General features: G+C 39.7%; 6 protein-coding genes across 6 annotated transcripts; 3 read left to right on the top strand and 3 right to left on the bottom strand.

The window, feature by feature from the left end:
* The first annotated feature begins 7,701 nt into the window (after positions 1-7,701).
* Positions 7,702-8,700, top strand: LOC124269617 (monocarboxylate transporter 12-like). Its single transcript, XM_046704646.1, has one exon. The coding sequence runs from the start codon at positions 7,702-7,704 to the stop codon at positions 8,698-8,700; it is 999 nt and encodes a 332-aa protein (XP_046560602.1).
* A 9,201-nt stretch (positions 8,701-17,901) lies between these two features.
* On the top strand, positions 17,902-24,781 carry LOC124269604 (monocarboxylate transporter 5-like). The gene is made up of 6 exons (XM_046704632.1): positions 17,902-17,949; positions 19,452-19,756; positions 20,007-20,150; positions 20,500-20,646; positions 21,081-22,190; positions 24,083-24,781. Exons 2-6 carry the CDS (start codon positions 19,480-19,482, stop codon positions 24,259-24,261), a joined length of 1,857 nt encoding a protein of 618 aa, XP_046560588.1. The 5' UTR covers positions 17,902-17,949; positions 19,452-19,479; the 3' UTR covers positions 24,262-24,781.
* A 6,965-nt stretch (positions 24,782-31,746) lies between these two features.
* On the top strand, positions 31,747-40,610 carry LOC124269603 (monocarboxylate transporter 12-B-like). The gene is made up of 5 exons (XM_046704631.1): positions 31,747-32,046; positions 34,352-34,495; positions 36,489-36,635; positions 37,514-38,647; positions 39,079-40,610. The coding sequence occupies exons 1-5, from the start codon at positions 31,755-31,757 to the stop codon at positions 39,264-39,266; spliced, it is 1,905 nt and encodes a 634-aa protein (XP_046560587.1). The 5' UTR covers positions 31,747-31,754; the 3' UTR covers positions 39,267-40,610.
* Positions 40,611-48,799: 8,189 nt separating this feature from the next.
* On the bottom strand, positions 48,800-50,177 carry LOC124269602. The gene is made up of 2 exons (XM_046704629.1): positions 49,427-50,177; positions 48,800-49,262 (listed from the first exon to the last, which is right to left on the bottom strand). The coding sequence occupies exons 1-2, from the start codon at positions 50,052-50,054 to the stop codon at positions 49,105-49,107; spliced, it is 786 nt and encodes a 261-aa protein (XP_046560585.1). The 5' UTR covers positions 50,055-50,177; the 3' UTR covers positions 48,800-49,104.
* Positions 50,175-54,519, bottom strand: LOC124269601 (monocarboxylate transporter 14-like). Its single transcript, XM_046704628.1, has 4 exons — positions 54,113-54,519; positions 51,679-51,822; positions 51,010-51,156; positions 50,175-50,525 (listed from the first exon to the last, which is right to left on the bottom strand). The coding sequence occupies exons 1-4, from the start codon at positions 54,399-54,401 to the stop codon at positions 50,194-50,196; spliced, it is 912 nt and encodes a 303-aa protein (XP_046560584.1). The 5' UTR covers positions 54,402-54,519; the 3' UTR covers positions 50,175-50,193.
* Positions 54,520-62,971: 8,452 nt separating this feature from the next.
* On the bottom strand, positions 62,972-71,739 carry LOC124269616 (monocarboxylate transporter 13-like). Its single transcript, XM_046704645.1, has 5 exons — positions 71,490-71,739; positions 70,659-70,802; positions 68,447-68,593; positions 64,453-64,761; positions 62,972-63,030 (listed from the first exon to the last, which is right to left on the bottom strand). Exons 1-5 carry the CDS (start codon positions 71,737-71,739, stop codon positions 62,972-62,974), a joined length of 909 nt encoding a protein of 302 aa, XP_046560601.1.
* Between the last annotated feature and the right edge of the window lie 350 nt (positions 71,740-72,089).

The raw sequence follows: 72,089 nt of genomic DNA, 5'->3' as shown, positions 1-72,089 counted from the left end.
AACATTCTCGCGATCAAATAGCAAGGCAGATAACATATCGCGCGATGTAGGTCAGGTGTACGAGGAGGCTCGGATTTTCCACTTCAGCCTGCACGGGTATGTGAAATGTTAGAAACAGCGAATGAAGGTGAAGGACAGCAGGGTGACCTTGTCAGTGTATCTCGGCTGTGTCAGCCCGTCTTGAGGCGAAAAAATATAAAGTCGATTTGTTTAGTGCCTCACACTTTACCCACTGATGTAGTAGTGTTGCAAATTGCATGATATTTAATAAAATCACTTTTTAAAGCAGTGTGTCACTGAAGTTTTGAGGCAACGCATAAAACGATATGAAAGTTCATTGTACGTGCATAGGTATTATAGATATGATAATAGAACAATGGAGCGAATGCATTTATCGTTTAGATGTACCTTATGCCATGACTTTGGGTTTGATCTAATCACATCAAAGCCGAAGTCTGGTAAGTGAGTGAGTGAGTGAGTTCAGAGACAAGGTTTCACCTCCGATTCACAAAGTGCAGATGGGGCTGTTAGCAGAAGGAATCGGTATGCCAGGGTAACAATTATTGACCATTATCGATTTGATACTTAGTGGCACGATTGGGGCAACACCACTCATGACATGTTACCTCTTTTTGAAAAGAGGTTTGTAACTCCAAGTTGACAATGCCAGTGAACATGCATATGGTGGTTTGGCCGACTGATTGTATCCTACGAGAAGGCATACATACCTTGGACCGCTGGCCCGGTGATTTGTCCTCAATACAGCATCTGCGGAAGTTGTCGGGCGAAGGATGTACGCCAAATATCGGTACTACACGTCAGGCGCAATGGTGGGCAATACTAATCGTAACCGTACGCAGTGTCATCAACAGTATGGCATCATTGTCGGACACGTATCACCCAACATGGTGGACACTCCAGATAATGGTCTACTCGTACATAATGATTTATGGACATATATGATCATTACATCATTACTACTAAGTCCCCTTATTTTCAGACCAGTTAAGATCGGGTTGAAGATGGTCTTATATGATCCATGATTGTCGTAAAAGGCGATTAACGCTATCAGGCTTGGGTTTCATCGTACCCCACTGCGGGGATCGATGCGCATATAGTCAGTCTCTCGATTGTCCTGTCCAGACACGATTTACTTACAGACAGAAGCCATATATATTGCTGAGAAAATAAGCTAAAGAAAGAAAGCTATTTTCAGTCGGTTGCATAATATTTTGCTAACAGTGTATTTAACTGGGTAGTCATTGTCTTCATAGAAACTGGATGAAGTAAGCCATTGTCCTTTTCTCTTTGTTTTCTCTTCGTCTGTACACGGGTGTAAAACAAATGAGTGTATTTGTATGGGTGTTTTCATACACCGTAAATCTTAACTCCACTGTCTGGGGTTAGTATCACGAAGATGACACGTTGATACCTACAGAGAACAAAATCATCAAATCTGATAAAAGACAGAACGCATGTTCAGAATCTCGGTTTTCATTGGTAATATGTGGGTCATCTGTGATAGCTTTGTCACTTTACATTCAGCAGAGGAGGTGAACTACGTTGACTGATACAGGTCAGCTTAAGGTATGTTTGAGTTGTACAAATGTTAGTAAGAGAGTCAAACGTGTATTTGCATTCTGTTCGCATCGTTGAACCGATGTTACGTGTTTTATTTAATAATACGTTATATCTAGAGATATGGACTTAAATCATTTGATTTCATTCTCAGAGAACCATTTCTTAGTGATTCTTATGAAATATGTGCGACATTTTGAAGGCTGGGTTACATCTATACACTCGATATATCGTTGAGGATGCTGACGCGTTATACAAACTTATGTATGACATTGTTATTTTATAACATTACATGAAATGTCATTGTAATAACATCGTGTAATCCTATGGTAATGATTTATGTTCTTTAGACTCATATTGACTTCGATGTATATAGGCTCTGAGCTCAACACAATACCGATTCGAAACAACGTTAGTGAGTATCATAAAGAAAACACCTCATTGAAGGTAACAACAGCAAGATCATAATGTGCACAGTGGATCCATGTAATAGGGAACGATTAATGAAGAATTATTTCTCATAATACTTGCACTCAATGACAAGACTATCTTTGTTGGTCACTTGTGTTGTCTCTTATGGATAAGAAAGTTAATCTGTTGAATCGGTGCAAGATGAAGACACACTTTTCATGCGTGATATATGCGTGATATGTTAACATCATAAATAATTTATCAATTCTATTTTGAACACAAAATAATATATTTATATGTGTCAACAACGCTAACTGCAATACATTTGATGACTTTGAAAGTACTTGTATGTCTTGAGACCTGTTTTAAAAGAGAATGAAATGGTATCCTTGTTTCGCTAAAAACATAATAAAATGTTTCTCGTCGTCATTGAGGCAAAATGTAGTACATTTCATTATATTACAGGTCAGTTGTAACATGTTCAAATCAATCCAAGGTCTCTCTGCAAGTCTTACAGCGTACATCAAGCTTAATAGTAATATTTTAATGCATTGAATCTGCAATAGGTGTTGTCAAAGGTGTATCCTAAGCCCACTTCTATTTCCCTTTTCTGAATAATATTTTGCGTAATTTTGGTGTACAGGAGAGACGCCATGTATTAAAGGCTTAACTTCGAACACAGCATGATGGCTAAAAATCATCGTGTCATAGTTTTCAAAGATGGCGGGAGATGATCGAAACATGCAAAGTTGTTCCAATATGGCGACCAAAAAGATTGCGCTTCCTGTCATAAATATGTTGGTATCTTATTCGGTGACTCAGTGGTAGGGGCAAAGGATAGAAAATAATATGTTTGCAGGCTAAGGTATTTTTGGTATATTTTGATTATTTCTAATGTTAAGCATTAAGTTATTAGTTATCCCCTGGAATTCCAGATATCATTGCTATTTCTATTTGTTATCTTACAGTGTAGAAATATGGGGACTTAGTGTTGTTAAGAACATAGAAGTTGTACATTCAGCACCTTTTAAAGTTTTGCTTTGAATTAATTTACCCATCTGTGTTCATGTGTATATTTATATCTTTAAAGGACTATTAAATATTGTTGTATAATATTGAAAAAAATATATGATTATTGTGGCAAAAATGATACAATATGAGACAAATGGAAAGTAATGATTCCATAATTTGGCTATCTAGAATATATCATCCACTATATGTCTGTGGATTGTAATTTGGCAGAATTTTATAAATTAGCCAAATGTCAGAGACGTTCTCTTAAAAACTAACAATATACACTAGCAAACGTATGGGAGAAAATGAAAATGAGAGATTTTGTAATGTCTGTCTCACTGTAAACATGAATAGCCATTTGTAATAAATTTGAAGCATTGCTATGTTCGTACGTCCCCTTAAAGTTTATGACTAACTTTATATGAAGATGCTATGATGAAACGTAATTACCAAAGACACACATTTAGATATATGTCAGGTATTAGTGAGATAGTTTTCATTGCACATTCGCACTCTGTACTCTTTGATATGTAACCATGACCTTTGGCAAATAACCTAGAACACTTCCATAATGTAGAGAGCGAACGCACTAGGATGTAACAGAAATATTGTTCAAATATAATTGTGACCTACTTTACGCACACTTCACCCAGCTTTTAGGCGTGACAACCATCGAGAATAATTCTACGTATACCATCCGATGTAGGCAACAGCAGAATGCCCACGTCGAAACCTGGACAAGCAGCAAGTGATGAAGCGGAGTTGTGTGCCGTAACTGTAGTCAGCTCGAACGGAGATGGAGATGTTGCCAAAAAGCTCCTGAAGGACGATGAGGATGGAGGAGAGTTAGACAATCAGCCACAAGAACAGGATGATGGTCTGCCCATAGACCGTGGATGGGCTTGGGTTGTTCTAGCAGGTGACCAACTTGCCTTCTATTTTGCAGAATAGCCTACACTTTATTATTATTATTGCATATTTACATAGCGCACATATCCACGCACTAGTGCATGCTCAAGGCGCTGGTATTTTGGTTTTGGTTTTTTATGCTGGATGCTTTTCTTAAGTCTGTCAATGACAATTTATGTTGATGCTCAGATGAAACCAGCAATTATATTTTTTTCCAGGCGGCCAAGGGTGTCGCGAGTGCCTGTGCTGATTTGTTTGGTGGCTGTTTAACGCCACAATGGGTAATATTCCGGCTATATGACCGTGGTCTGTAAATGAGCATGGGCCATACAATCCAGTGAATGGCACCATAAACATCGATCTACGCAATAGGAATGCAATGACATGCATGGACCAGATCAACGAGTCTGACCCGCAAGTCGCCTCTTTCTGTATGCATAGGCTACTTAATAATACACCTACCCTGGGACCCGTTTCACAAAGCTCTAGTAAGCCTAAGATCTCGTAACTTTCCTCGTAGCATCCCTACCTCCTATACTGTAACAATGACTTACGATAGTCGCAGCGCTACAAGAGCTTTGTGAAACGGGGCCCAGATCTTCACTAAGCTCAGATCCATAACAGACAGACAGAAAACAGACAAATAAGTTAAGCCATAATATGACCGAAATATCGTTTATAGCGGCATTGTGGCAAGCTTACAACACGCTACCAAATCTATGAATGACAGAGAGGTGTATAGGTACGTGAATATATATAGTCACATAGCTACGTTACAAACATGACACTTGTTAAATTGAATTTCATATACAATGTACAACTATTATTAAACTAGATATGTATCATACAGCTTCCATCAGGGTTACAATACAGACGATGGAATGTGGATTGCGGTAACTTTGTTTGGAATATAATGACACCCCTTCCCACTGTATTCTGCAATCAGCAAAACGTGCAGTTTCAACCTGGCATACCGGGTGGATCTGTCGCAAACGTTGCTAATGAGCACATTGCGTCAGGATAGGTCCTGTTTATGGTCGTGTGGCTCCAATACCTGAGGTGCATCAGACCATTCCAGATGGTCTGATGCGGACTCTGACAAATACCTGTTGTGGAGATGGTGATCTTCTTCTCACATTGAGCGATCTACAACGGTGCCCGTATGTTTCTCAAACGGGATATAGTCGGACAAAACAATTATTGCAACCCGGGACTCCTGCAAGGGCTACAACAGATTGTCTAGCAAACAAACCTACTCATGCCACGCTCATGCTACATTTTTTGATTTGCGACACACATGCTTTTCGATTAAACTTGCAAGCAATGTATGTATGGTTACATTCTAGTACCCTAAGGTTATAACATGACTCGCTGTTTGCCGCGCTTCTTCACGCTTCACGTCTGTCGCCAAGTATACTTATAAGCAGCCCACGAGTTGCACAAGAAGAAACTTCGAAACATAATTTGGGTGTCAAGTTTCTAACTTTGTTGAGTATATATGTATGTTGTACAATTGTCGTTTTTCTAATACGGGGTGTCTGTTATCACTTACATTGTTATTAATAGCTGACATGTCATCCATAATATTCCAATCGATTTCATTATGTCGTCGAAGTCGTATCTGATGAATGCTGACTTTTCCAGGTAGTTTCCTGAATGTCATTTTGATGGTCGGATATGGACAAGCTAAAGGCCTATTCTTCGTAGAATACGTGAATGAATTCGAGGCATCTGCTCTAAAAACAACATTATTCATGGGTGTGATGTCAGCATCATACAGCCTGGGTTGTGAGTAATAAAGAAAAGTAATCTAAAACAAGCTAAAACTATCTCATGTCAAATATTTCAACAAAACTTTACAGAAAGAATGTTATATGTTCTTGTATATCTGCTCGCGCCGATGCTGTTGACGTAAGCGAACATTGTTTAACAGAACACATCTTACACGGGATGGAAAATACATTTGTAAGCATTCGCTTGTGGTCACATTGTGTTTGCAGCGCTCTTTACCATGAATGTGATTCTACAACTGCTTGGGGAAAGAAAAACCGTACTTCTTGGCGGAACAATATCATCCTTGGGGATGCTGACAGCAGTGTTCCCCACCAGTATGACCTACCTCATCTGTACACACAGCATTCTTGTTGGTGGGTATATTATCTACAAAATATCAAATCACATAACATACACCGGGTAATAATAATAGGCTTTAGGTGTCTGAAGATAGGCATCTTGATACACATTACAGTTTCATTTGGGAATTTCTTGGACATGAATTGTATTCACAAGCAGTACATAAATTTACCATGTTTTGAAATAGGTTATCTTTCATAAGTACGCAAGCTTATTCCTGTATTAAAGATGTTCTAATAATTTGAATTTTCGCGCAATAGCGGAATTATCAAAGATTATATAAGCTCTTGAAGAAACACAGTGCTACCAATGATGTAACAGATCTTCCAAGGTCTACCAGACTCCGTAAGACAACAATGAGAGAGGATAGTTGAGACTTGTCAGGCCCCGTTCATGTGAGAACCGTTTCCTAAAGGGACAGTCGGGAATCCTTGGAAAGCTTGAAGATGGAGGGCTCGAAGACCAATCTAACGTATAAAGCTGTCTCCAGCTCACAAACTTGCCTGGTAAAATCGACGTGTTCGCTGGAACATTGGAAAATGGCTTAAGGGCTCACTTTCCGATGAGAGTCGTTTCTTGTTGCATATGGCGGATGCCAAAGGAATACACAGTATCAAGCAAGGTTCCCTTTGTGGGAGGGTCAGTCATGCTATGGGTATAAACATCCTTGGGTTGCAAGATGGGCTTCACAGAGATAGTATATTTTCTCATGGTTTGGTAATCAGAGATCCAGCTTACATCAAAGTCTGCATGCCTTAAACCTTAAGTTAATAAGCTCTCTAGAGAGCAGGTCTTTGACGTACAGATGTATCATAACATTAATTTGCGTATCTGATTAGGGGGGATAGTTTGGTGTGTTTTCATAACAAAGTACAAGGAATCCCATTCTCTACTCTTGGAATGATAAAATATGGATTACTTTGTCTGCCATCGGTACATATCGTGTGTAGTCACTCAATATTGATAAAGCCTAAGCTTGGAAATGTTGTTCACGTGCTCAAATTCCGCTATGACAGAATCAAACCAAACAATTTTCAATTCCGATACTTACTGCATTTTGATGGGATTTACTTGTATGATTTACTGGTGCTATAGCTGCATTAGTTGCATTGATGAAATATATACTATTCACACCTTGCTAAGGATAAAATCATTGATTCAACAGAAAACTATGATGGGGGGAAAAGTTTGGTTTAAATATCTTAGCCTATTGTAAGCAGGGATCGAAGTTTTCAGTATGTTACTGCATCTTGTGGATCCCATACCTGCTATTGACAGGTGTTGTGTACTTGTCAATGACCCGTGCCATGATTTGCAAAATGTTTGATTGGTGCCATACAAACCATGTTTATGGTTACACAAGTATCAAGTGCATACGGTTAGCTTAAAGTAGCTGTTTTCCTGGAGATGTGTTACCATATCATTATGTATCCAGATTAAATGGATACAGTTTCAAATTATAAATCTGCGTTGAAGTAAAGTTGCGAATTTTAGTGATCCTTAGCAAACTGTGAATAGTATATGTACTTTGTAACTTTGACAAAGTTGTGATGTCAGCAAACGCATACTTATTCTCTGAACAATTACGACAGTATTAAGCGAGTAAAGGTTATGTATGATGAGGTAATACTTTCCTTGACAGGTCTAGGCCATTCAATGGTCGGTGGCCCAGCACTGGTGCTGATTGGAAAGTACTTCAAGAAGAGAAGAGGTATTGCCACAGCAGTGGCCCTATCTGGAAACAGTTTGGGAAACAGTATATTCCCACCTGTAGTAAACTTCCTACTGGATGAATATGGTGTCCGGGGAAGTATGTTGATCCTAACAGGGCTGACAATGAACATGTGGGTCGGAGGGGCATTGTTTAGGCCATTAAGTTCATTCCGTAAGACTGCAGCAGGATTGAAATCTGTCATGAATGAAAGGAAAGCGCGAGACCAGGAAAGCACTGGTGAAGAGTGTGAGAATGGTGCGGATGCAATGAGAGACGACGTCTTGACATTCCGTCCAGTGATTGCAGAAAAAGCAAAACATCATCAAAATTTCCATGAAGGCATGGCACCCAAATCACGGAGCAGCCAGGAGTCACATCTTGAATCATCCTCTGGGAACAACAAAGAGTCAAAAGAACGCAAAGGTGTAGGCATGTGCCTAAAGCGTGCCTTGTCATCATTTGATTTTTCGTTGTTCAAGCAGGCAAAGTTTCTGATGTTTGTTACCATAGCAAGTTTTGGAATTATTTTCAAATTGGTGCTAGCATACCTTCCCGCCTTCGTAGTCGAGAAGGGTTTTCCGCAAGCAGAGGCAGCTCTTCTTCTAACTATTTCAGGCGTGCTTGACTTCTTCAGTAGACTTGCAGTAGGATTTATTGCAGACCTCAAATACTTAAAAGTAAACCATTTAATGGCCATTGGTGTACTCATATCTGGTACAGCCACTATGTTTGCCTCTTATTACAACACATATATACTTTTAGTTGTGTATTCTGTCATAGTTGGACTCTTTGGTAGTTTCTTCCACTGTCTGATGCCCGTGGCCATAATAGACTTCATGGGACTTGACAACATGCCGAAAGTTCTCGGGTTTGTTTCCGTGTTCTATGGACTTGCTGTATCAGTCACACATCCCATCATCGGTAAGATCAATGTTTTTTAAGTGTTTTTCTTTCTTTTGTTTAAAACTTCAGCGCAGTTAACTGACTTATTTGACTGGGGTTTAGAAATTGGAGCAGTAAGGAAGGATCATAATATATGGGTGAATAACTTCTTGAAATAATAAAGTTGTTCATCCATATATTTTTATCCTTTCTTGCAGTTTACTCGGGTTTAAACAATATTTTGGCTGAATATCTGTTCTGAAGCACAGTAGCAATTTTGTGGTCCTGATGACCCACGAACCGACATCTTTGACAACTGGTTCTTCCATGATCCTATTGTTAGTAATAGCTATACTGTTGCTATACACCTTGATATGTGTGATATGGAATGTATATATCATATGACCCGTGAAGATCCGGATTAGAATTGAGCTTCAGTAACCCATGCTTGTCGTAAGGGGACTAACGGGATCGCCTGGTCAGGCTCGCTAACTTGGTTGATACATGTCATCGTATCCCAGTTGCGTAGATCGATGTTCATGCTGTCAATCACTGGATTGTCAGGTCCAGACTCGATTATTTACAGACCGCCGCCCTATAGCTGGAATAATGCCGAGTGCGGCGTAAAACTAAACTCATTCATTCATTAATTATATATCATATGTATAAAACCACCATCATATGTAAAATCACCATCATTCATCGATTGCTTGAACTATATTTAATATACATACATTTAAACGTATGAATCCGATAGAATGAAAGGTCATTTAAGACATTATTTGTTGTCCCGTTGTTTTGACATCAGTATCAGATAATCAATAATGACGAGTACGTACCAATTTTCAGTAAATATAGTTTTTCCTTTGAATCAATCGTGGATTAGATCATAACATATGTTATCTTCCTGCAGGCGCAATCCGGGATCGGACTGGTTCATACAACATGTGTTACATCTATATTGGAATCTGTAGTTACATAACGGCTGTAGTTCTACTGTGTGAACCATTGTTCCGAAGAAGAGGAACTGTGATAACGTCCAAAGGCGATGTGAAAGAACATGAAGAAAACAAAGCACTAAAATGAAATTAGTTTGATTCACAAGTTGTACATATTGGAGTTGTTCATATTGTAACATCCGGCGATCTTCAGTTTATACGAATTACTTGTTTTATATTTATAACTGTGATAATTTACTTGTTTTACTGTCCTTCGTTTTACAACTTTTTAAAATTACCTTTAATTATTATAAATCTATAAGTTGTTTGGTCACGATATGGTTGAAATATTGCCTATGTGACTTTAAATATTAACTCACTCACTCAGTTGGTTTTAGATATTCTCTTCAGCATAGACATGCCCTTACTTAATGAAAGCGGGTTTGTGATCGCACATCAACAATATATATTTTTATGCATTAGCTGCCAGTGTCATGTGACAGTTTGGGGGTCGCCATGTGGTAAAAGTGTTCGCTCGTAACGCAGAAGACCCGGGTTCGATTTCCACATGGGCACAATCCTTGAAGCCCATTGATGGTCTCCCCCGTCATGGAATATTGCTAAAAGTTGCGTAAAACAATACTCACTCACTCACTCGTATAACATTAACGTCACGATTGCACTTCACATTCAGAATACGTTTGCCACTTGACCATAGACAGCAAATTATTGCAATCTATTTACGATGTGATATAGACTGTGAATTGGATTGAATTTGTTTTATAAGTATCATTTCTTAAGAATCCCAAGTTTTGGCCATACAGGTCATTCAACTTTGCGTAATTAACGCACAGCACTAATCATTTGACGAGTTTATCTATCCCAACTTTCAAATTCGAACTTTCAGAAAAAAATGATGATGATTGCAAACGCGTCTTTCTCTGCAAAGTAATAATTTGCCATATGTCATAAATCTGAATGAAAGTGTTTTTATTACATTACATTAGTTTTTGTAAAGATTAGATAAGAATGCATATTAATCAGATGTAAATTAGAACACCATACGTCAACTTTGTTCACTGATGTTACCATCATAGTATTCCTTGTGTCGTCAGCATTATATATATCCATGTGTAATAAATCTTTGTACAATGAATACACTTTGATTCTGATTACCTGGGAGTATGGTGTAGCACTATTCTTAATGGACACAACCCTACACAACAGGTTGACTTGAACCGAAGTGCCTGAAGTGATACTCTGGGTATGTGGCACAAGCGGCATAAAACTAAAAGTGTTCGCTTGTCACGCCGAAGACCCGGTTCGATTCCCACATTGGCACAATCTGTGAAGGACATTTCTGGTCTCACCCGCCTTGATGGCGCTGGAATATTGCTAAAAGTTGCGTAAGACCATACTCACTCACTCTACCCGTAAAAGTCCGGGTTAGAATGAGCCTTCAGTATCTCTTGCTTGTGGTAATAGGCGACTAACGGGATCTGGTGGTCAGGCTCCCTGGTTTGGTTGACACATGTCATCGGTTCCCAGTTGCGCAGATCGATGCTCATGCTGTTGATGAGTGGATTGTCTGGTCCAGACTCGATTATGTACAGACCGCCGCCATATAGCTGGAATATTGATGAGTGCGGCGTAAAACTAAACTCACTTACTCACTCACTCACTCACTCACAACTGGAACATCAGTCAAAACAGACCAAATCATCATACAATCGTACGCTTAATATTTTCTAACTAAAGTATGGATAAAGTGGGCTTTCTGGCCCTTTTTAAGATAGATATGATCATTGCAGTTCAACAATGTCCTTTGCCAAGTATCACGATAAATGGCAATTGAAATATATGCCATTCATTAATGTATTTGTTCAGCAAGCATGGACATCAGATGACCAATCTCCACCTAAGACATCAGCTGACGCCGATTCCCTTAGTGTACATTACTGAGGGAGTGAAACCCTGAGTACCTGCCCCTTGCTATACTGTGTCGAAACCACGCCTTGCTTCGTGCGAGTTTACCTCTGTTCAGGACATTTGAGGCACGAGTTTGAAAATGATATTTTATTTACAGCTGATAATATTTAACTCGAATTGCATCGGCCATGACTTGTATTTATACTTATCGACATTATAAATGGTTGATTGCTTTTTCTTCTCTCTTTTACTCGGCGTGCCATCTTTGTTGATTTTCTTTTACTGTTACCCTACGGCCTAAAGTATCGTTAGATGTACATTAGGATAATTTAGATTTCGTTGATCCAATGTTTATCCTATAAATATTGTTCAATTTGAAATAAACAAAAAATGGAAGTATGTGTGAAGCAGTGACATTTTCCTGCTATATTTTATGTTGAAGTTTCAATAAAAACTAGTGCAAAACATTCCTTGTTTTTGTTGAACAGTATTGTGGATAGCAGTATTATTCAGACTGTTCTCTTTGCCTCTTAGTCAATTAATAAGTACATCACGTGCATGCCATGTATTGGGAATGGATGTTGTGATATAGAAGATTTTGATTGTTTCATTTGATCGCCTGCATCGGCGAGATTGTTCCTCGTGTTTCTTTGGGCCATCCATTACCTTTTGAGAGATCATGTCAGTTAGAGGTCACCAGGCTAGTTTATGCACAGCAAAAATAACTTGGTTTCCGGACCAAATGGAAACTTAAGTTTCAATTATGTTTCCGGACTGTTTCTCTACATTTCCTTCAAGTTTCCGGAAAGCGGAAACTTACAAATTACCCAGTTTCCAGTATGGCTCCAGTCCGTTTCCGTTACCCAGTTTCCAGTATGGCTCCAGTGCGTTTCCGTTACCCAGTTTCCAGTATGGCTCCAGTGCGTTTCCGTTATCCAGTTTCCAGTAAGGCTCCAGTGTGTTCCGTTACCGGGTTTCCTGTAGGGCTCCAGTGCGTTTCCGTTACCCAGATTCCTGTGTGGCCCCAGTGAGTTTCCGTTACGCAAATTCCTATGAGGTTCCATTGGGTTTCCCTTATCCTCTACTTTCAGATGGTTTCATTTATTTACTTAGTTCAATTATGTTTCCCTTTGATTTTCGTTTCTATTAATCACATTAACCATGTTCCATACGTTTCAGTAAATCAGAGTCTGTATGGATTCATTTGGTTTCAATCATTAGTATTCAGGGATTACCACATGTCCATATTAAATTATGATTATTCAACTATATTAACTGTAGTTGAAATGAGTGTATTATATATTTGAATGTATTATGACATATATGTTATTCACAATACATTCAAATATAAAATAAACTCATTTCAACTACAGTTACCTCAACACCACATGGACATAGAAATAAATAAATACAAAATCAGTAAGTCAGTCGATTTCTCTTTATTCATCATAAACATATCATGTCTATGTTTCAATGTTACAATTAAACATTGTCACATTCACAAAATCCCGTCAGTTGATTTCTCCTTATTCAGAGAGGAATGCACACTAAAAAACACACAAACCACTTGTGAGAGAGAGAGAGAGAGAGGAGAGAGAGAGAGAGAGAGAGAGAGAGAGAGAGAGAGAGAGAGAGAGAGAGAGAGAGAGAGAGAGAGAGAGAGAGAGAGAGAGAGAGAGAGTTTTGAAAGACAAATAATTTTCTATTAGGTCCTATCTGTTTTTGAACTGTCCAGCTGCTTACATGACACCATGTATGTTACCTAGACGACCAGGTGTACATCTGGGGTCCTACAGAGAGAGAGAGAGAGGGAGTTGTGCATTTTTTTAATATGAGGGACATTAATGTCATTTTAATCTTAGTCTCAGAAACAACAAATTTAGTTGTTTTTTTCCTAAACAGGGTGAATAAGGAGTTAATTGATTGTACATTTAGACATTCCATCCTATACCTAACTAACATGAATCATATTCTCAATGACCAGGGTGGAAGACCTTTAGGTTGTTGGAAAGCATATTGTCGGATGGTGTCGCAAGTTCTTCATGTTTACCTCTGGAGCGCCAGACACCACTGGCGATGGCATTTCTGGGGTTAGGACTGCAGCCACCTTCTGTGTTCTTTTCTCTGTCCAGTTAATAGTAGCTAGATTCTTTTCAGGCGCTGTTGGCGTTTCTGGGGGAAAAATGAAATTCTTGCATTGCGAAAGTTATGTCCAACATTTATTCTTGAGAGCCGCACTTGTTCTAATTAGATAATGGCACATTACGGTGATGGGTAATGACATGATTACAGGTATATAGCGATGTGATAATATGAAGCACATCATGTCAGTTAAGTGACTCAGGATGTTTTAAACTGGTGTCAGGAAGTCTATAAACCGGTACAAATGATATTATATACCGGTAATCCAGTTTCAGGAACTTACAGATCGGATTCTTTTGTTTCTTTTAGCATCTTTCCTGTGTTTTTCTTCCTTTCCTCGAATCTGCCGACGTCGATCGTCCATCTTGCTCCTCCAGATTATCCAAAAGGTTTCTATTAAGAAAAGCAAATAAGTTAATTTTCATTCGTCCAATAATAGATTATTACAATCCGACAAACATTCATTATTTTGATTATTATCATATTCACCATGTATCAAACCAAGTAATAAGTAATTGTGGTATATGCATTACTGGGAGGGTGTGAGAAGTTTTCTATTAACATGATCAACATGATTATGTAGCAATTATGCACTACATAATGGTATGCTATGTCAATTCTACTACTAGTACTAGATAACTGACAATGAAATAATTATAAGATGCTAGATTTACCCAATTGTGAACAAGAAACGAGTTGATGGCAATTTTAATTTTAGCTTGCATTAATGACGTCTCTAATGTTATAAAACCCAACATATATATTGATTATGATGCCGAGCAATAATACAATTTGGGGTAAGTTATTTCACCTTATAAATAAGAAACTTTTAATGGATTTTCAAGGGACTCCACGAACTTTTCCATGATTCTTCTCACAATTAATAGCCTAAAACAAAAACAGACACACATTTGGAGTATGAACATCTGTCGATTGGTAATATTTTCCACTGAAATATCATGAACTACTTGTTTCATCTATATCTGTTGCCTTGCTGCATATAACAAATTTTTAAATATATTTTTATTCCGTCAATAACCTGAAAAGGCGAACAAGCCAAGTGGCTTATATAAACGCCGCTCCAGTACACGGTTTCAATATAGCTGGATACATAATTGAAATAGTCCGACAAGAAAAGAATAATACTGAGACAAAATAACACTCAGAAACATGACTGAACAATAAATATTTGGTTATGGTGTTGGTTGTGCCCAGCAACAAAATGGGCTGCCGCAGAAAATCAAGTTATATAAATATCAGACTCAACGTACAGGAACACATATATATTCTTGTCTTATGGTTATATCTTAACGGAATGCTAAGCTGGTATCAACAATAATGTTGTTATTTAACAGATTTCACACCAAAATGCAATGTCCACATTAATAACCGTGAGAGAAATCGAAATGCGAGCGCACCGTTACTGTAAGATAAAGGTTCCTATCGAAAACGTTTAATTCGATGCAAACTGACTGCTATGATAAGAAGAACATAATACATTTCATCTGAAACCTACCTGACAAGGGCGGGGTGCTGCTAATTTCTCTGTCCTGGGTTTCCGTTGAGATCGCTCAAGTTCCCGGATCCTTGTTTCCAAAGCTTCGATTGTCAAGTATGTTGCCATGTGTCAAGAAAACTATAGCAAGTATACAGACTGCCATTTCCACTACCTTACTCTCATAGACTTACTTCAAAACAGTTTTTTCCAATCTCGCGCGTGTACGTTTGAACAAAGATGGCGGCATTTCAAACAAAGACTTATGGGTACTCAATTAGTGTGTTTTTTTTCAATTCTATTGTAAACATGCCAATAGTCTGCTTACCCTTCACAAGTTTAGAAAAACACTGATAACTGCAATATGTGTTTATGTAAATTGGTTGTTTTTACAATGTCCGTCACATCTCGCGGGGCCTCATTCATTCCAAATCAAGCGCTTCCGGTTTCGGGACAACAATTTTAGTACGTGGTCTGACGGAAACTCCAGCAGTGTAAGCTTTTTTTCAGATTTTCAGATGCGTTGATCGTATATGACCGATCCAATTTGATCCTATTTCTGTGTTTTTACCTCGATATTTAATCGTATCAAGAAACAATGTGATGTTTGATGACCTATTATATTAAAACCACACAGCGAAGTTCCATAAGATTGTGTGGGCAATTAAAATTGCATGCAATACAACGATTACTACTCCCTTGCTGTAGCCGTGTTTGGTGATATAAACCTACACCCGTTTATTTGTCATCATTCACTTGATGGTCATTTAGTGAATTTATAACAGGTATAATTAGTGGTAACATCACTCAGATTACCCGACAAAGATTCCCATTTAGCATTTCTCACGTGTACACTAAATATTCAACATTATAAAGTAAGGTCTTATGTACTACATGTTATGTAATATATGCACGGAGGTGCAGCAAAATGAATTATCAGCTGAGTTAAAAAACCAAACACAGATGAAAGGATTAACCGATAACACGCTAATGATTTATTACTTTTATCTTGCACGACGTCTTTGTCAAAAGATTATGATAAAACATGTGCCAGGTGTACAGCGAGAATAGTATGTATCTGTCATCTCGTCACGTGACAAACGTGATAGTTTTACGTCGCGAGATGACGGATACATCATATTTCACACAACATATACACACAACATATTCTCGGTATAGCTTTTTTATGATATTTCCTGTATGTGACCCGTGAAAATCCGGGTTAGAATTGATCTTCAGTAACCCATGTTTGTCGCAATGGGCGACTAACGGAATAGTTTGTTTTAGGATCGCAGACTTGGTTGACACGTTCCATCGTATCGGAGTTGCGTAGATCGATGCTGATGACGTTGGTCACTGTTAACAACAAACAAAACAAACAAACCGCCCAGCACGGTGTAGGACAACACAGTCTTATGAGTCGGAGATTTATGTCAGCCTACCTCTGCCTATCGAGATTAGATAAGAGGAGGAGCAGAGGAGCTGTTCCGTAAACCTTGACCTGTTACTTGACATTGTTGGACAGCCAGCAAGGCATTCGTTTGATGACAAACTGACAAACAGGTTTCTCGTAAATGTTTGCATGTCTTTGACGAAAACATCAGCGTTCTGAATAGTACAGAGGTACTAGGGTTTAGCGATGTTTTCAGCAAAATCGAGGCGAGAACACCAAAAAGGGCTTAACACCTTGCACCCACGTAGGCTATAGAAAGTCACATCTTCAGCGTGACGAGCGTTTAACCTCTAGTCTACCTGAGAACCCGGTTATTAATAACGATAGGGCCGTCAACTGTTGTACCACTGGAATAGAGTCTGCCGGGAAACAACATGCATCATCCCATTGCTGCGTCACACCAAAAGATGTTACAAAAAACAACCCTTGTCATCCACCTGGCTCTTTGCAATAATAGGATAAAACAAGTGAACTTAAAACTTAGTGAACGACTATATGTCTGACAAGGAGGCGAGAAATAGCAACTAAGGCTCGAGAACTGTCGGTACATAAATATCATCGTTGTGAAAAGGCAAGTTTGTGTAAACTTGAGAATTGAAAGAGCCTATTTTGCCAAAGGGAATAACTCGGTGAAACTGGTAATTGAGATAAACCTACCGCAGGGCACAGCATGACTCAGCGAATTACATCGACAGTGACGACATCGATGACACTACAGTTTTTCTTAATTCTACCTGACCGATGACGGATAGTTTCTGTGTAAAGGTATGATGATTCTCATTATCTTGATAAATGTGTTATTTTTACTTCCACTTCATTGGGGCGTTGGGGTAGCCTTAGTGGTTAAAGCGTTCCCCGTCACGCCGATCCCCCAGTGTGTGAAGCCCAGTTATGGAGTCCCCCAAAGTGACACTGGTGGAATATTGCTTAAAGCGGCGTAAGTCAACCATACTCATTCACTTCAACAACGTTTCAATCTAAATGCATTAACGTAACTCCCAATAACCTCTCCTATTTTCTTGCCTGAGGAATAGAAAACGTCATAACATCTTACTATAATAAGCAGCCACAAGCAGTTGCATGGGCTTTGTTGTGGGGGTAAATGCTGCACACAAATAGTTCTACTTATTGGATACCAGAACATGATCATATACAATGACAGTACTTGGCCACTACATAGGTTTTGCTCATTTCAGTCCGATGTTTGAAATTGCGTGTGCTTTCGCTACTAGGATATTTTCTGACGAAATATCAAAACGTTTTGAGAAACTAGGTCAAACGAGTTGCCGATAAATAGCAGTGAAGGCGTGCAGGGACAAAGACCATATTTTGAGCAAGTACGTATATACAGGTGAGATTCGTGCTACTCCAGGTAGGTTTTTATCACGTATGGCCGTAAACAGGACCATAATTGCCTCTTGTGTCTGTTAGGATAAACCCTGTTTGGATTCTGGGACCTAATTAATCTAATAGTAAAAATTAATTTGATATTAATTAATTTGATAGTAGAAATCTAGCCTTTGTCATAAGGCCACACCAGTACTATATGCAAAATTTAAATAGTAATTGTGTATGTACATTTTATAAATAGGTTTTCATTCGCGTACCTTCTCATATAATTGAAGATAACGGTGCATGCCATTATTGTCGTGAGCAAGTCCTGCGAGCAGTATTCAAGGAGTAATGGTATGTGATACTCTCAAAATGTTCTCTGTCATTACGATAAATCTTAATAACACACAACTGATCACCACCTTCACCTAACCATATCTCTTGTTCAGTAATCTGGTCATGTTACTACCACGGATATATCCGGTCTAGCGACCCCGATCTGTCATGGTTTCTTTCATTCCCTGACCCTGATACAGGGCTATCCGCATATACCACGCGTGTGTAATAAGCTTTGAGATAAGAAGTGTAACGACAGTGTGACCGTCCGTCACTGCAGACATGCGTCTAGATCAGTAAAATAATGTGTATGTGTGTTTAATACGTTTCTACAATATTATGTCGAGGAGTCGGGTATGCGTTGTATGTGACGTTTGTTTTGCTAGGGATCGGGTGGTCAGGCTCGCGTTACCTTCATGATTTGTGGTGGTATGTGATAATGTGCTCAGTATACCGGTTACGGATCGGGTGGTCATATTACCTTCATGAATGGAAAGCTCAATGACACATTGTGGGCCGGCTTGCTTGATCCTTCCAGTTTCTAAGGCTTCGGTCCTGTACCACACTTAACGACATGTAGCACATGTGGTCGGCTTAGGCCTTGCTCATAATGGAGCACAATGTCATACAATACAATGGGATTTATATTACATGCGATTACTTGTTAGGATTTCTGTTGATTCTGATCATAATAGGTCGAAGTACCTCGGTTACTACTGTAAAACCCGAAACTTTGTTGATAGCCTATCATAGTGCCCTGGTGAAGTTGGTCATTGTTCTCCTCAGTCTATAGTCAAACTGTCTGCATGATAAATGTACAAGTAAGGATCCGTGTTATGATCGGTCTTCAGTAACCCATGCTTGTTGTAAGAGGCGACTAACGGGATCGGGTGGTCAGACTCGCTGACACATGTTATGGTATCCCAATTACATAGATCGATGCTCACGCTGTTGATCAACGGATTGTCCAGTCAAGACTCGATGATTTACAGACCGCCGTCATATAGCTGAAATATTGCTGTGTGCGGCGTTCAACAACCAACCAACCTTGATAAAAATGTTTAAAATGGCATGTTGTTTGCGACTACAAACAGCATTCAGAGGACAGTTAGAGCAGCTGCATTTTACTTTCTAGGGAAATGTCATATTGGTATTGTACAAATTAAATTTCTTTAAATCGTGTAGGTCGGATGTGCTGCCACTAACGGATAAAATGACACAAGATTCAAAGACGTGTCAAGAGGACGAAGCTGAAAGAGGCGAAAATATATTTATGACAACTAACATAGCCAACGGCAAACCGTCCAATACGGGAGAGGATGTTGATGCGGAAGAGAGCTTGTCAGGAAAGGAGACTGGCGCTGGAGAAGGGGTGAAGAAGAATTCGTTGCATGATTGTGATGATGGGCAGTTACCGGATGACAATCAGCCAGAGGAAGAGGATGATGGTCTACCTATCGATCGAGGATGGGCTTGGGTAGTGTTAGCAGGTGAGCAATTCTAAATGTTTCCAACATTCAATTTGTGCATCCATGGAAGAGATCCAAAGATGGTCATGGGAGTATACGATAAAGTAATCATGGAACCATTGACACCTCGTTGTTTGTTTAACTTATTTGGTTTTTGCATTCATACAAGAGATGCAGAACTGTTTGTGCGAGTATACGATAAAGTAATCACGGAACCATTGAAACCTCGTTGTGTTTTAACCTAATTTGGTGGCTTCTTGTCTCATTCCAGGGAGTTTTCTGAATGTTATTATAATGGTTGGATATGGCCGGGCAATAGCCATATTCTTTGTGGCCTATTTGGAAGAATTCGAGGCAACTGCTGCAAAGACAACCTTGTTTATGGGCGTGATGGCGGGAACGTTCAGTATTTCATGTGAGCATTAAACACTATATATGCACATGTATAAAGTATGATGTTAGTATTATGACTAATATATCCATCCTAATCATTCTGAACATCATTGCTATTGGCACAAAATTAATACTTTTGTCGATCTCTCGCGTTTTATGAATAATTGATACATGTTTAACCCTTAAAGGAGGGTAAAATCATATTTATACAGTGTAACCGTGTTCCATTCCCCACATGGGTACAATGTGTGAAGCCCATTTCTGGTGTCATCCGCCGTGATATTGCTGTAATATTGCTAATAGCGGTGTTAAACCAAAAACCCACTCACTTTTGCTCTTTTCTAACACTTGATTTTTCTTTATGCTTACAGCTCTCTTTTCGATGAACGTAATTCTACAACAGCTTGGAGAGAGGAAAACGGTACTTCTTGGTGGAACCATATCTGTTGTAGGAATGTTAACAGGAGTTTTCGCCACCAGTATTACGTACCTCATTTGTACCCATAGTATTATCATTGGTGCGTATACACAATACCTCAAGACATTAATAATAAGAAAACAAGATAGAGCTATTGCTTACTATAGCAGAATTCCATATGGTGAAACATAACCAGTGTCATATATATCATATGTGCACATGTGCACATATCACTTTTGCCTAGCAACCATTGTTTCTCTATTTCGTCGTCTGTGACGTCACTTAAACAATTGAACGTGCAAAACTCATGCAAACTCATGCAAAATTGTAAATTGAAAAATTTCACACTCGTTTCGTATAAGTCGTATGACACACTTGCTCATGTAATAATCTCTATGTATGTCATAACTGCAGTCAACTCACTGATTTTTTGGGGTTTTGTTTGCTTTTATTTGCTTTACTTTCGACGGGTTCAGATTACCTTTTAAAAATACGCAAAGTTGTAAACAATGATTTATGCTTATTTACTTTCAGGAATTGGTCACTCCATGATTCATGGTCCAGCATTGGTACTAATTGGAAAGTACTTCAAGAAGAGAAGAGGCATTGCTACATCAATTGCTATGTCTGGAATGAGTATTGGGGGGAGCGTGTTTCCACCTCTCGTTCGGTTTCTACTGGATGAATATGGTGTCCGGGGAAGTATGTTGATCCTTACAGGAGTCACCATGAACGTATGGGTCGGGGCCGCGTTGTTTAGACCATTAAGCTTCTTTCGAAAGAGGATACGAAAGCCCGCATCTATCACGACCGCAGGCCAAAACGATGACCAAAGAAACGCCAACGAGATCCATGAAAATGATCAAGCTTTTTCTGGAAAGGAACCAAATAGAGTTAATGGTGGAAACACAGTGGTCGCATCTGAGAGTCAAGGCAATGGCGCAAAAATTCAAATGAGTGACAATGTCCGCAAGAGAGCCAGGCCACAATCAGTTGGCAGCGTTGAATCACAGACAGATTCCCTCTCAGAATGCCAGATGAGATTATACACAAGTTACCCAGATCTGACATCAATGTCAATGGTGGATATACGAGAAGTTAATTCTGAACCGAGTCACAATCACCATGAAACAAAGGAAGCCAAAGGTACAGCCAGATATTTGAAACACGCCCTGTCAGCACTTGACTTTTCCTTGTTCAGACAACCAATGTTTCAGATGATTGTTGTTGTCGCTCATTTCGGTGTACTTTTTGGATTGGTGGGAATATACATCCCTGCCCTTGCAAATGAAAAGGGCATCTCACAAACAGATGCCGCATATTTGTTGACTTTGGCATGTGTTCTGGACTTTTTCAGCAGACTGGCAGTCGGCTTCGTTGCCGATCTCAAAATCATCAAAGTTAATCATCTGATGGTCATTGGAATACTTGTCTCTGGAACAGCAACACATTTTGTCTATTTTTACAACTCGTATGCTCTTTTGGTCGTGTTCTCCGTCATTGTCGGACTCTTTGGCAGTTTTTACCATTGTCTTATGCCTGTTGCCATTGTGGACTTCATGGGACTTGAAAAGATGGCGAAGGTTCTTGGATTCTTATCGGTATTCCATGGCCTGTCTATATCAGTGACGCATCCGATCATGGGTAAGACTGTGATTCAATATTACATTCACTAAAGTCATGCGGCGATGATATGTCTGTGAAGACGAACATGTAGTATATATGTAGTATATGTGTAGTATATGAGTTCTGATGTTGATCATGTAAATGAGACTAATGGGATCGGGTGGTCAGGCTCGCTGACTTGGTTGACACCTATCCCAATTGCGTAGATCGACGTTCATGCTGTTGATCACTGGATCGTCTTGTCTAGACTCGACTATTTACAGACCGACGCCATATAGCTGGAATGATGCTGCTGAGTGCGGCGTAACACTAGGACAGTTTCGGGTCTTTTACCAACACGCTCACAGTATCTGTTGAAAATCACCATGGCATTTCTTTGGAAAACCGTTATGCATATTTCATGGTAATAATGTAGACACATACGATGACCAATGGTAACCTAGTACGATTAATGTCAACGATTTTGTTTATGACATATTTTGATTAAATACGAAGCTTTAAGCTACAAACTTTTAACTGTGAGCATCTCGTTTGGATTTGTACATCCATGATAGAAACAAATCTGGAAGTCATTTATCTTTCTGTCTGTTATAGCAAACCACTATTTATGACAAAGTAATGTATGTCTTTTAAATATGCTACAATTAGGATATCCTGGACTGGGACATCTATAGAACATCAACGCTCACATGAAATGATCAAGTGTGATTCGATTTGAAATTATGCTGTTGTCTAGATATATATCTAGTACAAATTTAATTACTTATCACCGTTTTCCACTGTTTGGAATCCAGGTTAAAATTGAATTATCAGTGCTGGCTGTAGGACCAACATACTAAAACATACGGTGAGGCACGGCGACCTGTGTGATTGTTTGTACTACGGCCCATGCAGGTAGCATAAGTACTGTATGTCGCACGATCCCTGGTGTGGTTATCTACCTTTAGTTGCTGGCTCTCCATATCTTGTTTTTATATTGTGTTGTCCTGAATAATGATACAATTAGTTTTAAATCTCGCTGTGATTTAAAGTTGTCCTTTCGACAGAGGTTATGGCATAACGAAATTTATTATCAGTTTAGGACCTCTCAAGAACCTAATTTATACCTGGATAGTCACAGTATGGCTGACGTATTGCCGATGTGACTCAATAAATCTTTTCTCACTCATACCGTGTCATATGGACACTTTTGGATACCATGATTTACAATTGTAAAATTATTGTCCTCCCGAGAGGGTATGCAAGTCCCCAAACATTCAAAGTAAATTTAAACTTACCACTTTTGTAATCGTAGAATATGAGTCCTTTTAATGTATAGCTAGGCTTGTCTAAATTGCTAACAGCTGAAGGGTTGTTGTTTATCCAGCTAGGGTCCATGCAGGAACAAAATGTACTGTAAGTCCTCATGGCCCAAATTATGGCGATCTACCTTCAGTTGTTGGCGATCTATGACCTATTTTTATATTGTCTTGACATCTTGAGTTAACATGTTGAAGAGTTATTTGCTAGTTTTAAACTTATATCTGTGATAAAATAGTTGTTTTAGTGTCCCTTTGTTGACAGCATTTTTATGGATTACCTTTAATTATTATGAATCTATAACTTGATATAGTCACAATATGACTGAAATACCTAAAATTCTCACCTCACTCTGTAAATAATTGAGTCTGGACCAGACAATCAAGTGATCAACATCATATGAGCATCGATCTACGCAAATGGGATACGATGACATGTGCCACCCGATCCCGTTAGTTGCCTCTTACGACAAGCATGGGTTACTGGAGATCAATTCTAACCCGGATCTTCACGGGTCGGATTACGTTAGGTGGTATATAATGTTGTTAAACATTTTAATATCTTTCGTTGAAACTGTTAACTGTTACATTAAAACCTGCATTCTATTGCAGGGACGATCCGTGACATGACAAAGTCATACAACTTGTGTTTCACCTACATTGGGATCGCTAACTACATAACTGCTGTGGTTCTACTATGTGTTCCTCTCGTCAGACGCCGGGAGACCAAACTGAAATCAGCGAGTTCCCCTGAGGACGTTGAAGAAAACCGACCTCTTAAAAGTAATTAATGTATCTGGAACGGTTTGTACGTCATCAAACGGTTTTAGTGAATGAAATGTCGAAGATTACACATTTCACCACCTCTGTGTATAGAACTCGTACATGTATCTCAATGCTGGAGAGTTACGCATATATATTGAGGATCTGTCAAACTGGTGTTTGTATGTACAAAAACATACAGCACATATACAACTATTGCGCTTCTGTGCTCACATGCCACTGAAAGACACATATGTGTGTAAAGTTTTATTGATTTTATAAGTCAGTGATCCAAGCAGATCTAGATACTGTACAAGAGCTTATTCTGTGTGTCACTTAAAAAAAGATCATGAAGAAAAAACTATGAAACCCTCAAATGAAACTTCACTGACGAAGACGTAATTGTATCATATTTTGACGTCATTAGCAATAGATGGCGTCAGGCTGAGGTTCTTTACAATGAATAATTGTGGATTCATGTTTCTTGAAATGCAATACTTGTTTGGCATTTATACTATTGGTATCTATTCTATTAAATATTTGATTGCATGTTTGATGTTCTAATTTCTTTGCATATGTTCATCTAACATGGGGCCATGTGCATTTAATGTAAAGCTTAATTCATCACATCAATAATTTTACCGAGTGACATCCGCATGTTGATCCGACGTGTCTGATCACGTCCTTCCTCAGCACAGGTGAGGTAATGTCTAACATGCGATCTATTGTAGTATGCCTTGAATGGCTTAATTATTCCTGCATCCATTGGTTGTATATGAGACGTGGTATTTGGTCACATTTCGCAAAGTTAGCGAAGCACACTTGTGACTTGCAGCATTGTCGTAAAGCAAAATCACTTTAAGTCCACGTGACCGCATTTGTCTGTCAAAGTACATTAACCAATCACAAAACAGCTCACTTGTCATCCACGCCTTTGTATTGTGGTGTCAATCAAAGTGTAAATGTACAGCATCTTCAGTCAGGAGCTTTTAATGTCTAATTAAAACAACAACCCAGTTGGCCAGTTAATTAAGTAAACATCGCCGGGAGGTGTTGTTACGGTTCGTGAACACGACTTACAGCGTCCGGACCGTGAAGCAATTTACAGTTTATTTTACTGATTGGTGACAGCTACTTACCGTCCGGTTCCGGAAACCGAATTTCCGGATTATCGGGGCGAATTATATAGGCATAGATTGGTAACAAGCTGAAATCATCCGGGAGGCGAGACATCCGGATTATCGGAGTCCGGACTAACGGGGCTTCACTGTAACTCAAATTTCCAGAAAAGACAGTACCTTGTCTACTTTATTCATTCTTGTACATACACTCACATCTAACATGAAAGATACTTCAGGGACAACATATGAATACACACATGGATGTCTTTGTCCATATAGGTGGGATTTGATGTAGTCCCGCTCTGGGTTGGAAACCTTATATTTTAATTTCGAACCCAGCGCTTAATTGCCGTGTTCAAGATAAGGGCTCAAACGCATACTTTTGACGTTGCAAAATAACCATCCAAAGAGAGTACGAACAGATTTTACGGCGACCTCTGCAAAAGTGTGTTAGAAGTCTCTACCAATGTGAGGGTGACAGGTTCCATAAATACTTATTGTTGTATTTAGAAGGGGTGGACACCCCGCTAATGGCGAAAAATGGTCTTATAACGGCATTTCAATGCAAATAGTTTCTGAACACAAAATATCTTGGAGTACGTTTTAATTATACATTGAATATGGGTAAAACTGCTGTTGCCTTATCAGCAAAAGCAAAAAAGCTCTGGTGTATTTACTTTCATCACTCTATCCATTAGAGCCAATAACACCAAAGATGTTTTTTAAACTTTGCGATGCACAGATACAACCAATGGCTTTGTATGGGGCAGAAATATTAGGTTTCCAGACTTTTGAACCGATTGAACAAAACATCTATTGGCATGTAAGAAGTTCCTTAATGTTAACATTACAACACCAAACTATATGGTATATGGAGAATGTGGAAGATACCCACTTTATATAAACTCTCACCTTCGTTGTATAAAATACTGGTTCAAAATACTGAAAATGCATGAACAGCGTCTACCCAGAAAGTCTTATAACATGCTGCTTAATTTAGATAATACTGGTTATGGATCATGGGCATCAAATATAAGATATCTGTTATTTTCGTATGGACTTTGATATGTGTGGAGTTTCCAAGGTGTTGGTAACGAGTGGCTGTTTATGAACGAATTTCGTCAAAGAGCCGTGGATATGTTTCGTCAGAATTGGATGAATACCCTTAGTTTAAGTTCTAGATTTGATGTATATAGATCCTTTAAAACATTGATCGAACCTGAGACATATCTATCAAACATTACAAGCAAGAAACTTAGAAATACAGTTATTAGATTTAGACTTGGCTTGATAGATGTAATCATCAACACTGGCCGTAAGAAGTCACTGGCCAAACATCTAAGGTATTGCCCTGTCTGTATGGCGGATATCGAAGACGAATATCATCTGTTATTTATATGTGACGCTTATGCCGATTTAAGAAAGGGGTATATTCAACAGAAATATTTGGGTCACCCTACAAGGGAAATACTTATAAGAATTCTATCAACACAACACGAATCTGTCCATGTAAAATTAGCCCTGTTTTGAACACATTCGCTGTCGTTAAGGAAGAGTCTGATTTCTCCTGTCAACTAATTTCACAATGTTATGATGCTTTCCACTGTTTGCAATGTCCATACTTTGCCTGTTATTATAATACTATGTATACGGGCCAGGGCCCCGTTTCACAAAGCTATCGTAGCGCTACGACGGTCGTAAGTCTATGTTACAATGTAGGAAGTACGACAGTCGTAGCGCTACGATAGCTATGTGAAACGGGGCCCTGAAGCCTTATGTACAATAAACCATTTTGATCTTGATCATAAATAATTAACCACTTGTCAACCACATTAATATTAAATAACATTCTGCTATCCAGTTTGAATTCATAAGTATTATTAGTTAGTTACTAATTACCCCGAACAGACAATACAAATTGAAAATTAATCCCTCTCCACCCCGAACCTTTATGTGTCTAGACTTGACTTACATCGGAGCCATTCGTCACTGTCGTCATCAGCTTCTATTGTTGTTGACAAGTGTTGTTGGCAAGTCAGCTGATGCCGGATGAGAACCTCAACATGTGATGTTTCAACATTTACCTGTAGGTGGATTAGGAATGAACCTGTTGAAGTCTTGTAGTCTACGAGCCGGCATTGGATGATCAGAGGGATTCTCCTTGTTTGTGATGTCAGTTGTATAATGTCACGACATGCGACACCACGATATGGCACCTATGTGACAGTCGTGGCACAATGACACAGTGATCCGTGTATGTGTTGCTGAAAAGTATGTCTCCTCACATGCTATCGTAGGCAGTTTGGAACAGGGTTTATCGGGGATATCTATAATATTCCTTGAGTAATGTAAATTGAATATCTCTCTAAGTAATGACCATGCTGTCAATGGAAATGAATCAACACAACATGACCATTGTCAGTGTGGCCACCACCATAGAGTCCTTAGCTGACTATAATCAAAGTTAGACAAAGGCTGGTTGGCCACCGAAGCCTGTCAATGTGGATGAGGTGCGGGATACTACAGGCTGACAAGACATTTGTCGTCAATGCGACACGTGACAGTCTGATCAGAGCCTTAGGGATAAATTGAGAATGCTTTGGGTTAGTCGGGACTTGACCCTGAGACAGCGACTAGGCAGGTTGGCTGACCATCGCCTCCGATATGCCGCCTGGTCATTGTTGTAACATCATGTAGTTATACACATTGAATCACGAATAAAAGTGTTGTGGACCCACTGATGGACTTCTGTCATTGAAGACACAGTTATCCCTCTAAACAGCCCGGGATACATGCCTGCTATCGTATTCGATATGCTGTTGTGACCAACCACCTGTAAAGACTGTGGGGCGTTTGACGGTGGAGCCTTTGTTAATGAAATAAGTAGTCGTGTGGTGGCCTTTCGAATCCAATCTTGCCTGTTTCAGTCATGATCCAGCATTTTTCAATCATTATATCGTTAGGAAGAAAAGGAATTATATGGGCATCGATGTCATCTTCTTATGACCAAAACAAATGAACCCGTGGATAAGTTATTTTGATGCAGACAAAATGGTACAGAGCACAGCATAAAGTCTCAGATATGTACAAACCTTCCAATATTTTTAGGGAGGATATCGGATCTGTTTCAACTAACCATGCCTTATCAGAACGCATATTATAGAACGAGACGTTTCATATGCATAGTCCACAGACAGTAGACACGCATACCAGTTCAGCTATGTAGAGGCAATAGTTACAGTAGCGACCTCGCCAGGGTAAACACTACGTGTGTTGTCAATCGGCAATTTGGTGAATTCCTCGATTTCGAAAAAAACGTCACATTCGTCATAACACCTTTGTTCTTCGATGACAGTTTTTATAATTTACCATTAATAACTATGTATAAAATTAATTGTTCTCGTCACCGTATGGCTGAAATATTACCGATGTGACGATAAATTTTAACTCACTCACTCACTCACTCACTCACTTATAACACCTTTGAGATAGTGTTAATGCAAGATTCATATAGTTCATTTATTCTGTGTACAATTTCCTCATGCAGATATTATCACATAATTTTCATATGCATCATAAATGTTTTTCTAATCTGTACTGTGCAGCTGTAACTTCATCACGCCAGTATCAGTTATTACCTCCCGTGATAGTAATCCAGCCATCTAGGGTTCAAGACCCGCTTTCCACAGAAACTTTTGCAGATTTCATAAGCTATGTTTCATATCCCATAGTACCACTTTCCTGTCATGTGACCCTAAAAAGGCACATGTGGTACTGGGACCCCCTGCTTCAGTGTGTTAGCAGCATCCATACTGTGAAGAGGTCTCCTCGGACTTAAATATCAACGTAGCACACAGGAACACAATTGTGAGTCTTGCATCTTTATTTCTTGTGCAAATACAATGTTTAATAGTCTTCCTTTCAAGTTCATGGCCTCATATTGCTATTGTTACATGCAATATTGCTGTAAGTGTTCAAAAAATGTTCCAACGTTTTCAACATTGTTACATAGGCTTTTTGATGATATTTTGTTAATGCAATGTATTTATAGTCAAATTATATTACAATTGGTTTCTGTTTATTCTAGTTTTCCAAACCTCATCCACTTATCCTTTCACACAATGGCTAACGATCAACGTCGAACGTATATTCTACATTTGTCAACGTACATCAACGCTTGACGTATAATTATTCCCCATCAAAAGAATAGAACCCTGTGGATGCGAGTTACTGGAAATTTGTCTTTCTTGCGTCTACAGATAGATTATGTATATATAAGGATCACCCAGCAGTTACAGAGATTGTACCATGCCGTGTTCGGCAGCTCATTTAGCCCTCCTACAACTCAAACATACATCAAAAGTTCTGGATCCATTTCATTTCCATCCATAATGATTGAAACTTCCGTTTCAAGTTAATGACGCCGCCATTTTGTGAGGTAAAACCAAGGGACGGAAGCACAAATGGATTTCTTGGAAAGGATGACGTCGCGAAAAAGATCCCGCGGTAAAATAATTCGCTTTGAATAATTACGTTTGGTGTACAAATATACTAGGCACATAAAGAAACTGTGCATACAAAAATTTAAAATCTAAATTTATCAAACCTGTGTAGACACATAAGGATTCAAACTCAGAGATTAGTGACATGTATCCAACATGCATGCATGTGCCACGTTCCGTGACGTCAGTGGGTTCGTCCTTGAGACGTGCAGTACGTTGTTGCACGTGCATTCCGGGAAAGAGAAACAGAGCAAATGAATGCCACACAATACTGTCACTGAACGCTCAACCCCTGCCCTTGCGATCGTTCAAAAAATTAAACGGCTATTGAAACGCATAGCATGCCAAGGCTCACGTCTGCACAACGTCATGAGGCCATTGGGATGGTCCGTGGGGGAATGTCTCAACGACAAGTGGCTGCACATGTCCACTGCCACCGGAACACCATTTCTGCACTGGTGAGACGCTACCAGAACACACATGACGTTATCGATCGGCCACGTTCAGGACGTCCACGTGTAACAACGCCAAGACAGGACATATGGATAAGGGTGACCCATCCTCGCCACAGGTTGCAGACTGCAGTGATGACTGCCCGAACCATCCCAGGACTTCGCCGTATCCACCCCAACACAGTTCGACAACGTTTACGTCATCACGGGATCAGACCACGACGTCCAGCCATACGGCCTCTCCTGACACAACGTCATCGACAAGCTCGCCGGATGTGGTGCCGAAATCATGTCCGCAGACCCTTTTTTGCTGGAGAAATGTTGTGTTTACAGATGAGTCCAGGTTTAACATTTCCCATAGTGATGGACGTCAACGTGCCTATAGACGCGTGGGAGAACGTTATGCACAGGCCTGTGTCTTGGAGAGGAATCGCTTAGGTGGTGGTTCCGTGATGATTTTGGGTGGAATAACAGCACGCCAAAGAACTCCTTTGGTGATTGTTCAGGGCAGCGTAACTGGTGTGGGCTACAGGGATCAGATTCTTCGACCTGTGGCAATTCCTTTTTTGCAACGTCATGGCCCTGGGTTAACATTCCAACAGGACAATGCCCGCCCTCACACGACAAGGCTTGCTATGGATTTCTTACAACACCACAACGTTGACTTACTGCCTTGGCCTGCAAATTCACCGGATCTCTCCCCGATAGAGCATGTTTGGGACGAGATGGATCGACGTCTACGCCGTCTTCCTCATCCGCCAGATAACGTCCTTGCCCTTGCAACAGAACTTGAGAGAATCTGGCGTGACATCCCACAAGCCTCCCTTGCACGTTTGATAGGCTCTATGCGTCGTCGATGCACTGCTGTTCTCAATGCCGATAGTAGACATACCCGTTATTGAGCTTGTGACATGGTTGTTTGACCCCTGTCCCGCCTGTGGACTCGTGACGTCATTGTGATTGACTTTTCAATTGAAATACTCCCGACTTGTTATGGTCTCATGATCCCTCCATTAAAGTTTATATGTACCTTTGACATTCTTATCGTACTTATCAACTGGGATAATATTTTGACAATGCACAGTTTCTTTATGTGGCTAGTATAGATTGCTTTGTTATCATTCTTGTAACTGCCAACATAACCATCGAAGCCCTTTATGGAAAATTTGCTCACGCGAGGCACTGTCTTCATCATCTGATAAACGTCATTAACTTCACCTTTAATCCTCCAATGGCGAGGATATCTAAACACGAGGAGTATTCTCCATAAGGCTCACAGAAACGAAGTTTAACGATGTGAAACCCTGTGTCACCTTATCAGTAAACTAACACTGACGCTGTACTGATAACAATATCAACGTTATGCATGTCAACCTCAGTGATAGTGAAGGTGCAAAGGTAAGCTGTCACACCAGCAGAGAATACGTGCGGCCCAGACAACGTCCGGATGGATTCTGATGAGGAGTGTGTGCTTGCGGGCCGGAATAGGACTGCGGGCGATCCTGGACACCTCGAAGCCGATTCGGATTTTAGCATCAATGTCATAGGAGCAAGCAGTGATGAAGAAGAGGAAGTGTTTGTCCGGAACCGACTTGCGGGGATACAACAGAACAATGTACCGGTCAGCGGTTCGGGACAGGCGTCGCCTGTTTCAATACCTGCAGATGTCCAGGCAGAGGGTGCTGATGATGACAGTCATCTCCCAATAGATCGAGGCTGGGCATGGATGATACTTGCGGGTATGGAGCTGCTTCTTAAGCCTTGTCTCTAGTAATATTTGATGATGGTGCAACGTGATATTTTACTTAGCAATGCATTATAATTACAATACAATAGGAACCTCTCTGGCACTCATAAATTTGCTCCATTAGGGCATTTTTCGGTACCACTCTGAGGGACCGAACACTTTTATGTCTTTATGAAGTTGTTATGGTCTATACATATAGAAAAGTGTATGCTGGCCATGTCGGTTTGGTAGCTCAAACTCAGAACCGGGCTCAATCCAAGATGACCATGAAAAAAAAGATTTAAAAAAAAAAAGTCAATTCCAGGCTTTACTCGTGAGTAAAGTTCAGCAAATATACTAAGCAGCAACAGAAACGTCAGTTTGGCATTTTCCTTCGCAGAAAAGGATAACTGTAAACTCAATTAATCTTTTGATTGTATATTTTTGACAACATCTCCAACTTTACCTGGGCAAAAACATTCCTTCCTAAACTTAGAATGGAAGCCAGGAAATGGTCTCAAAAACGCAACCAGATCTCGGAGATGGTACGGTGTTCATCATGTTTTTCATGCAACTCATGCTGCACGTGCTGTTCACAAGGACCAGCCCTATAAAATGCACCCCCAAACCTGGTTGAAACATTCACATTACAACTTCAGCAGGATGCCGCGACTCATGACAGCTGAGAGAAACCAGGCGCTAGGAAGTCTTGAAGCTGGCAACACTGCACAAGCCTCCGCCAATCACTTCCGGGACAACTTTCGGACCATCTACAGGCTGCAGTAACGTTTCCGGGCCACCAACACCACAAATGATCGTCCCCGTACTAGCAGACCAAGGGTGACCACAAGACAAGACCGCCATGTTGTGCGACAGCATGTACAGAATCCCTTCATGCAGGCATCCGAAACAGCACTCCAGACAGTGGGAACACACGGAAGACCAATCAGTACTGATACAGTATGCCGACGTCTTAACAGCGGGAACCTCCCTTGCCGTAGACCTGACCGTGGACCTATCCTCACCCTTCGTCATCGGCGTGAACGCCTACAGTTTGCCCTACAACACCAAAACTGGCGATACAGGCAATGGAGAACTGTTCTGTTCACAGATGGGAGTCGGTACTGCGTATCAACTGCAGATGGCAAAACAAGATTTATGGCGACGACGTGGCCAGCGTGACTCAGACCAATGTGTTATGGAAATGGATTCAAGGGGAGGTGCAAGCATCATGGCATGGGATGGAATAGGCCTGAGCCAGTGAGTGGGTCTTGTGGTGTTCAAGAACCTTGGTCCAGGGAGAGGAGGCTGCATCACAGCCGTGCGCTACATCGACCAAGCTCTCAGACCCCACGTCATACCACATTTCGCACGTCACCGGAACAACATGTTCCAGCATGATAACGCCCGTGCCTATACTGCCAGAGCTACACGGGACTCCCTACAGCAGAACGGTGTGTTTTAAAGTGTGGTTCCAGGTGCCAATGGCCTTCATCAATCGATTGGTGCACTCCATGCATAGACGCTGTGCTGCAGTTATTGCCGCTCGTGGTGGTCACAGTAGATACTGAAGTCAAGAGTCTGAATGGACTGCAAACGTCCACGTAATGTCTTGAGTTATTCATTGATGTGTCCAGATATTGTACACAAAAAAATATTTTGATCCGCTTATTATGTTCATTTCTGCAATGATTTGATTACAGTGCCTATCTAATTTTGAATTCGTACTGACGTTTTTTTTGCTTCTGAGTATAGTTTGGAAATGAAAAAGGGAGGTAAAATGGCGCTAACATGACTAATGTCATTTAGTTAATATCAATCTGTGTTATTTGATACCTTTAAATCATATTTGTTCCTGATATGATGTTATATATATTCACTGATCATTTTGACTGCAGTAATATGTAACAGTACCAAAGTATAATGTAACCATTTGAATGATTTTTTCTGACCCACTATATACTAGAAATATGCGTTTTACTGCTAGGAGGGCCATAATTATTGGCATTGGGCATATGTCCGTAGGTATGTTATTTTTGTAAATCTTTCTTGAAAGTACAGTAAGGTATCGTAATAAGCCGAATTGCAATGATCCTTGGTCCGATTCCCTGATTCGGATGGATTATGGTTTGTCAGGGCTTATGCGTGTACTTTTGTTTTACAAACAAAATATATTATACATATCTCGACCAGTGTTCCTTTGCTTTACATGAAACCGTAAGCTGGCAAACTGATACAGCTGCACCCAGTCACTCACTCTGAGTTTTGTTCTTTTGATCAATTTTCAGTGACATCAATTTTAGCAAAACCTTTTTCAGGATGCTTCCTCAACGTTGTCATAATGATTGGCTATGCCCGGGGAATGGCCATCCTTTTCGTAGAATACTTGGCATTGTTCGGAGCATCAACCACCAAAACCACATTGCTGATGGGCGTTATGGCTGGTGTATATAGTTTGTCTTGTGAGTATACCTAAATATGTTGTGTAGTATATTTTACATATATAACTTACTCGCATTAAAGGTCAAACCGTTGATCCGAATTGTTCTGCTCCAGTGTCATCGTCCAGCCACACAAATAACTATTGTGTACAGCTATGCTGAACAGCTTTGTGTTTCATATAGGAAATAATTATTTCGGGCTTGCGCCTTCAACCGTCAACAGTTAGTTATTGAATAAACACGAGAAGATGTTATCGTTACTCAGTGGTTGGCGGTGAAAGTATTAGATAAGATGATCTATTAATTCTTGTATTAACCTGTTTTCTCACTCTCATGTCACTTGACGTGACTCGTGATAAAACTAGTAGCCAGAACTCTCTTCTCTATCATCTAGAATATATATAATGATATAACCTTCCGTAATCTTGGTGCAACTATGTTGGCCGTTTCCTCTTGGCTCAGAGGCCGTTTTCTCTTGGTTCGGAGGCCGTTCGCTCCAGCGCAGTGGCCGATTTCTTGATTTTTTGGGGGTCCGTTTTCGCTAGGGTCCGTTTTCTCCGTATCCCTAAGTTATATACTTCTAAAAAAGTAGGGGTACTCGAAGATACCATTTTCAAAATTGTAGAAGATATTATCTTATGGTATTAGTGAATGAACTAGAAACGCATTCCAACCGGAAGTTAAGTCAGGCAGTAGAAATTTTGACCACCAACAATCTTGAAGGACGATTGGTGTGAGGTGAAATTATTTCTGAGTTGGCGCTTTTGGATCAGTAGTGCGCTGCGCTTTGTCAAATATTGATTCACTCTACAAAATCTCATGTCAAACGCCTTGTAAACGGGATAACAACGGAGTCTGAACGTTGTCCCGAGAGTACTGTCCATTGACCCTTCCTTGCTCAAGATGCACTCAGGTATCACAACATAGCCTGCGCAACGGCAAGTCTGCCCTATGGTCTCAGGCTGATATTGGCTTGACGTTCGTCTCGAAGTCATGAAAAGAGGGAATCGGACCTCAACTAAAACTTCACACCTGACCATCGAAATTTGCACAGTTTCGATTGCCGTATGTTGGCAGCATTACGATTCTCGAGTTGTAAGGTGTGGCAGAACATGTGATCGTCGAATAGGCAATGTGCTGTATGGAGGCGATTTCTATTAAAATCAAATTTTCTAAATTAAAAGACCTGAAGCCTGTGGTGTGTGGACTATCAGTATTTCGCTCTCACTAATACATTGCATTTCCTTCTTCTATTAATACATAATTGTATGTTCCTTTAATTATAATTTCTTTCATTATCTATTGGGTTGCTTTCAACTGTTGACAATTGCTCATCGTCTCCCAAATTATATTTAATCATGAATACCTATTTAACCAAAACATATTGCTGTTGATATTTATATTTAATATATCTCTACTTTGCCCACAAGCTGGTACTTATACCAATGTACACATATTCTTCTGTATGTTTGTATTCAACTAATTGGGAACAATAACAAAAATATTAAAAAATAAGAATTAAGGCAAGTATGCATGTATGCAGGCAATTTATGTGATTATGATTATAATTGCATGTATGTTCATGAGTATGCATGTTGACGTGCTTGTGTATGAATGCATGTGAGTGTATGATTTATGTGTCTGAGTGTGTCTGTGCTTGAGAGTATGCGTGTATGGAGGCCTCTGTGTGTGCGGGCGTATGTACACATTTCATAACTCAACTCAACTCAACTCAACATCAGGCACTGTGCTTATTCAGATCGATGATTCTATGTAAATGGTCTTATGTTTAGTGCCTCGTACGCCATATCCGACTGAATGTTATACATTCATATTTCATTGTTCTATGCTGTTATAGCCGCCTTTTAGAATGAAGTCTACAAAATATGTGACTCTCTCATTAATATTTTCTTTCTTTCGCTGTATTGCTAAGCATATTATGCTTGTAGGGATATCTGGGTGGACATCTGCCTATTTGCTGTGAACAATAAAGTAAATCCATTTTCTTCTCCAGCACTGATATCTATGCATGTCCTGGTGGACCTTCTTGGAGTCAGAAAGACAGTGATGCTTGGAGCAACCCTCACTATTGCTGCCATGGCAATGGCTATCTTCCCTACAAGTATCACGTACCTGATTTGTACACACAGCGTGTTTATCGGTAAGGATATTCTTTTGTCATATGGAGGTATACTGAAATTCTTTCATAACAGTTTAATCTCGGTTAAGAATTTTGTGAGTGAGTGAGTTAAAATTTCTAGTCTCATCGGCAGTATTTCAGCCATAAAGTGACTAAAACAAGATATACATTCATGACACATTAACCAAGAATATAAAGGCCAATCTACGAATTACCTTAAAAACAGACAGAAGGTACAGATACAGGTGTAAACATGCATATCTCAAACTATAGACAATACAACATATAACAAGCTAGAGATCGTCAACAACTGAAGGTAGATCACAATACTAAGGACCATTGGTACGTTTGCTTCCTGCATAGACCCTAGATGGATTTACACCATCACTTCAGCCGCTGGCGATTGCGCTATTTATCTAAGACATAAACATGTTTATCAAAACTTTTCAAACAATTAATTCTTCTTTATTTAAAAAATACCCACACAATCGAATGATAAATGACATGGTTTAAAAGATCCTTTATTGTTTTTACACTGAAACATTGATCCCTTGTGATGGAAAAATGAATACAGTCAAGCAGGACATGCTTGAGAGTAATTATGTCATCACAAGGGATACAGATTGGATGATCGAAGACTTTGGGGCTGAAGATACACCAAGATACGATTGTCGAAAGAAGCGACATAATGAGTCTAGCTTTGTTGATTGCATGTAATCGTACTCGAAGTCTCGAAGTCTCAAAATACTGATATGTGTAATCCTGATTAAAGTATCTTTAGTCAACCAATATGTAATACAGCTGGATCTATTTTCTTATCACGACACGCATTGTGCATATTCCTATTATCAACAATTATCAACTCGATTCACTAATGAGTTATGCATTTCTATACTCAGGCGTGGGACACTCTATGATCTACGGGCCTGCACTTGTTCTCATTGGGCACTACTTCAACAAACGACGTGGACTTGCTACAGCAATAGCTATGTCCGGAATAAGCTTTGGCAGCAGCGTGTTCCCACCTTTGATACGATACCTTCTAGACGAGTATGGATTACGGGGCAGTATGATAATACTCACCGGAATAACAATGAACATGTGGGTGGGGGGAATGGTGAACCGACCACTAGAGTCGTACAAAAGAAAAAAGAAACATGAAAGAATAAAAGCAAAAGCAAAGCAAGACAGACATTCGTCAGATACCAAACTAAATCGGCGTTCATTTGGACTTGACATAAAACAAATTGGAAAACTGAATCCGGAGAAATTTCTTAGTGCAAGTTCTATTACGTCTGAATTGATGGGAAGGTCCCCACTTCAAGGGTATTCGCTCCTCAATACTGATTTACCAGATTCACCTACACTCGTTAGAAGGATTAGCAGACCACTGTCAGCGACGAGTCAAACAAACTACCGTATGTATGCAAGCAATGCCGAGCTTGGTTCAGTGCCAGTGTTGAGTGTTGAAGAGGAAGATGAAGCATCACCAACAGCTGATGACAACAGTAAACAGGATGCTGCCTCCTCGAGAAATGCTGCGTTTTACATTAAGAAAGTACTTTCAACATTGAAGTTCTCGTTGTTCAAGAATCCTGTGTTTTTGTTAGTTATTTTTTATTCGTATTTTGGAATAAACATAGGTCTTGTGCCTGTATATTTGCCTGCTTTGGCGAAAGAAAAAGGCATCAGTCAGAGCAACGCTGCAATATTTCTGCTCATTTCTGGAGCAATAGACTTCTTTAGCCGGCTGTTTTATGGGTTTTTGGCAGACACTAAAATCCTGCGAGTTACAACGATTATGGCAATTGGTCTTATAATTACTGGGACTGTTACCCACCTCACAGTCTTTTTTAATTCTTATGTGACATTGCTTATATACTCTGTAGTGTATGGTATGTTCGCCAGCTCCTACTTTTGCCTGATACCTGTAGCAATTGTAGACCTCCTCGGATTGCCCAGCATGGCGAAGACACTTGGCTTTGTGTCGCTTTTCCATGGTGTGTCAATGGCTGTAACACACCCAATTGTAGGTAAGCATAACACGTCCTATATACTCAACAAAAAAGTTAAGGACAACCACAATTTTCAATATTAAAGTATTTCATAGTTAATATTATGAAACATATAATACTTAAATATTGAATATTGGGGTGGTCCGTAGCTTATTCGTTGAGAATATATTACAGGGCATGCACTTATAATCTCAAAACATTAACTCTTAGAATAAAAAGTAGATAAATGTCATTCCTTACGTAAGTACCGAGACGCTTTTTACGCCTGAAGTCTTAAAGTTTGAACAAAAATATCGAACTATTTTGTTATCTGTTCGTGAAAAAACGGTATATAGCAAAGGTAATTGAGGTAGGGACTTAAAAGTAATTCGTTTCAAATGAGGTATCACCATAAAGGAGTTAGATTTTATTGTTCTGGGCAGTTATATTTCCACGATATTTTTTTACAGGTAGCCTAACCGATTTCACTGGTTCGTACACTGCGGGCTTCAGCTATCTTGGTGCATGTGCATATGCTTCAGCAATCATTCTATTGTTTGTACCCGTTCTGACAAGACGTGCCACAAGCCACCTAAAGGAAGACACTTTGAAAGACGAAGCGGAAATCAAGCCCTTGCAAGAAACAACAGAACTGTAAAGGCGAAATCATCTTTAAAGACGTCTTTCTTGTTTGGATGTCCAGAATATTTGCATGTTATGGGTCACAATTGCATACATGGATGCTCGCGATGATGATCACTGAATTGTCTGGTCCAGATTGGATGATTTACAGACCGTCGCCATATAGCTGGATTATTGCTGAATGCGGCGTTTAACAACAACAAATCAATCATAAAGTCATCCAGTATCAGACAGCTTTTGATACTAGAGTCAAAATAATCGTCGTCCTGTAGATTGGTGGGGATGCCCTTTTCAAATTCAGCGTTCCCTATATGTTGTTGAATGATGTCATAATATATAAGCGTTGCCCCTGAGTGTAGGACCATACAATGCGATCGGGTAGATGTGTCTTTCCAAGAGAACTACAAGAATACAGATGTTCCCCTGGAAGAAGGACATACTAAGTTTCCGGTAGCTGGTAGAGCGAAGTGAAATAATTGTACTTCTTCTTTTGATGGTATTGGTGGTGGTGTTATTGACAACGGTTTGGATTGCGGTGGTGGTGCTGGTGGCAGGGTACATTGTAAGGGTGGTAGTAGGGTTTGTGGAAGATTCCAATCTGTTGAGTACTTCTATTGTGTCTAAGCATCGCATCTCTAAGGATAAATAGTTTATTTCACTCTAGACACGGCACTTCCCCCCCACGTTGCAACTCACGGCTAACGCAAGGCATGCGATATAGCTTTATATGGACGACGCCTCCCTAACACTCCAGGCACTCGAGACTCCTGTAAATTGCAGAGCATCTACTTGAGTTTATCACTACAAAGCCGTGAAAGCAAGACACTAGGACATCATGGTTAAAAACATCAGTACACAAGATACATTCGTCGAACACAGTTCCACATCTTCTAAGAGGAAATATCCGCATAAAACTAGATCAGGACGAAGCGAGAAAAGAAAGAGTAGTGTAAACTCAGTGGCTAAGAGAAGACAGATAACTGCTCGTGGACAGAACGACTGTGGACTCATATCTCAAATGGAAGCACTCATCGAAAGACTTAATCAGCTGATCAAGACTATTAGAGGAATCTTCACATCAGTAACCGCTACCACCACCAAACACCACCATACTAATCATCATAGCCAGACACAGAAAGGGATAAGGATTTGCCCACGTACTGAAAACTGATCAGAAATCACTAAAGTCGAAACGGCATAACCCCAGTCACATCTACAAACCAATATTAAAAGAACGTATCAGTCTGTACTTGCCAGCTAAGTTTGGACCCCCGGGACAGACAAAAAAACCTTTTCTGAAACATGTATGAATGCGAGCATTTCTTTCAGTTTGTACAATGAAATTTGAATTGAAAATATTCCACATCTGTTGTCTTTTCTGAAACATTTATGCTAAAAGAGAAAACACTACTCAGCAGTAGCCATAGTGCAGATTACGCATTTAGTCGGTCACTCGTTCAAGTAACACCCAGTCTACCTTTTATGACGTAGCATCACCAGTTTCTATTGACCTTTTTAAAAACGCTAACCTGACCTAGAACGAGAACGTGTTTTCCCTAAAGAGCCGACTCATGATATACTGCCCATTGTCCCGCGGGTCAAGTGTCTATTTGCTTGACCCATTCAAAACTGTGGCTCATAACACACGGTACCCCGAACACAGTTCAATGACATTCCTTCACGTGATTCAGGACAGACGGAGCAAGTGGAGGTGAACCACGTATTTCTTATATCTACGAAGTCCCTATGATGCGCAATACGCAGTATTGTAAATTTATATGAAGAAGTCAGTGAAGTAGAACAAGACAAATTATTATGGATGTCAACTTCTTTATTGTATACACAACGTTTCTGGGCTTTTCCTTGCCCCTTCGTCAAGTTAATGAACAGCGATTAAAGTTAACCACATAAGTAAAATTGACTATATTAATGATTGATGTATTTTATGAAATGTATATGCAAACATTTTTACAGGAATTGTATTCTTCATTGAATTTGTCGGTTAATAGACAAAATAATGATGTATTATGATTCCCCAGGTGCGAGTTTGTCATAAACGTTTTACAAATCACCCTTTTTGTTTTCCGTGATATAATGAATATATATTCGGAAAAAAATATTGTGATCAAAGGATATCAAATTGTAACTGCATTTCTACAAGAACCGTAAAAAGAAATTACCATGATATCTCTTCCTTTGGACAAACCTTACATGTTTATTCAGATAGTTTCATACACAAGCAGTTCAATATGATGAGAAATAACTACATAATGATAAACAAAGAAAATTCTTTCAATTTATATATTCGTGTTTTGAAATATTCGTTTTTCGTTTACGTTAAATTGATTCACCTAAAGATACACAGTCAACCCGTCTAATTGTTTAGCCTTTACAGATCAATAACAAAATTGGGATTCGAAACTATGACAAACATTCCCGACAACCTCTGCCCAGGTCAAAAGCCAATTTGAAAGTATAATTAACATGTCTTGCACGATATTCAATAGTTCAAATGTTTCACAGTATTCACAACCATATGAACAAATGCAATCCCAAATATTACAATGATCGGATGGATTGAAACAAGTCACTGTGTTATCTTACACTGATTTCCCCGTGGGCGTTCGACATGGTCAACACAATACGTGTAAGACCTTGTGAATTACAACAGTAATAATTACGTCTCACGGGAAAGGGATGGGCAAGTGTGCCATGTGTGCAAAGTACTCCAGTCAAAGATGACACAACACAAAAATACAATAATAATAATAATATATTTTAATACAAGTCTTGGTTACAGTTTTGCAAGTCCCGACTACACAGTCCAGATGACACTAAAATGCAATCCAGAGATTGATAAGTGATGTTGCCACCACGACAATGCAGTCAGAAAGAGCCATTGTGATACATTGTTATGAGAGTTCACAATAATCCGAATAATACACAGGATGTGACGCTAATAGGTATTGGAGAAAACGATAGTATAAAAGAATCTGTACACACATTACTGGTGTAAAAAGTATAGGTGCATGCGTGACCACTCAGTCCCAAGGAGCTTTTATCTAAATGCTTTTAACATAATCACCCAAAAGAATTGTCATTTCCCTTCTAACAGATCATACATATAGGACCCCACCTGAGGTGAGATGAAAGTCCCAATGGAAAATGTAATAATACATACATAAACCCGTAGTAAGGCAATATTTCCACCCATCACATTAGGAATATGTATGCTATACAATCATATTCTAAGTGGTAGAAATAGTGGCTAAAAGAAATTGGGTATGCCTGTTGGATGATCACACCACTCCAAATGGGGCTGGCACCGGTATGACACCTTGCAGGAACACCACTTTATAGTACATATATTGCTAATGGTGTAAGAAATGGATATTACATAGTTCATATCATTACAATTAGCAGGTATATCATTTACCATATAATATAATTCATTATTGTGTCATTGAATGCAAGGTGAATTCACTTTCAAGAAAAGGAACATACTACATATTCAGCAACTAAAAACTGCGATTAAGATGTCACAGAATCAATTTATAGGTTTTAATGATGGTCAGTGCTAAGACTGTTGTCATCATTTGATTGCGTCACGCCAAACGGGAAGAGAACGAGGAAATTACCTTTTGCAGAAAATAAACAAAGGTTGAAGACTGCAATAATATGCGAATGCCATACGATTAGGCTGCAGATATGATGTGGTATCAATTAGTATGAATTTACAGATATATCAGATAAGATGACATCAGTATTTGGTAGGCTGTGCTATGTTAAGATAAATAAAAAAGACAATCGAGCCTTGACTTGTATATACCCACTGCAGCCATTTTGTAATTCAACCGGATTTGAGCCGAAGAATGCCGAGGATAGCCGAAGACAGCCAAAAGTTATGTGCTGCTCAATGGAGAGGTCAGCAGTGGTCAGGGAGCATGACTGCCACTTCATGCTTCCAGATGAAACCATGATGCTTTGACTGAGAACACAGTGTGGAAACAGGGACAATTATACAGCCACGTTTTTATTTTAGAATACAATGGCAACATTGTTTTGTTGTTTACAGCAAGAAGTTTGAAATAAACGGAATTTTGAATTTAGCAATAAATTAGAGACAGTTTTGACTTGCCGATCGAATTAGAAAGTCATCGCTAAACGCACAAAGTACTTTACTCAAATGAAAGTCCATCAGGATATATATTTTGCAATGAATATATGTCATTTATTCCTCCCATAGCCGGCACGTTTCTACAGTCAAAGATGGGTGACATTTCGCCAGTTTGGCACAGCAAGAATCACTGATGACAGTGACCTAATACTTATTTTGCAATTAGCCAATGCATTCCTTCAAAAGCAGCACACAATTTACTCATCACGTTAATGTAATACTATGAAATAACTTCAATTTCGCACAGAAGACTCAGTTGCCATCTGGACAAACTGGTGTACTTACCAAAAAATGAAATCCACAGACTGATATGGGAAGTTGCCACGTCGACAGTGCTGTCAGAAAGAGGATGATTTCAGGTTTGGGGTCCCTCTTGCCCTTGTCATGTGACAACATACTCCATGGATATTGGCTGAAAACTGTTGCTATGGAGCCCGTGGTACCAGTGCCTTAAGCCCCCATGCTCTATTATATACTTTGTAAAGGGCGGGATATTGGGTTACTTGTGCAGGGGACTGGTGTAGAATATCAGCCTCTATATATGTGTTGATGAAGTGATTGACAAAAGATTGGTTGTTCGGATGACCATCAACCGGGTGAAATTCTATTAAAAACATTCTTCATGAGCACTCAGGGATAATCCTATCTTTCGTATGGTTATCTCACTTACGCGTTTAAGACCCAAACATGCATTTTATCATTGTCATACATAGGACTTTGAAAACCATAATGAATCGTAAAGGTTGTCCTCATTTCATTAATTATGTACATCTTGTGAACCAAACAGTGGTGTGTGTAACAGGCTACTGGTGTCTAAGGATAGTTTGATGGACAGGCATCTTCTTCTGTCTATAAACTGTTTCTTTTGTAGTAGTTTTGATATAAACAAATATTTTACTGTGGCCGAATTTTCTAAGTATTTGTGGGTTAATCAATGTAACGGTTACATTCTAGGAAGTGGTCAACTACTTTGTTCTAAGCAAAAAGGCCTCTAAATGTTCTGGCCAATTCTAGTTTAATTGGGTTCGGGACTAACTGTTCAAAAGAATACTCTTTTAGTCTTATTTCATGGTCCGAAACAGGTTAAATAGATAGTGTTCTAGTCACAAAAGTTTCACATATCAAAGAGTATTAAGGTCAGTAGGTAACCTGAACCTGTTCATGCTTGTGTGTGTGTTTACGTGTTAATATCAAAATACAAACATATGTTATCTTGATTAATGCAAATGTTTCAGGATTAATATTACCCACGATATACTATAATATGCATTATGAATACACTTTGAAGCTCTCCGAATAACAACAGGGAAGTATTTTGACTAACTTACAATCCAGTGTTTGCTCATCGTCCTGAGAATCGTGGCAAACAAGATCAGCATATCCAGAACGTACAAAAAATGCAAATTCGGAACGTCGAATGTATCTTCAAGAAATGATATTCTTTATAATTGCTCAATAGATAATAGGATGTTTCCGGGGTATCACTTTCTGGGAAAAAGCAGTAGCAATGATTTATACGTCATACATTACTTCCTTCCACAGCAGATATCGCTTGGGTAATAGTCTATGTTTTGATACCATCATGGTGTAAGCGGTATAGATATGTATCCCACCATGTGGAATTGTCCGGATATATGTGACTCTGTACTGTGGCCTGTTATGAAAGTGAACAAATATTTAGCTGTTGCCGAATTATTTTCAAACTATTTCTTGGTTAGTCAATGTGACCGAACTGGAGCATATGGTTGCATTCTACGAACTGGTCAATTATCTATTCTGTTCAATGAAAAGAGGCATCAAAACCTTCTAGCTTCATTGGGTTCGTGATAAGTGTTCAGAAGAATAGTGATTTAGTTTTATCTCCTATGCCCAAACAGCTTAAATAGATTGTGTTCTTGTCAAACAATTCTCATCTCTATAAGATTATTGAGATCACTGGGCAAAATTTCACCTGAACCTGTTGATGCTTGTATCTCTTTTAGTTGTTAATTTTAAAATACAAATGTGTTATCTCGATTAATGCAAACGTTCCAGCCTTAATATTTCCCACGGTATACTATAATACACATATGAATATACAATAAGTAGTTTGACTAATTTACAATCCAAATTTTGCACATCGTCCTGAGAAGTGTGGCAAACAAGATCAGCATATTAAAACCGATCTACACAGTCGGAAAGTCGAATGCATCTTCAAAAGAGGTTTGCAATTGCTCATTTGATAATAGGATGTTTTCAGGAAATTACTACCAGAGAAAAATCGAACAATGCTCTATACGCGTCATCCATTTTCCCCTACCACAATAGATATCTCTTAGATAATACTCTATGTTTTGATATCATCATGGTGTAAACGGTATGGATATCCCACCATGTGTAATTGTCAGGTTATATACAAGTCTTTACTGTGGCCTGTGATGAAAGTGTATCGTATACCCTATTCGTGGTTTGTGGAAGACTTTTCTTGATTTAAGAAGAATAGGACATTTAGAAAACTCGTGCTGATAAAGAGCCAAATCAAGCGCCATTCTTTGCCATACATTTTTTGGAGATCAATTTCATTCTTTCTCTGTGAAAACAGGTGTAACTGCTTGTGTAATGTACATCTGTTTTCAAACTGACCATTTTAAATGCATAATCACGTCCCGATGAGGCAAATGGCAGGTGTGAATAATGTTCTGTCGTACGATTAGCCAATACATAATTCAACCGCTACCTTTATGTGTCACGGCAAATCTCTTGTTGCTGTGCTATGTAAATATTCATAGTTGAGTGTAACAAGAACCTGACCTCCTTTTGAATAACATGCATGTATGACCCTTATGTAAATATCCACGTCCATGCAGATCATCGTTTCAATATTTACATGACTTCAAGCTTACGGTATCACGAAATATTTATATGCTTGTCACATATGTCGTGTACACCGCTATAATTTGTGGCAATGGAGATTTGCAATAACAAGTTCAAGCATACCCATCTTCAATTAAGTGTTTTTATCTTTCTTTGTGGGAACTTCAAAAGCGTACCAGTAAGGCATCTACCCTCTTCACCGACATCTGGACATCCGTTTATAGTATTTTCATAGCTATTTCTTCCTTTACACCAAACGGAATTTATTTCCGAGCTTAGTCAAGACGGTGTATTCTTTTGCACTGTGGTTCTACATTCATACATTAGAGCAAACACATGTTGCCTCGAAATTTAATATTCTCGATGTTGGTCTAGTCCTAACTACTTTGCAGCAAATCTAGACCCAATTACAATATAAGTAACCTTTGAATGAAGTATTCCTTCGCTAATTTTTCACAGGCTAAATATATTTGAAAGGTTTGAACCACACATATAATGCTTCTTCCTCAACTCCTCGATGTTATACAGTAACACTCACTGAAAATGCCGTTTTAATACCTGACATGTCTAATTATATTCGTATCCTCCATGATGATATATTGCAGCTACCATACAGAACTAGGCGCAGTCAGTGCCGTATCTCTGCTGTGGCAGATTAGAATGACAGAAAATTAGCTCATTCTTCACAAACATTGCGTAGTCTTACATGTCACATACATTTGCTTAGTAGTGAAATATTGTACCAGCGGAAAATATAAGTTTGCTTCATACATTGTGATGTGAATGGTAAATAAAATTCTGGATTATATTTCTGAAACTGCGTCTCTAAAGCAACAGTATTGTGTTATATAGTTTCAGTGAACTTTATATCAATCACAGATACTTTTTTCAATCAATTATGTTAATTTAGTAAACTAAAATTTCATGTTGGTTTTTAGGTGTAGGTACCGGTGGTCAAAAGGCCGGTAGGGAAGTGAGTGAGTGAGTTTAGTTCTACGCCGCGTTTGGCAGTATTCCAGCAATATCACGATGGGGGGACACCAAAATTGGGCTTCACACATGTTATCCATGTCGAGAATCGAACGTGAGTCTTCAGCGTGACGAGGGCATGCTTACCCACTAGGGTACCCCACTAAGTACTAGATGTTGCAGTTATATAACGTGTTTTAAAAGCAGAAAACCTCAGACATTGTATCTAAGGAGGGCCGATGCTCTTTTGTATCTAAAGGCAGTTCTTAACGGCCACCGAACCAAGGCTTGGAAAAAAATAATTCAAGAAATTTACTAAAAAGGATTTTTTTTACATAGTTTTGTACAGGAAAAACATGCCTGAGTTAGTTATATCCTGAAGCTTTATGATACCAACTACAGAGAAAAACAATGACTCATGCAGTGTAATATATAAAGGAATGACACATTTGTGTTCCGAATCCTGTTGATACTGAATCCCAGCGGATGAATTTGTATTATTATTCGGTAATGGGACACTTATCTCCTGATATCCAATCATTCTTAGGAATCAGTCTGACATAATCGATGATCGATTATCAAGTTCACCGTTAACAAAATTCATCATTATATTAAACTCTCAGAAGTATATACGTGAATTCAAGGTTTCACACTAATCGATGTACCTGCTGCATCGAGAGTTGATTAAATATTTGGCGTTCATATGCAACATCATTTTGTTCTATAAGATACTGAAAGAAGAGTGAGTGACTAAGTTATAAAAAGTAGGGAGGAATTATTTTTTATCATTTTTCAAAATCAAGTTTTGTCGATACGAATTCCCAAATAATTCATTCTCAGTTTGTAACTGTAGGAAATGAAACCGCTGTTGCACAGAAGTAGGAAGTATGCTTAGAATAAGGTTATATCCCAAGTGTCGTTAGTGGTGAATGATGGGAAACAGTTCGACTTACCATTTGGAGCATGTGTTGTGATGACAGACAATGCCACGACAAACGTCAACATCAAGGTTTCGGTCATTCAGACTGACCGATACTGACCTTGGGCGGTGGGGTAGCCTAGTGATTAAAGCTTTCGCTCGTCACGCCGAAGACCCTCGCATGTGGGAACCCCTATTCTGGTATTCCTCGCCGTAACATTGTTGAAATATTGCTAAAACGGCGTAAAAATAAACTCACTCACTCTAATCACGGTAACCCATGCTTGTCGTAAAAGGCGATCTGGTGGTCATCTGACTGATGAAGCTGACACATGTCATCGTATCCCAGTTGTGTAGACTGATCCTCATGCTATTGATCACTGAATTGTCTGGTCCAGACATTATTTACAGACCGCCGCCATATAGTTGGAATACTGCTGATTGAGGCGTTAAACAACTTTCCAACCAATCAACCAACCAAGCACACCTAATGCTTTTCTGCTATTGACACTGACGAGGAAGAGCGACCTTCATTGCCCTGCCTCCCCTTGTCCCTTAACCCCATTTTAGTCCAGTAAAGGAAATGTGAAGTAGGGGTGCCCTATCCTGATCCTGGATATTACGTTAGATATACATTTCACACATTTATTTATCTTCAAGAAAGTTGAAGGCAAACTCAGGAATGCCATCATAAATTCGACGATACTTTTAGACACCTTTCTAAACAGCTTCACCTTAGCGAAAGTCTACTGGTTGCTGTTACATTTCTGCTGTCATATTATTAATGTATTCATATCATTCCCAAAGACCTGCTGTGAGGGAACACAGCAAATATTTGCACTTCTTTCGTTATGTGATGTTAATCTGCGACTTCTTAAATTTCCTTGAAGCTGCAAGCAGGAGCATGGTCTGGATGAGATAGGTGTCTGTTAGGAGTTACTCTGCTACGTCATTGCATCTGTCTTCATTGGGTTTCTTCAGAAAACATTTCTTGTATAGAGGTGTACTGAGTAGCAAGGCGGCACCGACGTAGGCACAAGCTCCCATGAAGCTGAACCCCCAGGTGTATGACCCTGTTGCGTCACGAATACTCCCTGAAACATTATCACAAACAGATGTTGATGATGTCACTGAAAACGACCCGATACATTGCACGAGGTGATGCATTTCATTCCCCTTGCAGGACACATTTAAAATTGAAGTCTTCAATCTAACAAATTAATGTGGTAAGGATTCCGTATCACAATAGTCGTCTTACCTACAATAGGGTGACATATAGCTATGGACATTCCATGAAACAAGGACACAAATCCCAACGTCTTTCCAAGGTAGTCCAGTCCCATGAAATCAATTATTGCCACGTTAATCAGGGCAAAATATGAACAGGAAAACATAGTCATTGTCACAGTGAACATCATCATTAAAGCGTAAGAGTTGTAGAAGGAAGTGAACTGCGTCAATGTTCCAGCAATGGCTAACCCAATAGCCATAACGGTGTGGGCACTGATATGTCCCAGATCAATCAGGAACCCAGCCAGGAGCCTGCAAAAGAAGTCAACTGCACCAGCAACTGTTAAGAACAGAGCTGCATCCGTCTGATCCAAACCCTTCTCTTTCGCCAAAGCAGGAATATACACTGGAACGACGCCTATAAGGACACTGAAAAAAGCCACAATGGTGATAAGTCGAAACATTGGTTTCTTGAACAGTGAGAAGTCGAGGGATGACAAAGCCTTTTTAATATAAAAGCAGCATTTCTTTGACTTGTTCGCGGACCCAACACTTTCAACAGCATCAATGTCTTGAACACTTATGTTGATCATTGCAAGGGACCCGAAATCGGACTGGCTGGTGAAAAGAAGTATGTTTCGTTTTGATTTTGACATTGCACTGGAATCGGAATCTGTTCTTAATCTCCTCACAAGGAAGGGGGAATCTGACGTAGAGTTCTGAACATTGATGTCCTTTTCTCTGGAATTCAGCAGACTCCTTTCACCACTAGAACTGATCTCGTTCCTCTTTAACTCACTGATAACCAAAGATTTGGGGTGTTCCTTGAGATGTGGGGTTATATCCTTTTCCGTTGTGGGGTTTTTTGACAGGTGTCTTCTTTCTGAACGATTCCAATGGTCTTTGGACGGCAGCCCCGACGAACATGTTCATGACAATACCGGTCAGAATAGTCATGGTACCAAAGAGACCGAACTCATCCAAGAGATATCTAACTAATGGCGGAAATACACTCCCGCCGAAGCTGACTGATGACATTGCGGCTGCTGATGCCAGGCCTCGGCGTTTCTTGAAATAATGGCCAATGTTTACCATAGATGGTCCATAAATCATAGAGTTCCCGAGTCCTGGAAGAAAATGAAAGAAAAATGAAATGTTGAAGCTTGATAAATTCAGTACGCTATTGGCCTGAAAAAAGACACATGAACATGAAACGTGTATAATATATATAGAAATATATCTCAGGTATATCACCGAGTATGCATGTATAGAAAAATCACTGTAAGTATTATGAGCAAGATTCTCAATACAATGTCGTGGCAACAGGGTTGTCCTTTGGCATATACAGACCGCCGACATATAGCTGGAATATTGCTGAGTGCAGCATAAAAGTAAACCTACTCATTCGTACTCAAAGTGAAATGACCCGTAAGTTTTCATGATCGTGTCTGAACATCCGATCTTTCTCTAGCCTCTTTCAGCAGTCAAAGCATCCTGTACACCATTTGTAACCAACTTCTCCTCTGTATCCTATGGTACATATGGTACACATGTTACATGCATATGCATAAGGTTGTGTAAATTACATCCACTTGTGTTTGATATACCTACCGATTAATATGCTGTGTGTCCCAATAAGAAAGTCGATGCTTGTTGCGAAGATAGCTGTCATCATTCCAATGCATGTTATTGTTGCTCCAAGAAGTAAGGTCTTTCTGATCCCGATTAAACTGACGATTATATGCATGGAAATAAGAGCTGAAACAAGAAATGGTTATGATGCATTCGTCAAGTACATTCTGGCATTTTACTTGATAGGAAATTTACTTTTACACCGCTTTAAACAATATTCCAGCAATATCTACGTCGGGGTATCGAACCTGAGTATTCGGGGTAATGGGTAAACGCATTAACCACATGGCTACCCCATCGCCTCAGTGTGAATAGTAATGACCAGTGACGCATCACATGTTTATATAATTAAACGTTGAGGAAAGAGATACAATTTTCATAATCACATTGAAATATAACGGAACACATTTATTGCGTTGTATTGATATAAATGGTTAACAACTATTCCGTTTTTTCGTAGATAGACGGAATATGACGATGGCCATGTGAACCGGTGGTTGATATTATGACCACTACCACAGTGGATGTAGTGTTTGATTCGTGCTCACAATACAAGACTTTAGTACAAGTAACGGTATATCACTTGCGCGGAAGATATATTTCCAAACCCAGAGCTTCAAAAGGATAAATCAATGGCAATATACCTACCACCGAAGCTGTAAAACGCAGCATTGACTCCCATTAGAAGTGTTGTTTTAGCCGTCGATGCGCCGAATACTTTCAGATACTCAACAAACAGCATGGCAAGTCCACGGCTATAGCCGATCATCAAGCCAATATTGATGAAACTACCTTGAAATAAAAAAAAAACAAAAAAAACTGTGATCAAGACTTGTGGGATATACCAAACAATTGTCATAATTATCATCACTGTAATGTATTTAGATAGACGAGACAAATCACTGGTATCATTTCTGTGTAATGTACTATAAGAACGTTACACCTGAAATATGAGTGAGTGAGTGGTTTTGGTTCAAGTCAATTTTTGCCGCAGTTCAGTGCAATTACATAGAGCGTGTTTGAATTTTAGATTATGGAGAAAAGCCCAGAATTATGACAGTCTGAGAAACTTATAATATTTATGAAGCATGGGTATGGTGCACACAAACCTTAGAAACATACTCTGGACGAAGCGGGATTTGAACTCACAAACATAGGTTTCTGGTGTGCCCAGGGGACGCAACTCTGTATGGCAAAATGCGACGACTGGCCACCGATGACCCCTAATGGAGGTTTAAGAGGTGAACCAATTTGGTGAAGTCTACGAGCAAGGGTAAATGTTGACTATAGTCTGTTTGCAGTGAAAACGTACCGATTAATTTCACTTTAAACAAGAAAGTAAATCGAATAAAGTGACATTAAGATTGCGAATCCTCATAACTTTACTTTGCCAACTGAACATTTAAATATCAGAATTTTATCAAACTTAGGATAAAAGTTGTTTATCAAACGATCATAGTTTCAAATCGTTATCATTTGTTTGTATTACAAGGGTGTATGCACATTAAATGAAACACCGAGAACAAGTAGGGTTGGTCTAAGTTAACGCTCATCACGTACCGCACGTGCATTTGTTTCAGTGTTCCAACTACTGCGCTTACCCCCTTGTAATACAAACCAATAATAGCTATTTGAAACTATGATCGTTTGTTAAACAACTTTTATTCTATGATGAATAAAATCCTGAGATTCAAATGTTCAATTGGCAAGGTAAAATTATGAGGATACGCAATCTTAATTTTACTTTATTTGATTTACTTTCTTGTGTAAAGTGAAATTCATAGGTACGTTTTCACTGCAAACAGACTATAACATAGAAACGTCATGGCCGACTGGGATTCAAACCAGGTTCAATACCTGTTTACACACTTGTCATGTGAGCCACCTGTGCCTTAGTAAAATCTGAGAACGAAACTTTCACAAAGTAGTTCTTGAAAGTCATTTAGTTGGCACGTCTTTCATGGATAACAACTTCTTTATTGTATACAGAATAGAGAAGAAGTTGTTATCCATTAAAAAACGTGTTATGTTTTCACAACATGCTACCCACATTTAGAACAGTACGGATTCACCCCACTTCAAGACAAAACGGAGGTGGACAAAACGAATGTTTGTTCATGTGAACGTGAGCAAAGGTGACCCAGTAGGACGAAGTGCAGACTTTGTCAAGCCATGATCATCTGACTGTTGGTTTGAGGTCGTAATCGTTATCTTCACAAACTTGGTAAAATTGTGTGGGAACTGACACATCGATTTAAGCTGTTCAGCGTGTCTGCTATAATTCTTACTTTTACCCAAATGAATACGTGCATAACCGATGTTGCAAGTGGATAGGAACCAAACACATCCACTCTGTAATTGGTAACTACCTCCGTTAAGAACTATGGCCGCCTCTAGTGGACAGAACTTCTGCCGGGAGAGGAGAGTTACACCAAAAACACGATAAACTCTCGCACCTTGTTGTCACCCTGCCTGGCGCATGCTGTTTATCCGTCGAACTTTGTGTTTTGTTGTTGTTTGTTTGTTGTTTAACGCCGCACCAAGGCGGCGTCTATAAATAATCGAGTCTGGACCAGACAATCCAGTGATCAACACCATGAGCATCGATGTGTATATGTGAAACATGGGATATTCATATTACATTTTGATATTGTATCTCTGTAGACTAGCACCACAAAACCAGTACTAGTCTAGACTATAGCAACCCAAACCCACAAGCGCACCCACGCACCTACGCACATTGGGATTTAACTGCAGGGTTGTTTCAGGCGCATTGAACCATATTCGACATCAGCTGACTATATATATTTTTGGAGATATCATAGTGAGTGAGTTGGGTTTTACACCGCGTTTAGCAGTATTAGAGCAATCACGGCAGGGAAAACCGGAATGGGCTTCAAACATTGTACCCATGTGGGGGATCGAACCCGGGCCTTCGGCGTGACGAGCGGACGCTTTAACCACTAGGCTACCCCACCACCCCTAGATACCATAGGCGAGATTTACAGCATGTTTTTGTTCATATAACTTCCTTCCTTCAAATTACCAGTTCAATATATTTATGACGCAACAAACTCCATACCTGCCAGAATAATCCACGCCCAGCCTCTGTCGACAGGAAGACCTTCATCCTCATCCTCCTCATCCCCATCATTATCCTCAGCATCAGGTTCCGAGCACAGCTTCAATCCGTCCGCATCCTTAAGATCCACGCTGTCACTCTCGTGTCCATGAGCCTTTACGTAATCATCAGGTACACGAATATACGAGCACTTATCAACATTTACTGGGATATTGTCACCACTGTTATGCTCCTTGGCTTCACGAGTATCGCCTCCCATTCCAGCATTGCCGTTCTCCTGAGCAGTCATGGCGAAGCGCAGACTAGTGTCAGCTGATTAACACCGTCACTTCACAACGACTCTTATAGAGGCCCCAAGGTAAAGGTCCCATACTGCACGTAAGGTGACCTTGTGTGCGCCCACTAAATCCTTATCGCTTTCGTTTACCTAACGGCTACCGCGTGCTTGTGGGTCGTGTTAGTCACGTACATAGCAATAGGATCATATACATGAATTCTGATTACAAAGAGATGAGCTTACCTTTATTGTCTTAGATGAGACGTTAAACTATTACCGCAGTCAAACTTCATTTTGCTGACAGTTAACATTAGATATTAATGTTATAATTGATTTTGTTTCGAATAAACAGTTTGAAAAAAAACCCGAACGTTTTCTAGGAACAAATCCCTCGTGTATTCGACGTATTTAATTTCCTTTGTGATTATAACTGGGTCAGTTGAAATACTACATGATTTATTCAATGGGAGGGATACACGTGGTCGGGGCCACTGCTTTGTTGCCAGAAAAGGTGAATGCGATAAAATGGACACAAAGGCAGTTACATGTCGAGGGTACACGATGCACGTCGTGGCAGAGGTCAAGCAGCGGATGATAATGAATCATGAGGCAAGTCATTAAAATAGATATTTTTCAGTTACTCCTGCAAGGACAGATAAATTTGATTTGATTCATTTGATTTATGTTAAGCCCATTTTGGTGTCCCCCGCCGTGATATTGCTGGAATATTTAAAAGCGGCGTAAAACTAAAAGTCAGTCAGTTATGTTTGAAGTATTATTTCTGGTGGTATATGATTTTTTTGTTTTGAGTGAGTGAGTGAGTGTGTGTTTACGCCGCTTTTAGCAATATTCCAACAATATCACGGCGGGGGAGACTAGAAATGAGCCTCACAAATGGCACCCATGTGGAGAATCGAACCTGAACTTTCGCCATGACGAGGGGCGGTGGGGTAGCCCAGTGATTAAAGCGCTCGCTCGTCACGACGAAGACCCGGGTTCGATTGTACCCATGTTGGAAGCCCATTTCTGGTCTCCCATGCCGTGATATTGCTAGAATATTACTAAAACTTGAGTTGGGCTTTACGTCACATCGGCAATATTCCTGCCTTATAGTGACGAGATCAAGTCTATATCATATGTAAAAAAGTCCAAAAGAGTTTTATTTAAAAAAACAACAACATTTATATTCATTACATTAATATTTGCAAACAGAAAATGTATTGCTAAAAGCGGGTAAAACCGTACCCACTCACTTACTCGTCATGACGAGCGAACGCTTTAACCACTAGGCTGCCCAACCGCCCCCTTTTGTGTTCAACATTCAGAAGGATGATCTGATTTTGGTACGTCTCCCCTAAAAACCGGGAATATTCAATAGTTGATCCTAATGCACAGGAGAAGGTATAAATAGGAGAGGGTATGAGGACTTGGTAGGCTTGGGTCAACGCAGCCATTGTTGTCAATGTGAAATCTGCATTATCTGGTACTTAACATTCACGTATGGTTGGCAACATATCCTCACTACACAATGGCTCTTGGGACAGCTAACACCACATATATTGTCTGTCAGTGATATATCACGCATACCCTGTTGTGTGTGATCTCTCGCTTTGTAGTAGCTTTCAAACCACGGTATGTCTCCATGTACCGACCTTTGTGCTATCGAAGTTTCCTTATGCTGAGATAGCAGTTTTGCTTGAACCAGAAAGCATTATCATATGTGAAGTGTGTTTGATGACTTAGAAGACATTTAAAGAAATGGGTCACACAGATTTAATGATATTCGTTATCCTGACTATCAATTCAAAGTGCAGTGGGATTCATGATAGTCAGTGTTAATCACATCCCGTGTTACTGAGTAAGCTGGGTTTAATCAGTTCGAAAGTTAAATCGCGACCTGTCAGCTTAAGTGTTGCGTAACTTACGGGTTCGCTAAATATCATAATCGGGCGAACTTGGAAATCGAACACCACTTACAGCAGAGCTGGGCTGCAACGAGCGCTGATCAGTTTGACACGAGGTAGACTAAGTGCGTATTGCAGTATCCTTTACATGGACTTCAAAGGGATTGAAAACCGAGGCCAACATTCGTGGAGTTGAATTTGAAGAAGGGTGTAACGTGTCCAAGGTGCTTGTAGTTGGACTATTATTGTATGTATGAACTATTTCATCAGGGACAAACTCGTCAAACAAAATATAAGCTATTTTGTATCAATATATATGAATAACTGTTATATCGAGATATATATATATATATATATTCGAACCCGTAAGTGTGTGTGTGTGTGTGTGTGTGTGTGTGCGCGTGCAATACAACGAGGATAATGATAATTAATACTAAACGTTTCGTTGCATTGACAGCGTAACACCACATACCAACGTGACGCCAACGACAAGCGTATTGTACAACTGAATTGTATTGAAGATGTCGACATCCACTTTTCGTTATAAATTGTACGATTTTGAAAACTGAAAGAATACACGAGCAATGTTCAGCTGTCGAGTTTAGTAATAAAAAAGGAATTCTGTACTGCCAAACGATACAAGAACTGATACGTCGATTATGCCGAGCTACATACAACCGTATGTCAAAACGTGGAATTCTATTCTTATAAGGAATTGCATTACGTCGACAATAACCAACATCAGTCACTGGAACATGTGTCTACGACGCACGTCGCATTTATGCTTATGCCATATGAACGCGTTGAAACAATCCTACAAGGTAACAAGACTGTGCCAACTGTTATAACGTTATTATCACAACAAAAGTCGATTTGATTCCGTTCTACTACACAAAGTATTGTTGCCCAAACGGTTGCGTATTAGCCCAGATTGTGGATAGAGGTATCGGGAAGAACATGAAGCGAGTAGCTGAAACCTGACCTGGTGATAAGGTACGACCGTAAGGTCAGCGAGACGTAGTACGTTGATCCTTGACCTGTTGCCCTCGGTATGAGGATTAGTTTGTTTGAACAGCTGCACTGATAGGTTGTGATATGTGATCCACTTACAGCTTTGATATGATCATAAACCAGCGTCTCCTGTATTGACTTGGTATCCAGATGATAGTAGACCGCCTCTGTGGTGTAGTGGTTAAAGCGTCCGCCCGGAGAGCGGAAGGTCGCGGGTTCGATCCCCGACCGCGTCAAACCAAAAGACGTTAAAATATGGTACTTGTTGGTCCCTGCCTGGCGCTCGGCATTAATGGCTACAACAAGGACTGGTCGGCTCAGAGTCAGTATAATGTGTCTGAGTGGGGTATTCATGCTTCACTGCGGCATGGTATCTCAGTGGGCTAGCACTATAAAACCAGCTTAAGTCTGGGCTAGTACAAGCAGCCGCACATACGCATGCACGTCGTCATATGAGCGAAATATTCTCAAGCACTATGTTTAACCCAATTTCACCTCACCTCACCTCCAGATGATAGTAGCGGGTGAATTTCTTGTGTGCGACATTGGGTTTGTTTGTTTGTTGTTTAACGCCACATTCAGCAACATTCCAGCCTTATCACGGCGTAAATAGAGACTGGTCTAGTATAGATAATCCAGTGACCGATATCATGAGCATTAATCTAAGCAACTAGGATACGATGACATGCATCAACCAAGTCAGCGTGGCTGGCCACCTGATCCCGTTAGTCGCCTCTTTGCAACAAGGATTGGTTCTGAAGACCGATTCTTAGGACCCATCTGAAGGCCGATCATTAAACAGAAGGGTTGGGATCTCACTTGTGTTGGAATAGTATATGTACTCTTTTCGTAAATGTAACTTTCTTTGAACACTGTGTCCATGTCAAATGCGATCTCGGTATATGATATGGGTAAATGTGTTATACATTATTTGTTATATTTGTGTTAATCTGGTATGTCAATTGGGGCGGTGGGTTAGCCTAGTAATTAAAGCGTCCGGTCGTCACGCCGAAGACCCGGGTTCGATTCCCCACATGGGTACAACGTGTGGTACCCATTCCCGTCGTCCCCCGCCGCGATATTGGTGGAATATTGCTAAAAGAGGCGCAACGCGTACTCGCTCACTTACTCACTCAGTTACAACTACAATGGTCGTGTGGGTATACATTATGTGCATTTACATGTTGTTGTATGTTCACGTTCCAAAGTTACATGCAGGTCTTGTTGGCCTTACGCAGAGATGTACATGCCAATTGATGCCGATATCTCATTTAAATACTGTATATCTTTAATATCAAAATAACAGTTTGTCAAAGAAAGAAGACTGATGACATCTTTTTTCCGAACGCACACAAATAAGTTACACTCTCATTCTTGGCGACAACATGGTTTACATAAAACAGTCTCACTCTTTCGTCTGCAGCTAATATTCAGGCAAGTGGAAGTTCTGGATGGAGTGATAGCTATTCGTATTCTCTATTACCGTTTGGGAGTTACTTCAGTTAGGTACAACTACAAACTAGCTAAAATCTGGTTATTTTACAAACTTCGTTGGACGAATAATTCGTTCGACGATTTTTTTCTCAATATCTCTTCACCATATCACCCATTTAATGAAGACACGAAGCGCTCCTTTTATGAAATTATTTATACGAGTCAGTGTAACATACTGCGATGACACTATGCATTATACGTTGTTCACTGGTCAAGATGGGGACATGGGTTCATGTACCCTCTATGTTTGTTTATGTTCCCTGAGCCGAGGGACCAGTGAACAACGTATTTATCGTACCGAACATCTCAATGTTAATTTTGAACTGTTTGATGCACTGTAAGGCAATTGAACTGTTTGGCGATTAGCAAGTACTAGATTTTCAGATGATACAGAATCCAGCAGACGACAAGAAAAGCAAATTTAGAGTTATCTCCCTTCCATCTATTTGCATTCGCAAAGCATCGGTAAAGAATTACCAACACGAAGTACCAAATGGATTCCCACAGCTCGGCATTCCCAGGGGTAACATAGAAAATGTTATTCGCTTGTTAAATATATTAGAAGAGCGTTCAGCCAATCAGAAAACGACATTTGTGTGTGAGGTAAGAGAAATGCCTTTGAAGTTTTACTTGAAAATCAGCGTGTTTTAACAAGTCGAGACTATGAGTATAATTATCTTGAACTTTCATGATATGTATTACCATTTTAATTAAACGTAATTCCATTCCGGAAGGGTCTGAGACAGAACATAAGCAATGCCACATACCGTCGTGCAGTTTGCCGTTCCAAGATAGCATTCCATGGTAACTATACATCCTTAAGAGTTTCACAATTAAAAATATTATTTTGTACAGCAGCTATCGTTTCTAATGAAGCTAAGTCTAATTTCAAAATGGGCATTTAAAAAGTGTCCTTTGTAATACAATATCATCGCACACTAATTTGCATAAAGCCAAGGTCTGTTCCAAATAAGTCGAATTGGACTTGGGAAAAAACACATTGCTCATTTCTGCACTAATCTCTCCTCAGTAAAGTCCTTTTTTGCGTTTCCTATCTCCATACCACCCAGACTGTAGTTAGGCCGAACTTAGTTTAGCATATATTTCACACTTTCACATATTAACTACATAAATTATGGATATAAATGTGAAAAAACAGGGTTTTTTCTATTTCCGAGAGTACTTTAGTGCCGTCGGTGCCGTTAACGTCTCCGTTACAAAACGATTTCTCAGATGAATCGCCCGGATGTGGCGATCATCACGGGGCGTTGTCACACGTAGTTGTCACACCAGCCCCAGGCCTGACTGACGTAGTGCCTGTTTGTCTGTCGTTGCATCAGTCTGATGACGTTGCTCGGGTGCAGCCGAAGGTTCTGGCAATGACGGCGTGGCTAGCTCCTTGTTGGGTCATTCCGACAGCTCTCTTTCGTTCCATTTGCCTCAAACGTGGCATATTTTTGGTGTTCTCTTCACTACTGTGTTGCTCACGTGTCGCGTAGGCTGTATCCACGTGCATTTCGTGTTACATCAGAAAACGTCCTTTTAGATTTTTGTGACATTTAGGCGATTCGTTAACTTGTTTCGCCGTTTGTTCCCGGAAAGGATGGGTTTGTACGTGTGCGGCCATGGCTTTATCACTTCATTTTTACTTTAGTGATTTCTATGTAATATTTTGCGGTGTATTGTTTCTTTTGAGCACCAGTTTATTTGCATACTTCATTCCCTTTTGAAAGAGAACTTTTCTCAAAAGTAGTGCTACCTCAACGAAAATTCGAGCCATTTCATGGAATAGTTTTGCCGCAATGTAGTTGGTGAGTAGGTAGATATTATGTGTATGATTTGTATGATTTTAACAGGTACTTGTTACATGAAACGTAGGCTGTTCACGACACCCAAACCATTATGTGCCGAGTCATCCACTGTATTAAAGGTTATCTGACGTCGTACCAACAATAGCCTGGTCAAACTGTTGTCTCTCTCTTAGATAAGAAATTAACAGTTGTTAGTTGAAATTTAATAGTAACGAATGCTTGCCACAAAAGGCGACTATGTTTGTCGTAAGAGGCGACTAACGGGATCGGGTGGTCAAGCTCGCTGACTTGGTTGACACATGTCATCGTATCCCAGTTGCGCAGTACGATGCTCATGCTGTTGATCACTGGATTGTCTGGTCCAGACTCGATTATTTACAGACCGCCGCCATATAGCTAAAATATTGCTGAGTGCGGCGTAAAACTAAACTCACTTACTCACTATTAGTAACGATTGTGTCCTTAACAAAATATCCAACTATGACTATAACGTGTTTTCAGAAATTACTGATAACATCTTTTAAAATTAATATCGAAATCGGTCGTATTTGTGACCGAGAAACCAATGCATTCATCCATCATCTGAGACGAAGAGTAGCGGTTAATACAATGTTTCAATAACAACTGATGATCCATTTCTGTTTAACTGAAAATCTTAATTGTACTCTGGACTGCCATTAGTGTGGTTGTCAATAACTAAATATCTTCGACTGCAATGCTTTGTTTCAGTGTTAACCTTCACGATCCCGAACAGTGAGTGAGTTAATATTTAACGTCACATCGGCAGTGTGACAGCCATATCGCGACGAGAACAAATTTGACGTTGATAAAGAATATGTGTATGTTATAAAAGCTGACGTCAAAGAGAGTAAAACAACTAGACTATCACAGTTAGAATTAAAACTAGCATGTAAAGTTAAAACTAATGGCGCTATTTGGACAATACATAATCTCACCAACATCTGAAGGTAGATCACCATACTAGTGTCCATGGGGACTTACACTACTTTAACTACCCGCATGGACCCTAGTTTGAATCCATCCCTTCAGCCATTGGCGACTATGCTTGGCTTTAGCCACACATTAAAATGACAATAATACTACTATTTGAAAATGTGGTAGATCAAGATTTGCTTCGAATGTTTTGAGACTCATGTATCCTCTCAGGTGGACCGATCCAGAACAGCTGACAGCAAGATGGAATCTACGACATACCCTCCCATCCTCGCAAGCCCTGTCTGTCATGAGCCTCAAAGATCCACGGGAATGCCTTTCTGCTTTATAATTGTACAATCTGGTTAGTATTGACGCACATGAAAACGTATCGCATCTCATCTCAGCAGTAGACGAAAATGATTGCCATTTGACGTTCATAAAAATCATAATTTGACGAGAATATGTTTTCCATGATAATTTATTCTTGGCACACAACATCTATACCGCATCATCAGATTCAGTGTATCATACGCTACTGAACACAAACTTGCCTTGATGTGTGGTTATGGAGCACGGAGAGGGGACTGCAAAACATCCTTGCCTATCACACATTCGTGTCGGAGAGGATAGTGGGAGTTTATAATTTGTTAAAATTGGTTTCGTAAAATACACTAGTTTCTAGACTTTGCAAAGAATCTTTTACACTAATGTTTCCGCCCAACATAGGCTGGTAAATACAAATTCCACATCTATTACTTGTTACACGGAATCGTTTCTATAACCCACTCTTATACTGTTCTGCTTTCGACCATCTGCATCCGGCTGATGATGATCAGTTGATTCGTGATAATATAGTGGACATATAAGCAGATACACAGACTGGTTCTTGCATTCAGTTGATAGGAATCGGATGCTGATGCTGAAGTCCTGTGTTCACATTAGTTAGTTTTGCCGCACTACAGCCGTATCCAGTGATCAACAGCATGAACATCGATCAATTGGGATGCGATGACAAGCATTTGAGCATGGCCACCCAATCCCGTTAGTCGCCTCTTACGAAAAGCATTGGTTGATGAAGACCAGTTCTAATCCAGATCATCACGGATCTATCCTGTTTGGAAACATCCATAGATTGCAGCTAGTTAAGCCGGAAACCTCGTGGTCGTTATCAGTTTTGGTTCACCCCCCAAAAGGTGCTCAAGCTAGCAGGCTTTAAGAGGTTATTTATTCATATTTCTCCTGTGATATTTCTAAACGTGACATTCTTTCAGTGCATAGTTGTGACCAATTCTTTTGGATATAGATTATCCGTAAATTCTCAAGGCTACTTGGCTGGTTTTCGAATTCAGTTTAGAACGTCTGATTATTTATTTTTAACTATTTGTGATGCCAAAATTAGTTTGTCAAAGGAAACATTGGACAAGAATTAGGCAGTTGATGCAGTTTGAGTCCTTAGAGCTTTTCTCTTCTCATCAAGCCGGACAACTAGGGGAGAGAGCAGGAGAAAAATAGCACCTAAGTATATACATGATCCCATGTAGTTGAAGCAGGCATCGAACGAACCAGTCGCATCTCGTAAAATACCTGCAGCAAAATAGATATCTCTGATCAGACACAAAGTTCTTTTACCTAGAATTTTATAAGAATAATGGCAGGAGAAGGAGGGAGTGAACGCGTGGAATGGGGTTTAACGTCGCACTTACGACGGCGTGCATGCGTGTGTACATATATGGCTGCTTGTACTAGCCAAGACTTAAGCTGGTTTTATATTGCGAGCTCACTGAGATACCATGCCGCAGTTAAGCATGAATACCTAATTCAGACACATTATACTGACTCCGAGCTGTCCTGTCCTTGTACTCATCAATGCCGATCAACAAGTACCATATTTTAACGTCTTTTGGTATGACGCAGCCGGGGATCGATAACCGCGACATTCCGCTCTCCGGGCGGGTGCTTTAACCATTACACCACAGAGGCGGTTGCGGATGGGACAGAACAACAGAGATGCAGGCTGATGGAGCTGGAGAAAGAGCAATGGAAGAAGGTCAGTTGAGGAGGAGTAGACTTAAGGGGAAATATAATGTTTAAAATAATATAACATTTTATGTAGTGTTAAAATGAAAACGAGTGTAATAAAATACATGTTGGATACATATGCTCGGAAAGTTATGGACGTCAACTTAGCTGGGAATAATTCTGACTTCTTCATGAGAACTTTGAATGACATTTACAAGTGATACCCGATGTGATGAGGTCCGAAATGTCGTGTTCCTCTTATTACAGAAGGTGACATTCCCCCACCAACCCAAAACCTCCACCCCCACACAATGCCATCCTCCACTTCATGATTACTATATTGTTTATCTATTGAGAAATAAATTTCTGATGACAATGTTATAATCTTACCTAAAATCGGGTGTGTGATGAATCCAGATATACCATGGAACAGGGACATAAATCCAAGAGTCTTCCCCATATCTTCCAAACCCATAAACTCCACGACAACGACAGGTATCAAACAAAGATAAAAACTTCCAAATAGTCCCACGATCACCACGAATACCAGCTGATGTAGAAACGTGTTGTAGAACCAAGTGAAGTGATTTACCGTTCCAGTGATGAACAATCCAATCGCCATCAGGTTATAAACCTTCACGTATTTCCGATCAACCACGGCGCCTAGACACAATCTACTCACGAAATCTACCGCGTTGAAAATCGTAAGCAGTGTTGCAGTATCTGTTTTGGATATCCCCTTTTCCATTGTCAGAGAAGGCAAATATTCCCCTATTAATATGACAATTATCGCACATGGTGCAAAACACATAGTCAGTTGAAACAATGGTTTCGAAAACAGCGTGAAGTCAATATTGACTCGCTTAGGTATAGGGATACAACAGTTACTACATTTCTTTGCTGCTGGTTCCTTTTCTGTTTCATCTTCAAGTGACGCAATCTTCTTGGTTGTTTGAAAGGATTCCAGGGGTCTTAGAAGCAGGGCCCCAATCCACATATTCATGCTGAGCCCAGTGAGAATAAGCATGGCTCCTCTAATGGAGTATTCATCCACGAGGAATCGAATAAGGCGAGGAAAGATAATCCCCCCAAGGCTGACTCCAGATACTGACATCGTTGTTGCCAAGCCACGTCTTTTCTTGAAGTAGTGTCCCAGGATCACAAAGCATGGAGGTTGTACCATTGCACTGCTCGCACCTTCAACATAAAGGATATATGCAGACTTTGTACAACCCTCAGAGAAGTTTAAGGTAGGAATATGGATGACATTTCCATATTAAGTAAAGTCCGATGCATTTTTTAATAGCAATCAATCATTCAATCAAGTGTATTTCGTAACAAGGCCTTAGGCCAACGTACAATACAAATAAACGTGTAATTATAGGAAAGTGGCAATTGACAATCAGATTCATATGTATAAAGAACGCAATGACAATGCTTCCTTAATGTAAGAAGAAAAATTTGTTAGTGTTCAAAACTTGGTACAGGATAATGTGTTCAGAAAATATTGCTGATCTATGTAATTTGGTAATGCTTTAAAATACTTACAGCGAAAATTATGATAACCTTTCATTCAAATAGGAAATGAAATTCATTTTCTACAAAATTATCATTACAAATATTACAGTCTTTGGTGCCTCGGAACTCCATCAAATCTACCGGTATTTTTATATATTGGAAGTGCACCGATTCGTAACATTATTATTCGACGCCTCGCATCTTTATATTTCAATAAAGTTAAATATGGGTCAAATCAAAATATAGTTTTGATACTGGAATAGACACCAAGCGATGAACATTTGTGCATTTCTGAAAATATGAATTGCTTTTGACAATCACCAACTCGTACATGAAAATATTTCAAAAACTGTTCCTCGTTGCCAACTCCTTGAGCTTCCCACACAAAACCAAAACCATAATTGAACAAAGTATTTCGGACAAAATATACCCACGTTTTCCTACCAAATTTGTCTAAAGTGTGCAACATAATATAACACTGCTTTTGATTTCTATCCTTTGGAAAGCGTAAAAGTTTGAACCAATACTTCATAACACGTAATAAACTATCAACATAACTATATTTTCTACCACATTCCGCCAAAACAGCAGCGTTAGAGCATTTATAACTTACGCCCAACACATACTTACAAAATCTAATGTGAAACTGTTCACTAGCATGCCATTTCCGAAAAACATATATTTCCGAAGCGTATAAAATTATCGGCTTTATCTGAACGTCAAAGATTTTGAACAAAATAGTTGGAGAAATAGTTTTTAGTCTCCTACCAAAAACCTTAACTGAGCACAAGGCGCTATTCGCTTTATATACCAGATTTTGAACCGCTTTAGACCATCTAAATCTATTTGAAAACAATAAATCCAAATAATTATAATATGTAGAAACGATTTAACTTATGATCACCAAAGTACATGTACCATGATTCATACCCCTTAATTTACCACCATTTCTAAAGACTAGCACCTTTGTTTTCTCAGAATTTACAGACAAGCCCCATTTTTTACAAAACTGTAGTAATACATTGATCTTCCTCTGAGGACTGATGGCAAAATCTGCAAACAAACATAAATCATCTGTATACAGTAGCAAATACAATTCCATAAACTATGGGTCAATAAATACGCCCCTGTCACCACAAGTAGTTATTTCCGTATACAACTGGTTAACAAACAACGCAAATAGAAGAGGACTTAAAATGCAACCTTGCCGAACCCCACTCAAAGAATCAAAATTTTCCGAAACATTTAAATTGTTTAGCTTAACACTAGCCTTTGTCTTTGAATACATATCTCTAATGATATTGAACATAGAACCATGGACATTTTCAATATGTGCCATATGATCGCTAGATGGATCAGGCAAATATATGACAAGATCATGCATGCATTTATGGGTGTGGTTTTGGGGGTCTTTTTAGTACAAATTTGTGTGGCAGGATATGATCACCATATATATAAAAGATGAGTCCACGTTATACGTCACCTTTGACTACACTTAGTTTTCATTGTACACCCTAAGAGCAGTTGAACGGCGAACGATCATGCGCAGATAAAGGCGTTTTGACAGGAAGGGTTATCTGGACTCATCTTTTTATATTTATTATTTTCCCAGAAATTATTGAGAAAATCTTTGTTTCCTAGTACTGATACTAGAATTGTAAAATAGGTTACAATCTGTAGTAAGGTACCCAGTATGGGAGGCAACTCTTGTAGGCTTAAGAATAAACCCTACTGCATCAAGAGTAATCTCCCCTGGTGTACCAGACAGTGTCCTTCTTTGACATGACAGATTTGACAGCAGAAGAGAGAAAGCTGATTTTGAAAGGGGTGCGACTAATGCAAAAGAAATAGCTGGTAAACATATGACATTCTTCTGTCTACAGTTTTCAGAACTTTGAAAAATAATCAGCCATGAGTTGGGATTGAGCACAGGGAGTCCAAGGAAGCCTAGTACTACGGGATCACCGGCAACTTGGTCAGATTGTGAGTAGGGGAAAATTGAAAAGCGTTGAGAATGATTAATAGAGGAAGCCCTCGGGTATGTAATGAAACCCTTAGACAATAATTTGAAAGACTTAACTGGGTGAAAAAAGCGCGGAATGCCTTCACCAATGATGAAAGATGCACAAAACGAATGACTTTAAACTGATGTAGGCCTCTCGCAAATCAAGATTGAGATAATGTTGTTTTCTTTCCTTATGAAAGCTCTGTCTGTCTTTTTCTTAAATGTGTGAAAACTTGGACAAAAGATACCGTGAAACCTATATACCAACGCCCAAAACATAGCCCGAAATTTCACATGTGGGGTAGGATATCATCACGTGGAGTGACCCCGTTGTGTATTTTCACTGGAAATTTGACGAAGGAACGATATGTTGACATCTTAAATGGTCACCTCCTTCCAACGGCCCGAACACTATATGAAGATAACTGGATTTTCCAGCATGATAACTACCCACAACACACTGCGGGCTACATACAACAGTGGTTAGTCGGACGAAAATGTTCAAGTGTTAGACTGGCACAGCTGCAGCCCAGATCTTGTGTGGGGACTATTTAAGGATAGAATTAACCAAAAAGGACTTAGAAATTTTGAGGATATGAAGAAAGAAGTGGTCGAATATTGGGATACGCTGTCACACGATTTCCTACAAACTGTGATCGGTAGTGTACCTAGCCGCATTCAGTCTTGTATTGCAGGGGAAGGAGGTCTCACTAAGTACTGAAAAGACACTTAGACTGTAAGAGTGGCCTACATTCCTCATAAACACAGATCTATCTATACAGCTATTTGATAGATAATTAAATATCCATGCGGATTTGTGAGTGAGTGAGTGGATTTAGTTTTACGCCGCACCCAGCAATATTCCAGCTATATGGCGGCGGTCTGTATATAATCGAATCTGGACCAGATAATCCAGTGATCAACAGCATGAGTATCGATCTGCGCAATTGGGAGCCGATCCCGTTAGTCGCATCTTACGACAAGCATGGGTTACTGAAGATAAATATTCTAACCCGGATCTTCACGGGTCCCATGCGGATTTGTACATGGACATTGAGCGTATATTTTTCATACGTATGCAGATGGTTTAAACGATTATATGTGAATAATTATGACGGACTATTACATTATCAACGGAGTTTGATAACCAAACTTTTTAATTCCTATCATATGTATCATATCATATCATATCGCATGTACGTACCTATGGGAATATATGTGAAAACATACCCAAAATTCTTAACCAAATATCACAGAAGGTAGAAATGTTACTATTCTGATAATATATTTGAACACTACCCTCTACTTCAGAGTGTAATGTACATTCCCTGAGTAAACCGGTCTTGTGACTGTACGTACCCATCAGAAGACTGTGGGTGCAGATAAGATAGGTGATACTTTTTGCAAATATGGCTGTGACCATTGCAATGACATTCAGCATTACCCCCAACATGACAGTCTTCCTGATACCTATTGCTCCAAGAAGGATGTGCATTGTAAGCACAGCTGAAACAAGCATATTTTACACACATATAAATACATACGGCATGGACACATATTTTTGTAAATGCGTCAGTACAAATATGTACAACTGTAGCTGGAACCAGGATGAGACTAAATCTAACAAGGAGTCAGTACAAATATGTACAACTGTAGCTGGAACCAGGATGAGACTAAACCTAACAAGGAGTCAGTACAAATATGTACAACTGTAGCTGGAACCTGGATGAGACTAAATCTAACAAGGAGTCAAGGAGTCAGTACAAATATGTACAACTGTAGCTGGAACCTGGATGAGACTAAAACTAACAAGGAGTCAGTACAAATATGTACAACTGTAGCTGGAACCTGGATGAGACTTAATCTAACAAGGAGTCAGTACAAATATGTACAACTGTAGCTGGAACCTGGATGAGACTAAATCTAACAAGGAGTCAGTACAAATATGTACAACTGTAGCTGGAACCTGGATGAGACTAAGTCTAACAAGGAGTCAGTACAAATATGTACAACTGTAGCTGGAACCTGGATGAGACTAAAACTAACAAGGAGTCAGTACAAATATGTACAACTGTAGCTGGAACCTGGATGAGACTAAATCTAACAAGGGATGAGTGAGTGAGTTAAAATTTAAAGTCACATCGGCAGTATTTCAGCCATATCGTGACTAAGAAAGTTGTACATGTATAAATGAATAAAAACAAACTTATATAATATACTTACCTGTATACAAAGAACAGTAAACAACTAGAATATCACAGGAATAAATTGATGACTAGTAATTAAATCTAAACTATTTTATCTATACATGTAGATGACCATACAATATAAAAAACGGAGTATAGATTGACAACAACTGAAGGCAGATCACCATACTAGGGAATATGGTGGCTTGCAGTACATGTGCTTCCTGCATGGGCCCTAGCTGGATTTACATCATCCCTTCAGCCGCTGGCGGTTGTAGGAAAATTGCAATTTCGACAAATGAAGCCATACATTAAAAATGCACATATTCTACGAGTAAAATATGTAGAGTCTAAATTTACTTTGCATGGTCTGGGATTTACGTACCTAACAGGAGGTGAGTATGTGGTGAAATCTGGCACACATACACATCAACATTATTTTAACGTATTATGATGAAATCAATAAATGCATCATTTCGTTATTCCAGCCGATAGTAGTTTTAAAGCAGTTCAAGTGGAAGATCATTACAACAGTAAAACATTGCCACAAATCAACCTGAAACGGCTTTCTGGAGGTCTTGTCAGTTGAGTTCCTACGCTGTCCTCGTTAGGTACTAAGTCGGAATGATGTTAAATAACTCTAATGAGTGTTCGGCGTTAATTATCTGTGTTCCAATTGCAACCCTTGATCCGTGTTAGAATTCACCTTCAGTAACCCATGCTTGCCGTAAGAGGAAACTAACGGGATCGGGTGGTCAGGCTCGCTGACACATATCGTTGTATCCCAGTTGCGAATAGCGATGCTATTGCTGTTGATCACAGAATTGTCTGGTTCAGACTCGATATTTCTAACTTCCTCTGACTCTTTACTGTAATATATTCTTTATTCACTGCGTCAGAAAACACTTGGAGCTTCTCTGGATGCATAACTACCTCTCTGCAATCAGACCCGTGAAGATCCGTGTTAGAATTGATCTTCAGTAACCCATGCTTGTCATGAAAGGCGACTTATGGGATCGGGTGGTCATCCTCGCTGACTTGGTTGACACACGTCATTGTATCCCAATGGTGTAGATCGATGTGCGTGCTGTTGACGACTGGTTTGTCTGGTTCAGACTCGATTATTTATAGACCGCCGCCATATAGCGGCTGAGTGCGGCGTTAAACAACAACCAGCCAACCAATTCCATTGCAGATTGTCTGTGCCACCGAAGTTTGTTTCGAAGAAGTTAACCGTGTGGAAGGTATGATGCATGAGACAGAAGTTACAAGCATTGTCTGGTTCTTGGGGATAAAACCAAGGCTTTCGGTCATAACCCGATCGCTTAGCCACCATGCTTACCTTTGTTTTAGTAAAACTTATAAAATGATTATATGATACTTACATGCAATGCTGTATGTGCCTGTTATAACCCAAAATAAGAGAGTGGTTTTTGACGCAGGTGCGTCAAATACTTCAATGTATTCCACGAACACAATAGCGATGCCCTTGCTGTAGCCGGCCATCAGCAACACGATCAGAAAGCAACCTAGTTGAAGGAGATAGGATTTAGCTTATTGGAATTCTTATGTCATTGTCAATGAGTAAATAATCTCTAAAACCCGTATTCATTAGTTTCATACACACACGTAGGTATATATACACCATCTGCTGTTAGGTGTGTGCGTCTGTGTGACTTTGCCTGTGGCAAAAGCGTTAGCTCGTCACGTCGAAGACCCGGGTTCGATTCCCCACATGGGCAAAATGCGTGGTGCCCATTTCTGATATTGCTGGAAAATTGCTAAAAGACGGCGTGACTGTGTCTGTGTGTGACTGTGTGTGTGACTGTGTGTGTGTGTCTGTGTGTGTGTCTGTGTGTGTCTCTCTCTCTCTCTCTGTGTGTGTGTGTGTGTGTGTGTGTGTGTGTGTGTGTGTGTGTGTGTGACGTGTGTGCATGTATCTGATTAATGTTTAGAAAACAGTATAATCATGGGGTCATGGGGGTCAAGATTCCCCATGTTTCAACAATCATCCTTCAAGGTAAAAAGCTCAAATTTACCGAAAAGTACCACCCAGGCCCATCCACGATCAATCGGCAAATTATTGTCTTCTTCATCTTCTTCTCCCTCTTTGATTTCACCGGGCTGTTTATTTAATGTTGCGGTCAATTTCTTAGTTTCAGTCATGTCATCACCATCCTCCTCCTCCTCCTCATCATCATCACCATCATCATCACCGCCATCTTCATCATCACAAGTGTTCTCCATCACCTCTGTTTCCACGTGTTTTCTTCCAGGCTCCGGTTGTATGGCAGCACTGTGGCAAATGATGACAGGCATGGTACTATCACAATTCCTATCCACTGCCTGCATTTCCTTGCTATCCAGTTCGTTACAACTGTCTTCAACTTGTGAAAGACCCAACTGATGATCTCTGCCCTGTCTGTTAGTGAGCCCATAGGCATCGTGTGTGCTGTTTGGCTCCATTATTCGAAACCAATTTTCTTGCGAGGCTTAGACACAACTGAAGCAGAACAGTCATACTGTTAGTACGATTAATGTGGTATGGTACCAACTGGTTCCGAACAGGAACAGATTCTAAACTACAATTGATATACTTCACTTTCACAAAATGAACAACGCGAAATACAATATAAACAGTCAGTCATAAAGTTAGGATGAACAAGGATATTACAGTTATACATTTCATTATTACCCTTAAGATAAATTTGTCGAATTCTGATTGGTCGATGGCAAAAGCACACCAAACCATGTAGGTGGACTTGCTAGGGTGTATCTTGACCTTAGATGGAATATGGCTGCCAAACGGCTGACCG

This window comes from Haliotis rubra, unplaced genomic scaffold (assembly GCF_003918875.1).
Source record: "Haliotis rubra isolate DU_JTF1 unplaced genomic scaffold, ASM391887v1 Scf146, whole genome shotgun sequence".
In the NCBI taxonomy this organism is placed as follows: Eukaryota; Metazoa; Mollusca; class Gastropoda; order Lepetellida; family Haliotidae; genus Haliotis; species Haliotis rubra.
Note: the sequence above shows the minus strand (reverse complement) of the source record. Positions and strands in the feature narration are given on the sequence as shown.

What these genes read in the sequence shown, in the direction of transcription:
- LOC124269602 (XM_046704629.1), bottom strand. Translation starts at nt 50,054, where the DNA reads ATGTCAAAATCAAAACGAAACATACTTCTTTTCACCAGCCAGTCCGAT. An exon ending in TATATGTCACCCTATTGTAG is followed by an intron (nt 49,263 to 49,426) that starts GTAAGACGACTA and finishes ATAATGTTTCAG; the next exon opens with GGAGTATTCGTGACGCAACA.
- LOC124269617 (XM_046704646.1), top strand. Translation starts at nt 7,702, where the DNA reads ATGGTCGGTGGCCCAGCACTGGTGCTGATTGGAAAGTACTTCAAGAAG.
- LOC124269601 (XM_046704628.1), bottom strand. Translation starts at nt 54,401, where the DNA reads ATGACTGCTCAGGAGAACGGCAATGCTGGAATGGGAGGCGATACTCGT. An exon ending in TGCGTTTTACAGCTTCGGTG is followed by an intron (nt 51,157 to 51,678) that starts GTAGGTATATTG and finishes TTCTTGTTTCAG; the next exon opens with CTCTTATTTCCATGCATATA. An exon ending in GACACACAGCATATTAATCG is followed by an intron (nt 50,526 to 51,009) that starts GTAGGTATATCA and finishes ATTTTCTTCCAG; the next exon opens with GACTCGGGAACTCTATGATT.
- LOC124269604 (XM_046704632.1), top strand. Translation starts at nt 19,480, where the DNA reads ATGACACAAGATTCAAAGACGTGTCAAGAGGACGAAGCTGAAAGAGGC. An exon ending in GGCTTGGGTAGTGTTAGCAG is followed by an intron (nt 19,757 to 20,006) that starts GTGAGCAATTCT and finishes GTCTCATTCCAG; the next exon opens with GGAGTTTTCTGAATGTTATT. An exon ending in GGGAACGTTCAGTATTTCAT is followed by an intron (nt 20,151 to 20,499) that starts GTGAGCATTAAA and finishes TTATGCTTACAG; the next exon opens with CTCTCTTTTCGATGAACGTA.
- LOC124269616 (XM_046704645.1), bottom strand. Translation starts at nt 71,739, where the DNA reads ATGGAGCCAAACAGCACACACGATGCCTATGGGCTCACTAACAGACAG. An exon ending in AGGCACATACAGCATTGCAT is followed by an intron (nt 68,594 to 70,658) that starts GTAAGTATCATA and finishes TGCTTGTTTCAG; the next exon opens with CTGTGCTTACAATGCACATC. An exon ending in CACCCACAGTCTTCTGATGG is followed by an intron (nt 64,762 to 68,446) that starts GTACGTACAGTC and finishes TTTATGTTGAAG; the next exon opens with GTGCGAGCAGTGCAATGGTA.
- LOC124269603 (XM_046704631.1), top strand. Translation starts at nt 31,755, where the DNA reads ATGGATTCTGATGAGGAGTGTGTGCTTGCGGGCCGGAATAGGACTGCG. An exon ending in TACACACAGCGTGTTTATCG is followed by an intron (nt 36,636 to 37,513) that starts GTAAGGATATTC and finishes TTCTATACTCAG; the next exon opens with GCGTGGGACACTCTATGATC. An exon ending in TGTAACACACCCAATTGTAG is followed by an intron (nt 38,648 to 39,078) that starts GTAAGCATAACA and finishes ATTTTTTTACAG; the next exon opens with GTAGCCTAACCGATTTCACT.